The following is a 70,738-nucleotide window of genomic DNA, read 5'->3' as shown; positions in this document are numbered from 1 at the left end:
TACTGACTTCCTTGACATGGTCGAATCTGTACGAAGTCCAATTGCCATACCCCAGAAGGTCCCTTAGGAAGGGGGAGGTTGGCCTTGTGACCCCTGAAGTGACTTTCCAGGATTATATTTAGGACATATATTACAGCAAGCATATACTTTATGAGCCACCATGGGAGAAAGTTTCCAAATGTACTGTTTGCCCATAGAATCATTTTCTCAGGTGCCCAATTAGTTAAGGAATGTACAATATACGCTGGAGCAAGAACAATTGGGCTCCAACAGGTACTATAGGTTTAATATCAGGTCCAAACCATATCTGTGTGATAAGGTTAAAAATTCCCTCTTTTTGTTGTCATATCTGTTTCTCTTCTTTTGGTGGCAATTTCTTGAGCCTGTAGAAGGAAATCCTTCACTGAGTCAGCAGGGCTAACAGAGAGCAATGGACATTCTTGAGACTGGACAGAATGATTATTTAAAGTTGCTTGCTTGGTGGCAGCAGCAGCAAGCTGAATTCCTTCAGCTTCCATAGTCTCATATTTGGAATGTCCTGGGGTTTTAATAATTGCTAACTCTTTGGGCAATTGTATAGCATTTAATAACTCTGCAACTGGTTTTCTATATTTTCAAAGGTTGTCCTGAAGCAGTTTAAAAACAAACAAACAAAACCTCGTTGCCATAACATTCCAAAGTCATGTGTCACTCCAAAGGCATAAGGACTGCCAGCATAAACCCTTGCTATCTGGTCTTTAGCTATTTGACAAGCTTGAGTTAAAGCAATTAATTCACCTTGTTGTGCTGACTTAATTTCTGGTAAATAAGGCTTTCAATTATATCCACTGCAGATGTTACTGAATATCTAGCTCAGAAATGTCCTTGTTCATCTTTTAAGTAGGACCCATCTGTAAACCAACTTAGATTTGCATTGTCAAAGGGAGTTTCTTGCATGTTACCCTTAGGAGAAAGAATATAATCCATTAATAAAATGCAGTCATGGTGGTTTGAGGTCAGCACTCTTTCCTATAGACCAGTCTAGCACAGAGGCCATTCTTAAGTGGAAAATATAATTTCAAGAGTCAATTCCCTTCAGTTTTATTGTGTATGTGTTACTTCAGAGCACCTGAGAAGGGTCCTTCCGTCTAAGTTGGAGAGGGAGTCCTTTAAATGATGTCTTTTCCAGCATTCATAATCTCCTGGGTGCAGGTCATGGGGCATCTGATCCTCATCCAAAGATAGATCACTGTGATCAGCTTCAGAAACAAGCTTAGGATATACTTTTAATAATTCTTAGGAGCACGCTGTTACAAGGACATCAGGATGGCAGAAATCTGACAATGAGGGGTTAATTTTGTAGAAGCAGAATGGACTTTATCTACATGTGCCATAATCTTTACAGATTCTGTTGTGGTTGCCTTTGTAAGAAAGTCAGGGCATTTTCCTAATACTTGGGTTTACTCCCTTTAGTGTGAGCCTCAGTTTTGATGACATGACAGATAATATTTTATGTCAAGACATATAAGATTTCTAGGAGTTTCATATCACTTCTGGAACGTTTATAATATATACACTTATGTAGACATAACATGAAGAAGGCTTAATGTTACCTTTTATTGACAATGCTTCCCATGTAATGTAATATACTAAATAATCCTAAAGACTTTATTTTCTATTCAAAAACAACCAACTCTATGACAAACTTATCTATCCTTTTCTCCATTCTTTATATCTTCTATCACTGACAACATATGTGCTACTTTTTACATACTGAAATGCTTTCCTTGTTATTTTAGTAATGTTAATTATATGTGTTATAATTTTTAACCCTTAAAGAAACCCTTAATCTCTAATGAAAATCAAGAGGCAAGTAATTGATTCTCTTTGTCATACCAGTATTTCCTGATTAGCAAATTTAAGAACATATTCCATAACCTCTAAAAACATACGTTTCTCTCATAGCATAATTTCTTTTTAATGTGGTACAAGGTGTGTGTCTAGTAGACCCAAACATCTTTAGTTTTTCTCTAAAGAAGACAAAGCAGACAAATTGAGACATGCTTAGCAATGAATGTTTCAGTATTTTTATCTAAATTGGAAATTATCTGGATATTCAATGAATTTCCATCATTTAATTTAATTTAGCAAACCTCTAAAGTTTCAAGTTACCAAATATCTGGAGAAACTATTTTTAGTTAGACATACCATAAAGCATAATCATTTTGAAAGAGTTCACCTAAAAACTTTTATCCCATTGATCTCTCTTTCATCACTTATGAGAATATCATAGTACTAAGTTAATATTTTGCTGACTAATTTTGAAGCAGAGATAACGTGAACTTATTAACTTTTAGTAAACCTGGGAGCAATAAAAGTACTATACTTAGTGTTGATGACCCCAAAGACATTTCTGAATTAATCAAGCTAAAAACTTAAGATTGTTTTCATTTATTGAAGATTAATTCTAGATCACATGATCCTTTAAAAATTTGGATTAGTTTTTTGTTACATTTAGAAATATTTAATTTGTAAGCACTTGCTTTTAAGTCAATTACATAGCGCTCTTTTACAAATTCATGTTAATAATGTCACCTGGAGGTAGAAACTGATCACATTTATAACATATACACGAGCATACCTACATCCGGGTAGACATAGACAGTGCAGAGAGAGATCTCATAGCTTTCCTGCTTGCATTTAAAAAGGTTTTTGTTTTTTTTTTTACATTTTAGATTCTACTAATTGAGCCAAGGCTGTAGTCTCAAGCAGTGTGGGCTGTCTTTGCATTTCAGGAGCGTGATAAGAGTTATAACTTCAAGTGTTCTCCTAGGAGTACTTTTTTCTCTCAGGATCAAAATTTTGAAAAGGTATTTTATCAAGCCAGCTGTATTTAATTGTGCATGCAAAAATCAGTTTTGGAATGTCAAAAATTTTTCATCCTAGCCATTTTAGGGTTAGATAAGTACTTGTAAGTATTGGCTCCACACCAGTTGTAGGAGCCAGCCAGAGTTCCAGTGGGTGGCTCCCTGTCCAGGAGCTGGGATGCTTTAGAAGCACAACCTTCCGCTTTCTCTTAGTTTCATTTTATTATAAAGAGTGAGTCAAAAATTAAGTTTAAATGTTCAATTTTATGCCACATTCTAAAAAGTTAGCCAGCTCACTTCACTCCAAAATTCATTCCAAGTCTTCCTGCCTGGATATTCCCTCTAGGTCTCCTGCCTAGGGACTTCCCGCTATGGTCTCTGGATAGGAAATTTCCCAATACACACTTAAGACTTCAAGTCTTAAGATAACAGCTCAAATAAAAGTCATGCGCCATCACTTAATACAAGGAGATTCAGATATCAGGAAAAACTCACTGAATCACCTGAAAGGTGCTGTGAAGCTGGAGGAGCTCAAGGGGCCAGCCCAGGTTTGATACCAAGCGCCACTCCAAAGTAGACCCCAGGTGACCTCAAATGGGTTTTTCTGATATCCTACCGACCATGTCAAATAATGTCTATGAAAATGATCAATAACCAATCAATAATAAGAATAGAAAAGAGTTTTATTTGAGCTAAACTGAGGACTAGCCCAGACGCCTGCTTCTCAGATGACTGAGAAACTGCTCTGGAAAAATCAGTGTTTCCAGCACAGTTTTACCTTGTCAGAACAAAGAACATTAAACAAGTCAGGGATACATTTCTTCAAGGTTTCAAAAAACAGACCAGCACGTACACATACAGCACATCCAGACTGGCCTTGGCACCTGGGAAGGGAGTCTTATCATAAAAGGAGGACCAGCATTGGTGTCCCAGGAAGAGAAGAATTTAATCTTTATTTTTAACATGAACATGCTATACTTTTGGTCAACGTGCCCTTTCCTTTAATAATTAAAGCAGATGTACAACATATGTGTGATAGGCCACAAACAGACTATTTTAGTTAGCATAAAATTCATATTAACTCATGTATAAGCCAGAATGACTTCCGCATATGTCAATATGTGAAAGCTTCTTTCATCACCTTCCCCCTCTCTATCTCTCTGAGGCCTCCAGGAAAGACAGGACTAGTTCACTGTCACACATGATGCAGGGAGTCTAGCTGGACTATTGTTTTTCTATCCTCAGTCCTGGGCATAATTTTGTATACTATCTGTGCATGTTCGCTGACCAGGTGTCTGTTCAGACGTTTCCCAGTTTTAAAAAAGTATGGAACGTTTTATGAATTTGCATATCATTTTTACTCAGGGTTCATGGTAATTGTATTGTTCCAACTTTTAGTATATGTGCTGCCGAAGCAAACACTTTTCCTAGTTTTAATGGGGTTGTCTGCGTTAGAGTTGTGTGTGTGTGTCTATAGTTTTATTGAAGTATAGTTGATTTTTTTGTGTTCATTTCTGCTGTACAGCAAAGTGATTCAGTTTACATATACATATTCTTTTTCATATTCTTTTCCATTATGGTTTATCCCAGGATATTGACTATTGTTCCCTGGGCTATACAGTAAGACCTTGTTGTTTATCCATCCTGCATATAGTACTTTTCATCTGCTAAACTCAAACTCCCAATCATTCCTTCCCCCATCCCCATATGCCCTTGTCAACCACAGGTCTGTTTTCTATAACTTTGTGTATGTTTCTGTTTCACTGATATGTTCATTTGTGTCGTATTTTAGGTTCCACATATAAGTGATATCATATGGTATTTGTCTTTCTCTTTCTGACTTCACTTAGTATGATCTCTAGATCCATCCATGTTGCTGCAAATGGCATTATTTCATTCTTTTTTATAACATATGTAAAGTGATTCATTATATATATGTCACATCTTCTTTATCCATTCATCTGTCGATGGACATTTAGGTTTTCATGTCTTGGTTGTTGTAAATAGTGCTGCTATGAACATAGGGGGGCATGCATCTTTTTAAAGTATAGTTTTGTTTGGATATATGCCCAGAAGTGGGATTGCTGGATCACATGGAAACTCTCTTTTTAGATTTTTGAGGAACCTCCATACTATTTTCCATAGTGGCTGCACCTATTTACATTCCCACCAACAATACAGAAGGGTTCCCTTTTCTCCACACCCTCTCCAGCATTAGTTATTTGTAGACTTTTTGATGATGGCCATTCTGACTGGTATGAGGTGGTACTCATGATAGATTTGATTTGCATTTCTGTAATAATCAATGATGATGAGCATCTTTTCATGTGCCTATTGGCCATCTGTATGTATGGAGATATGTCTATTTAGGTCTTCTACCCATTTTTCTATTGGGTTCTTTGTTTGTTTGCTGTTAATGAATTGTATGAGCTGTTTGTATATTTTGAAAATTAAGCCCTTATCGATCACATCATTTGCAAATATTTTCTCTCGGTTTGTAGGTTGTCCTTTCATTTTGTTTATGGTTTCCTTTGATTATTTCCCATTTGTTTATTTTTGCTTTTATTTCTATTGCCTTGGGAGACTGACCTAAGAAAACATGGGTAAAATTTATGTCAGAGAAAGTCTTGTCTATGTCTTCTTTTAGGAGCTTTATGGCATCATGTCATATATTTAAGTCTTTAAGCCATTTTGAGTTTATTTTTGGGTATGGTGTGAGGGTGTGTTCTAACTGCATTGATTTGCATGCAGCTGTCTAACTTTCCCAGCACCACTTGCTGAAGAGACTTTTTCCCATTTTATATTCTTGCCTCCTTTGTCGAAGATTAATTGACCATAGGTGTGTGGGTTTATTTCTGGGCTCTCTGTTCTGCTCCATTGATCTGTATGTCTTTTGTTGTGCTGATACCACACTGTTTCAATTACTGTAGCTTTGTGGTATAGTCTGGAGTCTGGGAAGGTTATGCCTCCTGCTTTGTTCTTTTTCCTCAGAATTACTTTGGCAATTCTGGGTCTTTTATGGTTCCATATAAATTTTAGAATTATTTGTTTCAGTTCTGTGAAAAATGTTGTGTAATCTGATAGGGATTGCATTAAATCTATAGATTGCTTTGGATAGTATAGCCATATTAACAATATTAATTCTTCCAATCCAAGAGCATGGGATATCTTCCATTTCTTTGAATTATCTTTAATTTTCTCTATTAATGTGTTATAGTTCTCAGCATATGTGTTTTACCTCCTTGGTCATGTTAATTCCTATTTATTTATTTGTTTGTTTGTTTGATTTTCAAAGGGATTGTTTGTTTACATTCCCTTTCTGATATTTCATTGTTAGTGTAAAGAAATGCAACCGATTTCTGTATGTTAATCTTGTATCTTGCTACCTTGCTGAATTCGTTTATCAGTTCTAATATTTTTTTGTGTGGAGTCTTTAGGGTTTTCTATATATAGTATCACGTCATCTGTATATACTGAAAATTTTACCTCTTTCCTACCAGTTTGAATACCTTTTATTTATATTTTTCTTGTCTGATTACTCTGGCTAGAACTTCCAGTACAATGTTGAATATAAGTGGTGAGAGTGGGTATCCTTTTCTTCTTCCAGATATTACTTGGTAGGCTTTCAGCTTGTCACTGTTGAGTATTATATTGGCTGTGAGTTTGTCATAAACAACATTTATTATGTTGAGAAATGTTCCCTCTATACCCACTTTGGTAAGAGTTTTTATTTTTTATTGTGAATGGATGTTGAATTTTATCAGATGTCTTTATTCTGCATCTATTGAGATGATCATTGGTTTTGTCTTTTCTTTTGTTGTGGTGGTGTATCACATTGATTTCCATATGTTGAACCATCCTTGTGACCCTGGGATGAATCCAACTTGGTCATGGTGTACAATCTTTTTTATGTGTTGTTGGATTCAGTTTGCTAATATTTTGTTGAGAATTTTTGCATCTATATTCATTAAAGATATTGGCCTGTAATTTCTTTTCTTGATACTGTCTTTGGTATCAGGTTGATGATAGCTTCAAAGAATGTCTTTAGGAGTGTTCCTTCCTGTTCAATCTTTTGGGAGAGTTTGACAACAATCAGTATAAGTTCTTCTTTGTATGTTTGGTAGAACTCACCTGTGAAGCCATCTGGTCCTAGACTTTTTTTGTAGGGTTTTTTTTTTTTGTTTTCAGATTCTATTTCATTTCTAGTGATTGGTCTATTGAAGTTATCTATTTCTTCTTGATTCAATTTTGGTGGGTTGTGTGTTTCTAGAAACTTGTCCATTTCTCTAGGTTGCAAATTTTTTGGCTTACCATTGTTGATAGTATTCTCTTATGTTTTGTATTTCTGGGGTATCAGTTGTGATTTGTACTCTTTCATTTCTTATTTTGTTTATTTGGGTCTTCCCTCTTGTCTTCTTGGTGAGCCTGGCCAGAGGTTTGTCAATATTTTTTACCCTTTCAAAGAACGCTCTTGATTTTATTGATTTTTTTCTGTTGTTTCTTTTTGATCTCTATTTAATTTCCTCTCTGATCTTTAATTTTTTACTTCCATCTGCTGACTTTAGGCTTTGTTTGTTCTTCTTTTTCTAACTATTTTAGGTGGTGGATTTGGCTTTTTATTTGACATATTTCTTGTTTCTTGAAGAAAGCCTGTGTTGCTATGAGCCTCCCTCTAAGAACTACTTTTGCTGCATCCCATAGCTTTTTTATGGTTGTGTTTTCACTGTCATTTCTCTCAAGCTTATTTTTAAATTTCTTCTTGATTTCATCATTGATCCATTGTTTTTTTAATAGCATGTTTAGTCTACATAATCATTTTTTTACTTGTTTCTTTTTTCATGGTTGTTTTCTAGTTTCATGACATTGCAGTCAGAAAAGATGTCTGAAGAAGTTTCTATCCTCTTAACTTTGTTGAGGCTTGTTTTGTGCCCTAGTATGTGGTCAATTCTAGAGAATGTTCCCTGTACACTCAAAAAGAATGTGTATTCTGTTTGTTGGGGATGTAATGTCCTGAAAATACCAATTAAGTATAACTGTTCTATTGTATTATTTAGGATCTCCGTTGCCTTATTGATCTTCCATCTTGAAGATCTGTCCATTGATGAGGGCGGGGAGTTAAATTCTACTATTATTGTATTATTGTCAGTTTCTCCCTTTATGTCTGTTAGTACTTTTTTATGTATTTGGGTGCTCCTATATTGGGTGCATATATATTGACAGATGTAATATCCTCTTCTTGCATTGCTTTTATCATTCTATAATGACCTTCTTTATCTTTCTTTTTAGCCTTTGTTTTAAAGTCTAAATTGTCTCATATGAGTATTGTGACTTCTACTTTCTTCTCATTTCCATTTGTATGAAATATCTTTTTCCATCTCCTCACTTTCAATCTATGTGTATCCTTTGTGCTGAAGTGGGTCTCTTGAAGGCAGCATATTGTATGCTCTTGTTTCTCTATCTGATCTGCCACTCTGTGTCTTTTGATAGGAACACCTAATCCTTTGACATTTAAGGTAATTATTTATAGTGTTTTCCCATTTATTTTGTATTTCTTCTTTGTCCGTTTTGTTTTTCTTTTTTTCCTTTTATGGTTTGTTGACTTTCTTTTGTATTAGCCTTGTGTTCTCTTCTTTTGGGTTTTTGTGTATCTATTGTATGATTTTGATTTGATGTTATCCTGTTTTTCAAGTATGTTAACTCCTTCTTATATCTACATTCCTTAGACTGGTAGTCATATAGTATCAAACACATTCTGGGGGGAAAAAACCCTATATTTTCATAGTATCCTCCACCACGTTTTATGATTTTCATGTTCTCTTTTACATCATCATGTTCATCCTTTTTTTATTCATTGTGGTTATCATCACTTCATATAATTTTTTTCTTTTCTTTTTTTTTTTAAATCTGTGTACTGGCTTCTTTAAGTGATTTACTTTCCAATCATGATTTTCTCTTTTCTACAGATTCTTCATTCTTTTTCTTTTTCTTTTATTGGAGCATAGTTGATTTACAATGTTGTGTTAGTTTCAAGTGTACAGCAACGTGATTCATTTATACACATACATATATTCATTACTTTTTAGATTATTTTATCATATAGGTTATCACAGAATATTGAGTTGAATTCCCTGTGCTATACAGTAAGTCTTTGTCAGTTATCTATCTTACATATAGCAGTGTGTCTACATTCATCCCAAGTTCCTGATTTATCCCTCCCCTCCACGTTTCCCCTGTGGTAACCATAAGTTTATTTTTGATATCTGTGAATCTGTTTCTGTTTTGTAAATAAGTTCATTTGTATTATTTTAAATTAGATTACACATATGAGTGATATCATATGATATTTGTCTTTCTCTGTCTGACTTGCTTCACTTAGTATGATCATCTCTAAGTCCATTCATGTTGCTGCAAATGGCATTATTTTGATATTTTTTATGGCTGAGTAATATTCTATTGTATATATGTACTACGTCTTCTTTATGCATTTCTCTGTCAGTGAACTTTTGGGTTGCTTCCATGTCTTGGCTATTGCAAATAGTGCTGGAATGAACATTGGGGTGAATGTATCTTTTTGAAGTGTGGTTTTCTCCAGATATATGCACAGGAGTGAGATTGCTGGATCATATGGTAGTTCTATTTTTAGTTTTTTAAGGAACTTCCATACAGTTCTCTAGAGTGGTTGTACCAATTTAAATTCCCACCAACAGTGTAGGAGGGTTCCCTTTTCTCCACACCATCTCCAGCATTTATTGTTTGCAGACTTTTTGGTGATGGCCCTTCTGATCAGTGTGAGGTGATAACTTACTGTAGTTTTGATTTGCATTTCTTTGAAAATTAGTGACATTGAGCATATTTTCTTGTGCTTTTTTGTTATCTGTACATCTTCTTTGGAGAAGTGTCTCTTTAGGGATTCTACCTATTTTTTGATAGGGTTGTTTGGGTTTTTTTTTTTTTTTTTTTTACATAGAGATGCATGAGCTGTTTGTATATCTTGGAGATTAAACCCTTGTCAGTAGCTTCATTTGAAAACATTTTCTCCCATTCTGAGGGTTATATTTTCATTTTGTTTATGATTTCTTTTGCTGTGCAAAAGCTTTTGAGTTAAATTAGGTCCCATTTGTTTATTTTTGCTTTTATTTTCATTACTCTAGGAGTTTCATCAAAAAATATATTGCTGCAGTTTATGTCAAAGAATGTTTCTGGTAGCATCTTTCAGATTTTCTATGTATAGTATCACATCATCTGCAAATAATGACAGGTTTACTTTTTCTTTTCCAAAATCCCTTTTATGTTTTTTTTTCTTCTCTGATTGCTATGTCTAGGATTTCCCAAACTATGTTGAATACAAGTGGTGAGACTGGACATCCTTGTCTTGTCCCTTGTCTTAGAGGAAATGTTTTAAGCTTTTCACCATTGAGTATGATGTTAGCTGTAGGTTTATTATATATGGCCTTTATTTTGTTGAGGTTGGTTCCCTCTATTTCCACTTTCTGGAGAGTTTTTATTATAAATGGGTATTGAATTTTGTCAGAGCTTCTCCTGTATCTGTTGAGATGATCATATGGTTTTTATTCTTCAATTACTTGACATGGTGTATCACACTGATTGATTTGCAGATATTGAAAAATCTCTGTCTCCCTGGGATAAATTCCACTTGATCATGCTGTATGATCCTTTTAATGTATTGTTGGATTCAGTTTGCTAGTATTTTGTTGAGGATTTTTATGTCTATGTTCATCAGTGATATTGGCCTCTAATTTTCCTTTTTTTCTGATATCTTTGTCTGGTTTTGGTATCAGGATGATGGTGGCCTCATAGAATGAGCTTGGTAGTGTTCCACCCTCTGCAGTGTTTTTTTTTTTTTTTTTTTTTTTTTGGAATAGTTTCAGAAGGATAGTTTTTAATTCTTCTCTAAATGTTTGACAGAATTGCCCAGTGAAGCCATCTGGCCCTGGACTTTCTTTTATTGGGATTATTATTACTGTTTTTTGGCTATGTCACACAACATGCAGGATCTTAGTTTCCCAAAAAGGGATCAAACCTGTGCCCCCTGCAGTGGAAGTGTGGAGTCTTAACCACTGGAACACCAGGGAAGTCCCTGTTGGGATTTATTTAATCACACTTTCAATTTCAGTACTTGCGATTGGTCTGTTCATATTTTCTACTTCTTGGTTCAGTCCTGGGAGATTGTACCTCTCTAGGAATTTATCTTTTTCTTCAAGGTTGTCCATTTTATTGGCATATAGTTGCTTGTAGTAGTCTTTTATGATCCTTTGTATTTTTTGGTGCCCATTGTAACATCTTTTTCGTTTCTAATTTTATTGATTTGAGCCCTCTCCCTCTTTTTTTTGATGAGTCTGGCTGAAGGTTTATAATTTTTGTTTATCTTTTTAAAGAACCAGCTTTAATTTCATTGATCTTTTCTATTGTTTTCTTTCTCTCTATTTCATTTATTCCTCCTCTGATATTTATTATTTCTTTTCTCCTACTAACTTGGATTTTGTTTGTTCCTATTTCTCTAGTTGCTTTAGGTTTAAGGTTAGATTGTTTATTTGAGATTTTTCTTGTTTCCTGAGATAAACTTTATACTGCTATAAACTTCCCTCTTAGAGCATTTGCTGCATCCAATAGGTTTTGGATCATTGTACTTTTGTTTTCATGTCTCTAGGTATTTTTTAATTTCCTCTTTGATTTTTTTCATTGCTCCATTGGCTGTTTAGTAGCATATTGTTTAGCTTCCATATGTTTGTGTTTTTTATATATTTTTCTTGTAGTTGATTTCTAATCGCATAACATTGTGGTTGGAAAAGATGCTTGATATGATATGAATTTTCTTAAATTTACTGAGGTTCAATTTGTGGCCCAGCATGTGATCAGTCCTGGATAATGTTCCATGTGCACTGGAAAAGAATACGTATTCTGCTGCTTTTGCATGAAATGCTCTATAAATATCAATTAAGTCCATCTGGTCTAACGTGTTATTTAAGGCCTGTATTTCATTGTTGATTTTCTTTCTTGATGGTCTGTTTATTGATGGAAGTGGGGTGTTAAAGTTCCCCATTAGTATTGTGCTACTGTCTATTTCTCCTTTTATGGCTGTTAGCTTTTGCTTTGTATATTGAGGTGCACCTATGTTGGGTTCATATATATTTACAATTGTTATAACTTCCTTTAGAATTGATCCCTTGATCATTATGTTGTGTCCTTCTTTGTCTCTTGTAACATTCTTTATTTTAAAGTCAATTTTGTCTCCAGGTTTCTTTTGATTTACATTTGCATGGAATACCTTTTTCCATCTGCTCACTTTCAGTCTCTGTGTATCCCTATATCTGAAGTGGTTCTCTTATAGACAGCCTATATATGGGTCTTCTTTTGTATCCATTCAGCCAGTGTATGCCTTCTGGTTGGAGCATTTAATTCATTTACATTTAAGGTAATTATTGATATGTATATTCCTGTTGCTGTTTTCTTAATTGTTTGGGGTTTGTTTTTGGAGGTCTTTTTTCTTCCTTCCTCTTTTTTTCTCTTGTGATTTGATGACTAACTTTAGTGTTGTGTTTGGGATTCCTTTTTCTTTTTTGGGTGTGTATCTATTATAGATTTTCTTTTTGCAGTTACCATGAGTTTTTGATATAGCAGTCTATAAAGAAGATTGTTTTAAGTTGCTTTTTTTTAAAATTTCAAATGTATTTCCAGTATCCTGCATCTGTGCTCCCCTCTTCTCACAAGAGCTCGTTTTGATATCATATTTGTGTTTGGATGATTTCCTACCTTTATTGTATGTTTGCCCCTACCAGTGGGCTTTTTTGTTCATAATTTTCTTGTTTCTAGTTGTGACCTTTTCTTTTCCACCTAGAGAATTTCCTTTAGCATTTTTTCCAGAGCTGGTCAGGTGGTGCTCAATTCTCTTAGCTTTTGCTTGTATGTAAAGCTTTTGATTTCTCTATTGAATCTGAATGAGAGCCTTGCTGGATTGAGTATTCCTGGTTGTAGATTCTTCCCTTTCATCATTTAAAATATATCCTGCCACTCCCTTCTGTCCTGCAGGGTTTTTGTTGAGAAATGAGCTGATCACCTTTTGGGAATCCAGTGTATATGATTTGTTGCTTTTCCCTTGTTGCTTTTAATATTTTTTTCTTTGTCTTTAATGTTTGTCAGTTTGATTACTCTGTGTCTCAGAGTGTTTCTCCTTGGATTTATCCTGCCTGGGACTCTCTGCACTTCCTGGACTTGGGTGACTATGTCCTTTCCCACATTAGAGAAGTTTTCAGTTATTATCTCTTCAAATATTTTCTTAGGTCCTTCTCGCTCCCTTCTCCTTATGGGACCCCTATAATGTGAATGTTGGCACATTTAATGTTTTCCCAGCTATCTCTTAGACTGTCCTTATTTTTTTTCATTCATTTTTCTTTATTCTGTTCCATGGCAATGATTTCCACCATTCTGTCTTCCAGCTCCCTTATCTGTTCTTCTGCCTCAGTTATTCTGATATTGATTCCTTCTAGTGTATTTTTCATTTCAATTATTGTATTGTTCATTTCTGTTTGCTTGTTTTTTCTTTCATCTAGGTCTTTGCTAAACATTTCTTGTATCTTCTTGGTCTGTGCCTCCATTTTTTTCAAGATCTTGGATCATTTTTACTATTATTACTCTGAATTCTTTTTCATTTAGATTGCCTGTCTCCACTTCACTTAGTTGTTCTTTGGGGTTTTATCTTGTTGCTTCATCTGGGACATATTTCTCTGCCCTCTTATTTTGTCTAACTTTCTTTGTTTGTGATCTCTGTTCCACAGGCTGCAGGGTTCTAGTTATTCTTACTTCTTCTGTCTGCTCCTGGTGGATGAGGCTGAGAGGCTTGTGCAGGCTTCCTGGTTGGTGGGACTGGGTCCTGCCCACTATTGTGTAGAGCTGGGTCTTATACTTCTGGTGGGCAGGGCCATGTCAGGAGGTGTGTTTATCAGGCAGCTGTGTGCTCAGGAAGACTTTAAGCAGCCTGTCTGCTGATGAGTGTGGCTGTGTTCTCACCCTGTTGGTGTTTTGGCCTGAGGCATCCTGACACAGGAGCCTACAGGTTATTTGATGGGGCCAGGTCTTGGTGGGAAAATGGCAGCCTCCAGGAGGGCTCACGCCAGTGAACACTCCCCAGAATTATTGTCAGCTGTGTCTTTGTCCTGGCAGTGAGACTTAACCACCTCTGTCTCTGCAGGAGATCCTCCAATACTAGCAGGTAGGTCTGGCTCAGTCTCTTATGAGGTCACTGCTTTTATTTCCTGGGTTCTGGTGCACACAATTCCTTGTGTACACCCTCCAGTACTGAAGTCTCTTTTACCCCCAGTCCACTGGAATTCCTGCGTTCTAACCCCACTGGCCTTCAAAGCCAGATTCTCTGGGGGCTCTTCCTCCGATTGCCAGAACCCCAGGCTGGGGAGCCTGACGTGGGGCTCAGAACTTTCACTCCTATGAGAGAACTTCTGTTGTATATTTATTTCCCAGTTTGTGGGTCACCTTCCCAGTGGGTATGGGATTTGATTTTATCACAGTTGTGCCCCTCCTACTATCTCGTTGTAGCTTCTTCTTTGTCTTTTGACGTAGGATATCTTTTGTTGTAGGTTCCACCATTTTTGTGTTTACAGTTGTGACTTTGGTGTTTTTGTAAGAAGAGGTGAGCTCACGTCCTTCTACTCTGACATCTTGTTTCCATCAAGAATCAAATCTCATGATTTAAGTGATGAAACCAAAGCTCATGTTTATTTTTTGTCTATGTTTTCTTCTATAATTTTGAACAGTTTTGTATTTAAGATTGGCCAATGAATAATTGTCAGGGAATTTGGCATAAGTTGTAAAGTTTGTGTCTGCATTCATTTTAGGCCAAACTGTTTCCAATGGAATGTTCCTTAACTATTGTTAGAAATGTTATGGGATATAGTCTCCATTTTAGTTTGAAAATCCTAAGTGAGATTGATTCAGCAGTTTTGCCAGAAGGGAGTGCTGTCTATAGGGATCTGTTAGGTAGGCAGGGCCTACACTTCCAACTCTGCCCACAGAGAGGCCAAGTCCACCTCTCTGACTCACAGGGCATGCACGTTCCACCCACGGACTTGGCTCCTCGGGCAGCTGAAATGGGTTCTGTCTCCTCAGACACCACTACAGCTTCCATTCAGATGGTGCAAGTAAGCATCTATGCTGACAGGAGCTCAGTCTCCTTAGGACTTTCTGGGTTTTTGGCTTCAACACAACACAGGTCTGTACCATGCTGACAGGAATCTGGTTCTTCAAGGCCAAATGGGGCTTTGGCTTCATGACAAGGTGTGACTGTGTCCACACTGACAGGAATTTGGTTTCCTGAAAACCCAGGGGACACCTAGAGAAAAGATGAGGAAAAAGGAGTAGTGAGGTAAAGTGGGGAGAAGCTTATAAATGGAGCTGTAGAACAATACGTTAATTGTATGTTAGTATTGTAAACATATGTTGCATCCTTTTCCATTTCCACAAGTAATGTTTAAAGTTTCCAATTTCTTTGCATAGTTGCCAACATTTGTCATTTAAAATTTTCTTGAATATAACCATTTTAGCCTGTGTGAAATAGTTATGGTATAGTGGTTGTAATTTGCATTTTCATCCTATCTTTTAATCTGCTTGTTGACCATTTGCATGTCTTGTGTGGAGAAGGGTCTACATCAGTCATTTGTTCATATTTAAAATGGATTGTTTCTCTTGGTTAACAAGTTGTAAAAGTTCTTGTGATATACTTGATAAAGACTCATCAGATATGTACTTTGGAAGTATTTTCTTCCATTCTGTGGGCTGTCTTTCACTTTCTGAATTGCATCTTTTGATGCACAAAGTCTTTTCATTTTGAGGAAATCCAATTTATTTTTCTTGTTGTTGCTTGTGCTTTGCTGTCAGATCAAAGAAAACATTGCTAAATCCACGGTTATGAAGGTTTATTCTCATCTTTTTTTGGAGAGTTTACACAGTTGTCTCTTGATATTCGTGGGGGATTGGTTCCAGAGCATCCTGCAGACAGCAAAATTTGCAGAGTATCAAGTCCCTTACATAAAATGACATAGTATTTGCACATAACCTGGGCACATCTTCCTGTATACTTTAAGATATCTCTGGGTTACTTAAAAGAAATAATACAATACAAAAGATATGTAAATGTATATACAATGTAAATACTATGTAAATATTTGCTGGCAAGTGGAAAATTCAAGTTTTTCCTTCTGAAAATTTTGGAAAATTTTTGTTAATATTTGTGATCTGGAGTTTGTTGAATCCATGGATGTGGTCACGTGGATACAAAGGACTGAGTGAAATTTTACTTTTTACATTTAAACCTCTTATGTATTTTGAAATACTTTTTGTATGTGGTATAAAGTAATGGTCCAATGTCATTCCTCTGCATGAGGATAGACAATTGCCTAGCATCATTTGCTAAAAACACCACTTTCTCCCAATTTAGTGCTGTTGACTGTTTTCTAAAATCTGTTCATCATAGATGTATGGGTTTACTTCTGGGATCTCTTTTCACTACCATTCACTTATTTGTAAATCTTCATGTTTGTATCACAGTGTTTTGTTTACTGCTGTTATATACTAACATTTGAAATTGGAAATGTAAACCTCCAATTTTGATTTTCTTTTTGAAAATTATTTTAACTCCTTGGTGTCTCTTGAAATTCCATATTCTGGGGTGTCCTATTCATCTCCCTTTCACATGAATGTACCCTTATTTGCTTATGCATTCATCTCATGAAGACCTCCTAATTCCTGTAAGGTTTAGACAGTATGACTAGAGCTTCCATGCATAATGGCATCCTTGTTTTCATTTGGATAGAGTTTTTCAAAGCAGTTGTGTGAATACTGAAGTTGTGATGGATGGATCTCAAGATGCAAGACTTCTTTGACTTTGGAAAATACTGCCAAACTCTATCTCAAGAAGGTATATTTGAGTTCCATCAGCAATGAGAGTAGCTCTGCTTCCCCATCCTCCAGTAATTGATACTGTCATTTTTGGAGGAGGTTAACAGTTCTAATAGGGGTGTAGTGCTGTCTTGTTTTTTCAATTTATAAGTTCCTAATTATATGTGATATTGATCATATTTTTGTCCACTTATTATCTTTATATCTTCTTTGGACAGGTGTCTTTTAAGATCTTTGTCAATTTTAATGCACCTGTTATATACTTCTGTATGTAATCTGAGTAAAAATTCTTTATATTTTGCAAAGATTTTTTCCCCTCTGTTTGTTGCTTGCCTTTTTCTGAATAAGATATTTCATGGAGCAGAAATATTTTATTGGATAAAGTACATGTTATTAATTTTTTTTCCTTTTGTGTGTGGGATTTTCATGTTGTGTGTTAAAAGTCAAAGCTCATGATCTATGTCACCAGACCCATGGCCATATAGATTTTCTTCTATGTTTTCTTCTACAATTTGTAGGGTTTCATATTTTAAATTTGTTTATGGACAGTTTGGAGTGATTTTTGTTGTAAGCTATAAAGTTTGTGTCTACATTTATTTCATTGCATATGTTTTTGAATTGTTCTATAACTGTTTTTTTGAGAAGTCATGGGATATTTTCTTCCAACCATTTGAATTTCTAAAAGGTAGTGAATTCAGCAGGAATGCCAGCAGGAAAATAGGCCTCCACTGAATTATGATTGGGTGTGGCCAGCATTTCCCACATTGCCTGCAGACAGTAATAAGCCTGCATCTCTTACCAGTGCATTGCCTGACTGTTCTGTCCACAGACTTGGCTTTCTACACAGATGACAGGAGCTATGTCTCCTCAGGACTTGTCAGGGATTTGGCTTCCAGGCAACTTGGGAATGCATGCACATTGAGAGGAGCTCGGTTTCCTCACAACCAGCTGGGAGATTCCACTGCAGGAGGAAAACTTTAAAAAGAATTTGGGAGAAGTCTTCTGTGCAAGGCTGACTGACAGGGGTCCATCTTCAGAAGACCGAGCAAATGAAGGGCTTGGAAAGCTGTGGGTTTTAGTTAGTTTTGTGTGTGGTGCAGATGGTGTCCAGTGTCCTTTTATGGCTTGTGAGGTTCCGTTTTCCAGGAAATTTATTGAGGGGAGTGTTCTTTCCCTGGTGTATGTCCTTGGCAGCTTTGCTATAAATTAACTGACCACAGATATGTGGGGTTATTCCTGGGCTCTCTTCCATTCCTCTAGCCTGTGTGCTTCTTTTTGTGTCATTTTTATGCTGTACCCTCTTTGTTTACTGTAGCTTCATAATATTGTTTAAGTTAGGGAGGTAGTTTCCTACCACTGCTGCTCTCCTTTCTCAGGGTTCTTTAAGATTCCATAGAAAAGTCAATCCTTTCTCAGGGTCCCTGTGGCCCTTCAGGATTCTTTAAGATTCCATAGAGAAGTCAATCCTTTCTCAGGGTCCCCGTGGCTCTTCAGGGTTCTTTAAGTTTCCATAGAGAATTCAAGATTGTTCAGTTTTGTGGTAAATGCCATTTTCACAGGAATTGCATTGAATGTGTATAATATTTTGGGTAGAATGGACATTTTACCACTACTAATTTTTTTTTTTTTTTGCGGTACATGGACCTCTCACTGTTGTGGTCTCTCGCATTGTGGAGCACAGGCTCCGGATGCACAGGCTCAGCAGCCATGGCTTATAGGCCCAGCTGCTCCGTGGCATGTGGGATCTTCCCGGACCGGGGCATGAACCAGTGTCCCCTGCATCGGCAGGTGGACTCTCAACCACCGCACCACCAGGGAAGCCCACCACTACTAATTTTTTATATCCATGAGCACAGGATATCTTTCCATTTATTTTCACCTTCAATTTCTTCATGAATGTCAACATTTTAGTGTGTGGGTCTTCCACAACTTGAGTGAAATGTATTCCTAGGTATTTGGTTCTTTTGATGTTATTGTAAATGGGGTTGTTTTCTTAATTTCTCTTTCTGACGTTTCATTATTAGTGTATAGGAACATATTAGTGCGTGGTTTTTGTCTCTTGATTTTGTATTTTGCAACTTTACTAGATTCATTTATTAGTTCTAACAGTTTTTTGGTGGCTTGATGTGGAAAACTGGAATTAGAAATCCCACTGTTTCTACCACATCCAGGTGATCCACATCAGTGAAGACATAGTGGCTACTTATATCTTTCCAGAGTGCCCCATAAAAATCTGTGATTTCATACAACAGGGAACTGCATCATCACTTTGGGTCAACAGGCTAAGCATAGGGCTCGGCCTCTGTAACAAAGCTTGATATCTTTTCTACTTTTCTGTCCCTATATTGACATTATTGTTATAAAAGCAATTTATTTTCTGGTCATTTCAAATGTATAGAAAAAATTTCAACAGCAGTACAAAGTACTCACATTTGCAACTTCACACAAAAAACTCCAGTAGGTTTTACACAAAATAGAAACACTCTTCCAGGGAATGAGCACATAACCTCTAAATGAGGAAATTATGGTTTCCACATTACAATCCTATCCACAGGGGCACTTCAACTTTCACCATCTGCCCCAACTCTAGGGAAGTGACTTTTTTCATTCTGATCCAGTTATTTTTTCTGTAACCATGACATACTTTCCCTCATGTTTACAACCGTGATGGATTGAAAGTGCACAGGATATGTAGTATCTTGCTGGACTTTTATGTATGGTAGCAGGTAGCAGTGCTTCATTCATTTTTAAAAATCTTGATGAAATGTACATAACATTTATGATTTAAACCATTGTAAGTGCACAGTTCTGTGGCATTAACTACACTCACATTTTTGCACCAATATCTTCATCATCTATGCTCAGAAATCTTCCATTTTCACCAGTGAAACTCTGTGGCCATTAGTCACTAATTTCCCTCAGCTCCTGGCAACCACATTCTAAATTCTGCCTTAGAAATTGACTTCTCTGGGGCTTCCCTGGTGGCTGAGTGGTTAAGAATCTGCCTGCCAATGCAGGGGACACGGGTTCGAGCCCTGGTCCAGAAAGACCCCACATGCTGTGGAGCAGCTGGGCCTATGTGCCACAACTACTGAGTCTGAGCTCTAGAGCCCGTGAGCCACAACTACTGAGCCCATACGCCACAACTGCTGAAGCCCACGTGCCTGGAGCCTATGCTCTGTGATGAGAAGTCATGGCAGTGAGAAGCCTGTGCACCACAATGAAGAGTAGCCCCCACTTGTTGCAACCAGAGAAAGCCCGCAGGCAGCAATAAAGACCAAACACAGCCAAAAATAAACTAATTAATTAAAAAAAAGAAATTGACTTCTCTGGTTATGTTGTATAAGCGCAATCATATCATTGTGTGTGTGTGTGACAGGGCTATTTTACTTCACATAATGGCTTCAAGGTTCATACATGTTGTAGCATATGTCAGAGTTTCCTGAGATTTTAAGGCTGAATGACATTCCTTTGTGTGTATACCACATTTATTTTAGCCATTCTTCCATTGATAGACAATTGGGGCACTTCCGACTTTTGTGATTGTAGTTAATGCTGCTATAACTATGGGTATACCCATATCTCTTCCAGTTCTTGAATTCAATTTTTTGGGTAAATACCCTGTTGTGGAATTGGTAGATCATACATTAATTCTATGTTGAATTTTTTTGAGAACGGTCATACTGTTTTCCACAGAGACTGCATTATTTTACTTGATTCTTTTCATGGCAGAATAATATGGTGTGTTATGAATCAACCACCATATTATTTATCTCTTTACGCATTGGTGGACGTTTGCATTGTTTCTAATATTTGACTATTGTGAAGAGTGCTGGTATTAATAGACTTGAACACTTGTTTTCCATTCTGTTTGGTATTTATCTAGGTGTGAATTCGTTGAACCATATGGTTGTTGTATGTTTGTAGGGTAAATATAGGTTTCACGTTTTTCCATGTCTACCGGTAATGATTAAAGGTTCCAATGTCTCCTCATTGTTTCCAGGATTTGCTATTGTTAATTTTCTTCATTAAAACCATCGTAGAGTGTATAAAGGACTTATTGCATTGTGGTTTTAATATGCATTTCCATTGTATCTTTTCACCTCCTTCTTGACCATTTTTCATATATTGTGTGGAGAAGGGTCAATTTAATTCCTTCGTCCATATTTAAAATGAGTTGTTTGTTTTGTTGATGAGTTTGTAAAAGTTCTTGATATACAATGGATAAAGTCTCACCAGATAACATAGTGTGGAATTATTGTCTTCCATTCTGTGAGCCCTCTTTCACTTTCTGAATTGCCTCTTTTGAAGCACACAGGCTTATTTTGAGGAAATTCAAACTATTTTTCATGTGTTGCTTGTGCTTAGATGTCAGATCTAAGAAACACCATTGCTAATTACAAGGTTATGAAGGTTTACCCTAATGTTTTCTTGGAGATTTTACACTGCCATCCCTTGGTATCCATCAGGAATTGGTGCCAGGACAGCCGGCGATTATCAAAACCTGAAGATGTTCAAGTCTTTTATATAAAATGGTATAGAATTTGCAAATAACCTAGCACATCTTTCTGTATGCATTTAATTATCTGTAGATTACTTTTAAGAACTAATACAATATAAATGCTATATAAATATTATAAACACAATGTATATGCTATGTAAATAGTTCCTATACTGTGGCAAATTCAAGTTTTCTTTTTCTTTTGAAACTTTTTGAATTTTCTAGTATTTCTGATTTGGAGTTGGTTTAATCCATGGTTGTGCAACCCACGGATACAAGGGGCTGAGTGAAATTTTACTTTTTACTTAAAGTCTTTTATGTATTTTGTGATCCTCTTTGTATTTTGTATGAGGTAATGGTCTAATTTCATTTCTCTGCATGTGGATGCCAATTGACTAGCACCATTTGTTGAAAACATCATTTTCTCCCAATTTCATGCTGTTGACTGTTGCCTAAAATTATTTCATGCTAGACAGATGGGTTTATTTCTGGGATCTCCATTCAATTTTATTCATCTCTATGTATAACTTCATGCCAGCATGACTGTATTTTATTTCCTGATGCTGTGTACTAACATTTGAAATCGGGAAGTGTAAGCCTCCCTCTTTGATTTTCTTTGTCAAAATTCTTTTAGCTCTTAGGGGTCTCTAGAAATTCTGTGATTTGGGGTGTCCTCTTCTACAACCTTTCACATGGATGTACCCAATTTGCTTTGCATTCGTCTTCTGAAGTTATCCTGATTCTTGTAAGGTTTAGGCATTATGAGAATAGCTTCCGTGCCTAGTACCATCCTTGGTTTTGTTTAGATATAGTTTTTCGAAAGAACTCTGTGAATACTGGAGGTGTGATGGATGGATCTCAGGGGTGAGACTTGTTTGGCTTTGAACAATCCTGCCAAAGTATCTCAAGAGGCCCTGTATGTGTTCCATCAGCAAGGAGAGTTGCTTTGGTTCCCCATACTCCAGTAATCAGTATTGTCATTTCAGGAGGAGGTTAGCAGTTTTCATAGGTGTGTAGTGCTGTCTTATTGTGTTAATTTGTAATTCCCTAATGGTATTTGATGTTGATTGTATTTCTGTCTACTTATTTATTATCTGTATATCTTCTTTGGCCAGGTGTCTGTTCAGATCCTTACCCATTTTTTTTTAAACATCTTTATTGGGGTATAATTGCTTTACAATGGTGTGTTAGTTTCTGCTTTATAACAAAGTGAATCAGCTATACATATACATATGTTCCCATATGTCTTCCCTCTTGCATCTCCCTCCCTCCCACTCTCCCCATCCCACCCCTCCACGCTGTCACAAAGCACCGAGCTAATATCCCTGTGCCTTGCGGCTGCTTCCCCCCAGCTATCTACCTTACTACGTTTGTTAGTGTGTATATGTCCATGACTCTCTCTCGCCCTGTCAAAACTCACCCTTCCCCCTCCCCATATCCTCAAGTCCGTTCTCCAGTAGGTCTGCGTCTTTATTCCAGTATTACCCCTAGGTTCTTCATGACATTTTTTTCCCCCTTAAATTCCATATATATGTGTTAGCATACGGTATTTGTGTTTTTCTTTCTGACTTACTTCACTCTGTGTGACAGACTCTAGGTCTATCCATCTCATTACAAATAGCTCAATTTCATTTCTTTTTAAGGCTGAGTAATATTCCATTGTGTATATGTGCCACATCTTCTTTATCCATTCGTCCGATGATGGGCGCTTAGGTTGTTTCCATCTCCGGGCTATTGTAAATAGAGCTGCAATGAACATTTTGGTACATGACTCTTTTTGAATTTTGGTTTTCTCAGGGTATATGCCCAGTAGTGGGATTGCTGGGTCATATGGTAATTCTATTTGTAGTTTTTTAAGGAACCTCCATACTGTTCTCCATAGTGGCTGAACCAATTCTCATTCCCACCAGCAGTGCAAGAGTGTCCCCTTTTCTCCACACCCTCTCCAGCATTTATTGTTTCTAGATTTTTTGATGATGGCCATTCTGACTGGTGTGAGATGATATCTCATTGTAGTTTTGATTTGCATTTCTCTAATGATTAATGATGTTGAGCATTCTTTCATGTGTTTGTTGGCATTCTGTATATCTTCTTTGGAGAAATGTCTGTTTAGGTCTTCTGCCCATTTTTGGATGGGGTTGTTTGTTTTTTTGTTATTGAGCTGCATGAGCTGCTTGTAAATTTTGGAGATTAATCCTTTGTCAGTTGCTTCATTTGCAAATGTTTTCTCCCATTCTGAGGGTTGTCTTTTGGTCTTGATTATGGTTTCCTTTGCTGTGCAAAAGCTTTGAAGTTTCATTAGGTCCCATTTGTTTATTTTTGTTTTTATTTCCATTACTCTAGGAGGTGGGTCAGAAAGGATCTTGCTGTGATTTATGTCATAGAGTGTTCTTCCTATGTTTTCCTCTAAGAGTTTGATAGTTTCTGGCCTTACATTTAGGTCTTTAATCCATTTTGAGCTTATTTTTGTGTATGGTGTTAGGGAGTGATCTAATCTCATACTTTTACATGTACCTGTCCAGTTTTCCCAGCACCATTTATTGAAGAGGCTGTCCTTTCTCCACTGTACATTCCTGCCTCCTTTATCAAAGATAAGGTGTCCATATGTGCGTGGGTTTATCTCTGGGCTTTCTATCCTGTTCCACTGATCTATCTTTCTGTTTTTGTGCCAGTACCATACTGTCTTGATTACTGTTGCTTTGTAGTATAGTCTGAAGTCAGGGAGCCTGATTCCTCCAGCTCCTTTTTTCGTTCTCAAGATTGCTTTGGCTATTCGGGGTCTTTTGTGTTTCCATACAAATTGCGAAATTTTTTGTTCTAGTTCTGTGAAAAATGTCAGTGGTAGTTTGATAGGGATTGCATTGAATCTGTAGATTGCTTTGGGTAGTAGAGTCATTTTCACAATGTTGATTCTTCCCATCCAAGAACATGGTATATCTCTCCATCTATTTGTATCATCTTTAATTTCTTTCATCAGTGTCTTATAATTTTCTGTATACAGGTCTTTCGTATCCTTAGGTAGGTTTATTCCTAGATATTTTATTCTTTTTGTTGCAATGGTAAATGGGAGTGTTTTCTTGATTTCACTTTCAGACTTTTCATCATTAGTATATAGGAATGCCAGAGATTTCTGTGCATTAATTTTGTATCCTGCTACTTTACCAAATTCATTGATTAGCTCTAGTAGTTTTCTGGTAGCATCTTTAGGATTCTCTATGTATAATATCATGTCATCTGCAAACAGTGACAGCTTTACTTCTTCTTTTCCGATTTGGATTCCTTTTATTTCCTTTTCTTCTCTGATTGCTGTGGCTAAAACTTCCAAAACTATGTTGAATAAGAGTGGTGAGAGTGGGCAACCTTGTCTTGTTCCTGATCTTAGTGGAAATGCTTTCAGTTTTTCACCATTGAGGATGATGTTTGCTGTAGGCTTGTCATATATGGCCTTTATTACGTTGAGGAAAGTTTCCTCTATGCCTGCTTTCTGGAGGGTTTTTATCATAAATGGGTGTTGAATTTTGTCGAAAGCTTTCTCTGCATCTATTGAGATGATCATATGGTTTTTCTCCTTCAATTTGTTAATATGGTTTATCACATTGATAGATTTGCGTATATTGAAGAATCCTTGCATTCCTGGAATAAACCCCACTTGATCATGGTGTATGATCCTTTTAATGTGCTGTTGGATTCTGTTTGCTAGTATTTTGTTGAGGATTTTTGCATCTATGTTCATCAGTGATATTGGCCTGTAGTTTTCTTTCTTTGTGACATCCTCGTCTGGTTTTGGTATCAAGGTGATGGTGGCCTCGTAGAAGGAATTTGGGAGTGTTCCTCCCTCTGCTATATTTTGGAAGAGTTCGAGAAGGATAGGTGTTAGCTCTTCTCTAAACGTTTGATAGAATTCACCTGTGAAGCCGTCTGGTCCTGGGCTTTTGTTTGTTAGAAGATTTTTAATCACAGTTTCAATTTCAGTGCTTGTGATTGGTCTGTTCATATTTTCTATTTCTTCCTGATTCAGTCTTGGCAGGTTGTGCATTTCTAAGAATTTGTCCATTTCTTCCAGATTGTCCATTTTATTGGCATAGAGTTGCTTGTAGTAATCTCTCATGATTTTTTTTATTTCTGCAGTGTCAGTTGTTATTTCTCCTTTCTCATTTCTAATTCTATTGATTTGAGTCTTCTCCCTTTTTTTCTTGATGAGTCTGGCTAGTGGTTTATCTATTTTGTTTATCTTCTCAAAGAACCAGCTTTTAGTTTTATTGATCTGTGCTATCGTTTCCTTCATTTCTTTTTCATTTATTTCTGATCTGATTTTTATGATTTCTTTCCTTCTGCTAGCTTTGGGGCTTTTTTGTTCTTCTTTCTCTAATTGCTTGAGGTGCAAGGTTAGGTTGTTTATTCGAGATGTTTCCTGCTTCTTAAGGTGGGCTTGTATTGCTATAAACTTCCCCCTTAGAACTGCTTTTGCTGCATCCCATAGGTTTTGGGTCGTTGTGTCTCCATTGTCATTTGTTTCTAGGTATTTTTTTTATATCCTCTTTGATTTCTTCAGTGATCACTTCATTATTAAGTAGTGTATTGTTTAGCCTCCATGTGTTTGTATATTTTACAGATCTTTTCCTGTAATTGATATCTAGTCTCATGGCGTTGTGGTCAGAAAAGAAACTTGATACAATTTCAATTTTCTTAAATTTACCAAGGCTTGATTTGTGACCCAAGATATGATCTATCCTGGAGAATGTTCCATGAGCACTTGAGAAAAATGTGTATTCTGTTGTTTTTGGATGGAGTGTCCTATAAATATCAATTAAGTCCATCTTGTTTAATGTATCATTTAAAGCTTGTGTTTCCTTATTTATTTTCATTTTGGATGATCTGTCCATGGGTGAAAGTGGGGTGTTAAAGTCCCCTACTATGAATGTGTTACTGTCAATTTCCCCTTTTATGGTTGTTAGTATTTGCCTTATGTATTGAGGTGCTCCTATGTTGGGTGCATAAATATTTACAATTGTTATATCTTCTTCTTGGATCGATCCCTTGATCATTATGTAGTGTCCTTCTTTATCCCTTTTAATAGTCCTTATTTTAAAGTCTATTTTGTCTGATATGAGAATTGCTACTCCAGCTTTCTTTTGGTTTCCATTTGCATGGAATATCTTTTTCCATCCCCTTACTTTCAGTCTGTATGTGTCTCTAGGTCTGAGGTGGGTCTCTTGTAGACAGCATATATAAGGGTCTTGTTTTTGTATCCATTCAGCCAATCTGTGTCTTTTGGTGGGAGCATTTAGTCCATTTACATTTAAGGTAATTATCGATATGTATGTTCCTATTCCCATTTTCTATATTGTTTTGGGTTCGTTATTATAGGTCGTTTCCTTCTTTTGCATTTCTTATCTAGAGAAGTTCCTTTAGCATTTGTTGTAAAGCTGGTTTGGTGGTGCTGAACTCTCTCAGCTTTTGCTTGTCTGTAAAGGTTTTAATTTCTCCATCAAATCTGAATGAGATCCTTGCTGGGTAGAGTAGTCTTGGTTGCAGGTTTTTCTCCTTCATCACTTTCAGTATGTCCTGCCACTCCCTTCTGGCTTGTAGGGTTTCTGCTGAGAGATCAGCTGTTAACCTTATGGGGATTCCCTTGTGTGTTATTTGTTGTTTTTCCCTTGCTGCTTTTAATATGCTTTCTTTGTATTTAATTTTTGATAGTTTGATTAATATGTGTCTTGGCGTATTTCTCCTTGTATTTATCCTGTATGGGACTCTCTGTGCTTCCTGGACTTGATTAACTATTTCCTTTCCCATATTAGGGAAGTTTTCAACTATAATCTCTTCAAATATTTTCTCAGTCCCTTTCTTTTTTTCTTCTTCTTCTGGAACCCCTATAAATCGAATGTTGGTGCGTTTAATGTTGTCCCAGAGGTCTCTGAGACTGTCCTCAGTTCTTTTCATTCTTTTTTCTTTATTCTGCTCTGCAGTAGTTATTTCCACTACTTTATCTTCCTGGTCACTTATCCGTTCTTCTGCCTCAGTTATTCTGCTATTGATCCTATCTAGAGTACTTTTAATTTCATTTATTGCGTTGTTCATCGTTGCTTGTTTCATCTTTAGTTCTTGTAGGTCCTTGTTAACTGTTTCTTGCATTTTGTCCATTCTACTTCCAAGATTTCGGATCATCCTTACTATCATTATTCTGAATTCTTTTTCAGGTAGATTGCCTATTTCCTCTTCATTTGTTAGGTCTGGTGGGTTTTTATCTTGTTCCTTCATCTGCTGTGTGTTTTTCTGTCTTCTCATTTTGCTTATCTTACTGTGTTTGGGGTCTCCTTTTTGCAGGCTGCACGTTCATAGTTCCCGTTGTTTTTGGTCTGTCTCCAGTGGCTAAGGTTGTTTCAGCGGGTTGTGTAGGCTTCCTGGTGGAGGGGACTAGTGCCTGTGTTGTGCTGGATGAGGCTGGATCTTGTCTCTCTAGTGGGCAGGTTCACGTCTGGTGGTGTGTTTTGGGGTGTCTGTGGCCTTGTTATGATTTTAGGCAGCCTCTCTGCTAATGGGTGGGGTTGTGTTCCTGTTTTGCTAGTTGTTTGGCATAGGTTGTCCAACACTGTGGCTTGCTGGTCGTTGAGTGAAGCTGGGTGCTGGTGTTAAGATGGAGGTCTCTAGGAGATTTCCACCGTTTAATATTAACACATTGGATTATTTTAATGCTTCGTGCTGCTGACACTCCCATGCTGGAACTGGGGCACACAGATTGAGCCAGTGGAGAATCACTCAATAGAGAGTGTACGAGGCACATGTGTTGGAAAAGATTTTTGAAAGAAGCAGTGGAAGGGATCATCTGCCATGACGTTACGATGCCACAGGCATTTGGGTTTTCAGTTCATTTGTGCATCACTTTAGTTGTAACTTGGCTTATATTTTGAGAGGTGAGTGCGTGTAGTGTGTAGCTGTGGACAGATAATGAGTGAGTGAGAGAGAGTGAGAGAGACAGAGACAGAGAGAGAGAGAGAGAGAGAGAGAGAGAGAGAGAGAGAGAGAGAGTGAGATGGAGAGATTATTTGCCTGCATAATACATTGGGCACAGTTGTTACTATGAACCCTGGTAATGAAAATGTTAACATAATTCTGTCCTCGTGTGCAAAGGCAATGCCCTCGAGGAAATCTTTCATACCGTGCACCCAGAAAGCAAGTGAAGGTTGTCACTGCGAGACTGTTTTCGTGATTCCACTAGGGTGTGTTTGTGGCTACTAGCTACGGGAGTAGACAGGGGTATCTGGACCACATTCCATGCTGTCCCAGGTCAAGGGAGGGATTTCACCTCTCCGAGGAAACGTGGGAGAAATCAAAGTGACCAAAACACAACCAAGAACTTGAAGTGAGTGCCAAGATTTATTGATTGGATCAATGGAAAGTCACATACAACGGGGAAATCCAGTTCAGCATTGGGTCCTCCTCGTTCTCATTGGAAGGTTTGAATTCCTTGAGGCTTCAGAGAGGGTGTCCCTCCTGGTGTGCAAGCTTTGTGACGGTCTGTGTGGAGCATGGCATCCCTCCTGGCCACAACGCAGTTGCTGTCAACAGTCAACTTGCCTTGTTCTCCCTGCCAGACACTCTCACGAGCGTTGCTTGTTCCTTCTTCTTTCTCTCCCCCATGGCTCTGCCTCCCAGGAAAGGAGGCTTGAAAGGGGCACGGGGGAAGGCCTTCCTTTCTCCCCCTAAACCTGTGACACTGGGGAGCCTGGCAGTATGTCAAGCAGGGCCTTGAATTCTTCCTCGCTGAGGGGGGCTTCCAGGGTTGCTGCAAGTTCCTCTTCCTCTGTGTCCACATTGAGAAAAGGGCCGGACGTGTCCAGAATGTCCACGTCTGACAACAGTTCGTCCAGGAAGCTTGAGGAGCCAGGAAAGGCTGAATACTGGGGCTGTTGATCCAGCTGGGGAGATGTCTCGTCACCTGAGCTTGCCTGCTGCTGCCAGAAGTGTGTCTCTGATGGTGCAGGTGGCCAGATGTCCCCCTGGGCAGGCTGCCCACAGGTGATGAGAGCATGTGACACTTCGCCCCACGGAACCGTGGCCTGAAGAGGCTGCGGGTCCTGGCATCTCTGAAGGGCTGCCAGGCTGGGCTGGGGCATGATGAACATCAACGGCTGGCCCACACAGAACCCATAGGAAGTCTCTGGCACAAGAAAGGAGGGGAAGAAAACAGGAGTGGCTGCAGCAAAGCATTTCATGCTATCAGGTGCATGAGAGGGAGGATAACGGTGAGAGCTTCTATGGACAGTGGGCCGGGGACTTTGGTCCGGCAGGGCAGTCACGGCTGATGTGGCATCAGGGCCTTTGGCTAAGGCATTCACAGGCCCACTAGCGCTCTGCTTTGGGTGCCGAGCTCTTCGGTTCTGGAACCATATCTAGGGAGACATATGGGGTGACAGGAACATTAGCAGCGTGACAATCCAGATCGACTTGCTGTCGCCTCATCCCCAGCCCGCCGCGTCCCGCCCCACCCTGCCCTGCCCTGACCTGACCTGCCCTCCAATCTGTCAGGCCCATGGCAAGTATTGGTGGGTCTCATCTAAGGGCCATTTTACCTAGATCTTACACCTTGGCTCTTGAAAATGCGGGAGGACGTCAGGGCAACGCAGGACTCACACCACTCTCCGCACCCCTCCCCACCCCTAGCTTTGAGGAGAGCCGGCATTGACCAGCTACAAACTCAGGCCCCTCCCTGGCTGCCCAGGACTTCCATTGCCCTCTCCTCTTCTGGAAACGGATGCCTTCAGATCAGCCCCCGTAGCGTATTCCTAAGATGAAGGGAACGTCCTCCCAATCCCCCGTCTCCAAGCCTACATATATCCAGCAACAACGCGTCGCAAGGTTTAACACTCCTTTCTCGTGGGAGAAGCCAAGTTCAACCCACTGGTGGAGAACTTACCTGGATTCGAGGTTCGGGAATTCCTGTCTGGTGAGCCAATTCTTCCCTGGCAGCAATAGATGGAAATCGATCCCTCTCAAAGGCTTGCACAAGAACCCTTGTTTGAGAAGGAGAGATGAAAGTCCTCTTTCGCCTGGCCTGTCTTCCCATGCTTCCTAAAGAAAAACACACAGAGAAGAGAGGACATTCAGGCCAATTTCAACACATTCATAGCAGATCCAGTGTGTGGTATGTAGGAAGCAGTATGTCATAGATCAAGATTGATACATCGATACACCTTATTCAGTGCTATGTGAAAACGCCCCATGTGATGGAAGAAGGCATTTCTGCACATCGGGCATTTTCCGGACCCAAAGATTCCAAGCCTTCCTGGGCATACATCTCCCCACCCTCTAAGAGGGGCATGATGCTCCTGGGTGGAACAGGAGTGGGGCAAGCACCCAAGATATCATTGTTTCCTGTCTGAAGCGTTCTTGGCCTCCCATGGTCATCCACGTTCATAGACGATTCTGTCTCAAGGAGATGCTCTGGGGAAATGCTTATGGAATGCCGGGTACTTACCTCGAGTCGAAGCCTCAGGTGGTGGGGGCCGCAGCGGCTGTGACTGCCCTCCTTTGAAGGCATTCTCCGACAGCAATCGGCTCTGCTTTAGGCGTCTTCTTCGTTGGTTTTGAAACCAAACCTGGGTACAAAGAAAGAAAGCCTTGTCTTTCAATGCTTATGCACGTACTTCCAAGATCTATTGCAGGGATGCACCATAGAACAAACGCACAAACACACCAGCCAGCCGGCCGGCTGGCCAGCCGGCCAGCAACAAGCCGACTGATGGAGACCCAGTATGGCCCGTCTGCTCCCAGTGGAAATATTTACGATTCAAAGGGACTGAAGTCTCACTAGCATGTAGAATGTAGACTCCGGCTTTTACCTCTGAAGAAGTGCACCAGATTCCAGAATACACAATCTGTGTCTGTGAAAATAATCTTTCCTCTTCGAGTCACCTTACTGGTGTCCAGAGTAATGCTTTGTGACACAGGAGGAGACAATGCTTGCTTTCCCACAGTCAGAATGGGATGGATAGCTAACTCTCTCTGTCTCTCTCTCCCGCCCCAGCCGTTCTCATCAAAACTACCATTTTTTCTGTGGGTCTTTTGGTCTCTGTCTACGATTCTCCGCATCTACCTGTTGACGTCTGTCTCTGTTGCGACCCGCCTGGCTGCCCAAGTGACTGCCTGCTTGCCTTCCCCTCTCTCTGTCTCTGTCCCAGGCTCTCAGGCTCAATCTCCTTTCCCTCATTTGGTCTCTTTGCCTCCCCTTTGGCATAGTCCATGCCCGATTCATGTTTCCCTGCCTCTCTTACGTCCCCACAGGCAGTACTGTCTCATAACATGCAATCGTATCCATTAGCAAGTGCCCCCATGAAAACCACTCTTCTCATGCTGCCTGGGAACTACTCACTGACAGTTACTTCTCAGGGACTACATGCCTCCATCACTTTTAGGTCAGGAGGCTCTTATGTACCCGCTCTCCATCTTCAGAATATGTGTCCTTGTCTTCAACAGTGAAGCATTGTGCATGTTACCTCATTCCCCGAGGCCGAACTGCAGTGTGGACCTGTGCTTGTGTTCGTGTGTGTGTGCATGTTTTTAGATATTTCTGATGGTGGTGTGTGGAAAATTGGACACCCTGAGAAAAAGTGTTCGTAGGGAAAGTCAATCAGTCTTTGGCGACGTTTTGTAAGGTCGCAGGCACGCTGTTCCTAACTTTGGTGACTCCTCTCCAAGCTGCCCAGAGAGGGAAGTCTGCAGCACAGCCAGTTCCTCGGAGGCCAGCCATCAAGGAAACACCTCCTTGACACCACCAGGCTTTCCTGCTTCCTTGGCCCTTCGCCCTTTATACTTGACCACACATTTGAATGGACCTCTCGCCACACAGCTCAGTCTGGCCATGTTTTCTAAAGGGAGCCACCTTCCTTGCCAAGATTTGAGTCACTTCTGTCTGGAGCAGCCCGAAGAGGAAAGCCCTAGAGCAAGGACTCCAATTGCAGTAGGGCGACTTGCGTCTGGACATGGACCCCGAGAGGGAAAATGGATCGAGAGGCTCGGTTGTACCTGAATTCTGCTTTCTGGAATGTCCAGTTCTCGTGCCAGCCATTCTCTGGTCGTTATCCCGGGATAGGGGTTCTGTTGAAAGAGTGCTTGCAGGGTGTCCTTCTGACTCAGACTCAGAACAAGCCTCCTCCTTCGCGATGGTCTTGAGAGACGGCCTGTGGGAGAGAAAAGGGGGAATGTGTCAGGGGAGAATCCATGGAGGTGCAAACAAATGGTGCCGGCACAGCGCTGGTCCTTGTGCCATGAGAAAAATCTCTAAGCCAGGGGTAGACTCTGCATTTGGAACAACCGTGGATACACCCCAAAGGCCATGCTGATTGGAACACTGGGGGCTAAAGCGATGCTGAGGTCAAGGCTATGGGGATCACCTCGCCATTCGCCAAGGATCCAGAGGATGCAATGCAAACAGAAGGGGAATCCCCTAGGAAAACCGGCTAACGTGACCAAAACGGGTGGAAGCATTTTCTACCTGTGGAGGCCTGGGACAGTCTTGATGGCTTCTACCAGATTTACCTCTAACTCTATGCTAACGATAGGAACCTGGCTTCTGAACTATCATTCGCACAACTTATCTGCACTTTCACTATTGGAAAGGAAAGTAGACGAAAGCCAAATGAAGCCAGACAAACACACAATCCAACCCCCAACACAGAACACACCAGAGGATTGTTTAGAAAACCTATTTCTTTGAGTTATGACCAACGTGCTGCCCTGTCTGATGGCGCCAACCCACCCGCACACCCACAACAGCCCGCTACTCCTCAGAAGATGAGCTTCCCTTTTAGTCACCGAGGTCATGGTGACTTGCCCCTTGTGCGTACTATTCTTTCAGTTGGGCAGTTTGAAGGGCTGCCCCCCACCCCTTTCCTATTTGAGGTTGCGTATTTCTTGTAGCAAGGGAATGGATGGGTGTTTGTTTCCTGCATTCTAAGGGGGGAGCCGTGTTTGATGGCCAGGGAGGGTGTGGTTTCAGGCACGTCCGGCACACCCTTGAGATCTTGAGTTTCCTGAAATCTCTCCAACTCTAGGTCAATGCCAACCCTTCTGCAAGGATTACCTGCCCTAGCAGCTGGCAGCTGGTGACGTAGGGTCGTCTCCAGATCTCCCTCTGGAAGGATGCAAGAAAAGGCAATGGTTTCGGATCCCCAACGGGGACTCCCTTTAAAAGCGCCCTTCCTTCATGCCAGCTCCAAAGAAAATATTTGTAAAGCACTGAAGAAACGAACTTGTCACACTGCAGATTTTGGCTTTCCAGACACTCCTGCAGTGCCTACCTTGCAGTCTAATGAAAGACAGTTCGAGTGCTCCTGGAATCTCTGTTTCCCAGGCTCTAAGCTTTCAGTTGTTCTCAAAGAAAATCTCTCTTTGTCTCCTAATCTTAATGCATAGTGGATGTGGACTATTTCCTTGGACACCGTGGACGTTAACCAGTTCAAATGGAACACGCAACATAACAGAGCAAATCCGTAACAACAGCAAGAATAGAACATGCGAAACAAATTCAAAATCCCAAACACTGTCAACTGGAAAAGAGTGTCAGTTTAGTTGGGAACGTTATCAAATACTCGTGTTCCGTTCACTGCAACCACAGGCTGGGATTTTTAGTAGAGAAGCCATTGTCAGGCAACAGGGCTACCAACTACCATGTGGATTTCAAGAAGGAAAACAAGTGAAGCAGCAAACCAGAAATATGTACGTGAAATGCACAAACCAAGGTGCAACCTTTTGCCCAAGTGATTCCAGAAACATGTCCGAGCATATCAGTCCATGCCATTTGGTGTTCATTGGGAAACTTCAATCTTCGTGGTGATCCACCTTGGGGTGGGGAGGTGCATGAGTGTATTTGGATGACCCAAGTGCAGAGCCCAGATACTGAGGGCAACGTACCTCTGGAGGTGCTGTATGTGCCGGATGAGCTGGACGAATCCATGGTGGAAGACCCAAAGGAATGGCACGGAAACTGCTGACCAACTGTTCAGTTCTCAGAAGCTCAGGGTTTATAATGGATGAGGATGCCACGCCCCTATTTATGTAAATAGCCACAGATGGTGCGGAACCCTTCCTTGCCAATTGAGAACCTGGAAGGAATCCCGTGAGGCAAGTGGGCGTTGGAATGGAAGGCCTGTTCGGAGGCTCCCTGGTCCCTTTGAAGCTGCCGCCCTCGTCATCCTTTTCCAGAATGCTTGGGGTCCAGTGCTCTCTCCTTTTCACACCTTTCCACATTCCAAACATACTTTCTGTCTCCGTGGAATTCCCCACCTCTGAGTCCTTCACGCTTAAGTGTGTCACTGTACTTTCCCAAATGGAGAGAGAACCTAGAGCCTAGTTTGCATCGAGTACGTTTCCCACTTCCCTCATCACCATCAGGACATCATTGCCTCACACTCCTAAAGCATTTCCTTGGCGGGGGTTTGAGTTCCTGATAATTCACCTACTAAGCTTGAGTGCTTATCTAGCGTCTACCCATGGTCCTCAGCAGTTTGGGACTTTTTCAGAGGTACCCTGAAACCCACACCCTTGCTCACATGCCATGGAGAGACCAGAGAAAGGGGCATGCCACACGTGTATGTTTCACAAGAAAAGGAACTTATTTTCAGTGCTTATCCTTGGCGTACAAAACACAGTGTCGGTTTCACATTCAGTGGTCAAGTGACATCTGTACCGAGAAGAAGAATAAGAAGAAGAAGGAGAAGGAGAAGAAGAAGGAGAAGGAGAAGAGGAAGGGGAAGGCGAACGGGAAGGAGAGGGATATGTAGCACGTTACATGATGGATGATGACACAGCTGAGTTTGAAATGAAAGCTTTGGATTCCAAGTGCAGCCATGTCAACATTTTCGGTGCATTTGGGCTGCAGAGAATAGAAAAATTAAAAACAAAGCAACAAGAAAACCCCACCCAGAAATAGACAACCATGCCAAATGTGTTCTTTTGCCACCATGGTTCTTTTGCCACCACGGGGATTAACATGAGGATAGTGAGCTTATTCAGAAACAGTTGGCAATCAGAGTAATTACACCAGCCATTCGTTAAAATGTGGCTGGTGTGTGTGTGTGTGTGTGTGTGTGTGTGTGTAGGGGTGTTTGTGTGATCTGTGTGTTTGATTTTCTGCACCCACTAAGGACGGTTGTCAGGTGGTACCCGTGGACGGATGTCACCGGGACCAGTAGGTGTCTGAAAGTCCCAGGAGGCCCAGGAGGATGTTCTGAGGAGGTGTATGTTCTGGTCCCTTGTCCTGAAGTGCCAGAGATCAGAGGGAGGCACGACCATCTTGTTGGATCAGGGTGGGTTTTCTCGAGTAGTTGGAAGTTTTGGCTGAGAAAATTAATCACTGAAACATGGGATTTGCTGGCTTCTCCCAGAAAGCACTGCCTGCCAGACCTGGATCACCTCTCTCCAGGACAATCCAGGTGGGATAAGCTTGCTTGGGAGAGCAGAAGCTGTGATGTGCACGGCAGCCAGGGAACACTGAGAGGCCACAGGTGTGTTTATGCACAGTCCACCGCTGGCCTCCCTGTGGAGGTATCGCTGCCTGTCCCTGGGCTCCGAGGTTTCTCTGGAGCGGCCAGCATTGGACAACGAAGATAGTAAAGCCACAGCTCCTAGCTCTAGCTAGAGTCTGTGCAAGTCCTTCCACCCAGAAGCATCTCAGTGTTTCCCAGCACACTGTGACCCAGTGTCCCTCCCACCCTCTTGAAAGCATCAACTCTTCCATAAGCTGTCTCTTTCCACATCTCTAATCCTACTTGTCCTGAGGCAACCATGGCCAGATTCTTTCCCCAGAAGGCCTATGCCACCTGTGTGGCTCTTGAAACTGATGTTCCTTTTTTGCCCAATGGAAAGAAGGACAGAGACAGAGAGACAGAGAGACAGAGAGAAAGTGAAAGAGAAAGAGAGAGAGAAACTGAGGGAGAGAGAGAGAGAGGGAGAGAGAGCGAGAGAGCACTGTACATTGCTCTAGAGCTCTGGGGAAATCGGAGCCTAAAACACGGGTGTGCCTGGGAAGGAGTTGAGGACTAGATGTTTCTGCAGAGATATGCACACAATAGAGCTAGAGACCCGGATGCAGTTTTATCTAGAGACTCAGATACACTGTTGTTTACACATTGGATTATTTTTGTTTTTAACATCTTTATTGGGGTATAATTGCTTTACAATGGTGTGTTAGTTTCTGCTTTATAACAAAGTGAATCAGCTATACATATACATATGCTCCCATGTGTCTTCCCTCTTGCGCCTCCCTCCCTCCCACTCTCCCCATCCCACCCCTCCAGGCTGTCCCAAAGCCCCGAGCTAAAATCCCTGTGCCTTGCGGCTGCTTCCCCCCTAGCTATCTACCTTACTACGTTTGTTAGTGTGTATATGTCCATGACTCTCTCTCGCCCTGTCAAAACTCACCCTTCCCCCTCCCCATATCCTCAAGTCCGTTCTCCAGTAGGTCTGGGCCTCTATTCCTGTCTTATTCCTAGGTTCTTCATGACATTTTTTCCCCTTAAATTCCATATATATATGTTAGCATACGGTATTTGTGTTTTTCTTTCTGACTTACTTCACTCTGTATGACAGACTCTAGGTCTATCCATCTCATTACAAATAACTCAATTTCATTTCTTTTTAAGGCTGAGTAATATTCCATTGTGTATATGTGCCACATCTTCTTTATCCATTCGTCCGATGATGGGCGCTTAGGTTGTTTCCATCTCCGGGCTATTGTAAATAGAGCTGCAATGAACATTTTGGTACATGACTCTTTTTGAATTTTGGTTTTCTCAGGGTATATGCCCAGTAGTGGGATTGCTGGGTCATATGGTAATTCTATTTGTAGTTTTTTTAAGGAACCTCCATACTGTTCTCCATAGTGGCTGAACCAATTCTCATTCCCACCAGCAGTGCAAGAGTGTCCCCTTTTCTCCACACCCTCTCCAGCATTTATTGTTTCTAGATTTTTTGATGATGGCCATTCTGACTGGTGTGAGATGATATCTCATTGTAGTTTTGATTTGCATTTCTCTAATGATTAATGATGTTGAGCATTCTTTCATGTGTTTGTTGGCATTCTGTATATCTTCTTTGGAGAAATGTCTATTTAAGTCTTCTGCCCATTTTTGGATGGGGTTGTTTGTTTTTTTGTTATTGAGCTGCATGAGCTGCTTGTAAATTTTGGAGATTAATCCTTTGTCAGTTGCTTCATTTGCAAATGTTTTCTCCCATTCTGAGGGTTGTCTTTTGGTCTTGATTATGGTTTCCTTTGCTGTGCAAAAGCTTTGAAGTTTCATTAGGTCCCATTTGTTTATTTTTGTTTTTATTTCCATTACTCTAGGAGGTGGGTCAGAAAGGATCTTGCTGTGATTTATGTCATAGAGTGTTCTTCCTATGTTTTCCTCTAAGAGTTTGATAGTTTCTGGCCTTACATTTAGGTCTTTAATCCATTTTGAGCTTATTTTTGTGTATGGTGTTAGGGAGTGATCTAATCTCATACTTTTACATGTACCTGTCCAGTTTTCCCAGCACCATTTATTGAAGAGGCTGTCCTTTCTCCACTGTACATTCCTGCCTCCTTTATCAAAGATAAGGTGTCCATATGTGCGTGGGTTTATCTCTGGGCTTTCTATCCTGTTCCACTGATCTATCTTTCTGTTTTTGTGCCAGTACCATACTGTCTTGATTACTGTTGCTTTGTAGTATAGTCTGAAGTCAGGGAGCCTGATTCCTCCAGCTCCTTTTTTCGTTCTCAAGATTGCTTTGGCTATTCGGGGTCTTTTGTGTTTCCATACAAATTGCGAAATTTTTTGTTCTAGTTCTGTGAAAAATGTCAGTGGTAGTTTGATAGGGATTGCATTGAATCTGTAGATTGCTTTGGGTAGTAGAGTCATTTTCACAATGTTGATTCTTCCCATCCAAGAACATGGTATATCTCTCCATCTATTTGTATCATCTTTAATTTCTTTCATCAGTGTCTTATAATTTTCTGTATACAGGTCTTTCGTATCCTTAGGTAGGTTTATTCCTAGATATTTTATTCTTTTTGTTGCAATGGTAAATGGGAGTGTTTTCTTGATTTCACTTTCAGACTTTTCATCATTAGTATATAGGAATGCCAGAGATTTCTGTGCATTAATTTTGTATCCTGCTACTTTACCAAATTCATTGATTAGCTCTAGTAGTTTTCTGGTAGCATCTTTAGGATTCTCTATGTATAATATCATGTCATCTGCAAACAGTGACAGCTTTACTTCTTCTTTTCCGATTTGGATTCCTTTTATTTCCTTTTCTTCTCTGATTGCTGTGGCTAAAACTTCCAAAACTATGTTGAATAAGAGTGGTGAGAGTGGGCAACCTTGTCTTGTTCCTGATCTTAGTGGAAATGCTTTCAGTTTTTCACCATTGAGGATGATGTTTGCTGTAGGCTTGTCATATATGGCCTTTATTACGTTGAGGAAAGTTTCCTCTATGCCTGCTTTCTGGAGGGTTTTTATCATAAATGGGTGTTGAATTTTGTCGAAAGCTTTCTCTGCATCTATTGAGATGATCATATGGTTTTTCTCCTTCAATTTGTTAATATGGTTTATCACATTGATAGATTTGCGTATATTGAAGAATCCTTGCATTCCTGGAATAAACCCCACTTGATCATGGTGTATGATCCTTTTAATGTGCTGTTGGATTCTGTTTGCTAGTATTTTGTTGAGGATTTTTGCATCTATGTTCATCAGTGATATTGGCCTGTAGTTTTCTTTCTTTGTGACATCCTCGTCTGGTTTTGGTATCAAGGTGATGGTGGCCTCGTAGAAGGAATTTGGGAGTGTTCCTCCCTCTGCTATATTTTGGAAGAGTTCGAGAAGGATAGGTGTTAGCTCTTCTCTAAACGTTTGATAGAATTCACCTGTGAAGCCGTCTGGTCCTGGGCTTTTGTTTGTTAGAAGATTTTTAATCACAGTTTCAATTTCAGTGCTTGTGATTGGTCTGTTCATATTTTCTATTTCTTCCTGATTCAGTCTTGGCAGGTTGTGCATTTCTAAGAATTTGTCCATTTCTTCCAGATTGTCCATTTTATTGGCATAGAGTTGCTTGTAGTAATCTCTCATGATTTTTTTTATTTCTGCAGTGTCAGTTGTTATTTCTCCTTTCTCATTTCTAATTCTATTGATTTGAGTCTTCTCCCTTTTTTTCTTGATGAGTCTGGCTAGTGGTTTATCTATTTTGTTTATCTTCTCAAAGAACCAGCTTTTAGTTTTATTGATCTTTGCTATCGTTTCCTTCATTTCTTTTTCATTTATTTCTGATCTGATTTTTATGATTTCTTTCCTTCTGCTAGCTTTGGGGCTTTTTTGTTCTTCTTTCTCTAATTGCTTGAGGTGCAAGGTTAGGTTGTTTATTCGAGATGTTTCCTGCTTCTTAAGGTGGGCTTGTATTGCTATAAACTTCCCCCTTAGAACTGCTTTTGCTGCATCCCATAGGTTTTGGGTCGTTGTGTCTCCATTGTCATTTGTTTCTAGGTATTTTTTTTATATCCTCTTTGATTTCTTCAGTGATCACTTCATTATTAAGTAGTGTATTGTTTAGCCTCCATGTGTTTGTATATTTTACAGATCTTTTCCTGTAATTGATATCTAGTCTCATGGCGTTGTGGTCAGAAAAGAAACTTGATACAATTTCAATTTTCTTAAATTTACCAAGGCTTGATTTGTGACCCAAGATATGATCTATCCTGGAGAATGTTCCATGAGCACTTGAGAAAAATGTGTATTCTGTTGTTTTTGGATGGAGTGTCCTATAAATATCAATTAAGTCCATCTTGTTTAATGTATCATTTAAAGCTTGTGTTTCCTTATTTATTTTCATTTTGGATGATCTGTCCATGGGTGAAAGTGGGGTGTTAAAGTCCCCTACTATGAATGTGTTACTGTCAATTTCCCCTTTTATGGCTGTTAGTATTTGCCTTATGTATTGAGGTGCTCCTATGTTGGGTGCATAAATATTTACAATTGTTATATCTTCTTCTTGGATCGATCCCTTGATCATTATGTAGTGTCCTTCTTTATCCCTTTTAATAGTCCTTATTTTAAAGTCTATTTTGTCTGATATGAGAATTGCTACTCCAGCTTTCTTTTGGTTTCCATTTGCATGGAATATCTTTTTCCATCCCCTTACTTTCAGTCTGTATGTGTCTCTAGGTCTGAGGTGGGTCTCTTGTAGACAGCATATATAAGGGTCTTGTTTTTGTATCCATTCAGCCAATCTGTGTCTTTTGGTGGGAGCATTTAGTCCATTTACATTTAAGGTAATTATCGATATGTATGTTCCTATTCCCATTTTCTATATTGTTTTGGGTTCGTTATTATAGGTCGTTTCCTTCTTTTGCATTTCTTATCTAGAGAAGTTCCTTTAGCATTTGTTGTAAAGCTGGTTTGGTGGTGCTGAACTCTCTCAGCTTTTGCTTGTCTGTAAAGGTTTTAATTTCTCCATCAAATCTGAATGAGATCCTTGCTGGGTAGAGTAGTCTTGGTTGCAGGTTTTTCTCCTTCATCACTTTCAGTATGTCCTGCCACTCCCTTCTGGCTTGTAGGGTTTCTGCTGAGAGATCAGCTGTTAACCTTATGGGGATTCCCTTGTGTGTTATTTGTTGTTTTTCCCTTGCTGCTTTTAATATGCTTTCTTTGTATTTAATTTTTGATAGTTTGATTAATATGTGTCTTGGCGTATTTCTCCTTGTATTTATCCTGTATGGGACTCTCTGTGCTTCCTGGACTTGATTAACTATTTCCTTTCCCATATTAGGGAAGTTTTCAACTATAATCTCTTCAAATATTTTCTCAGTCCCTTTCTTTTTTTCTTCTTCTTCTGGAACCCCTATAAATCGAATGTTGGTGCGTTTAATGTTGTCCCAGAGGTCTCTGAGACTGTCCTCAGTTCTTTTCATTCTTTTTTCTTTATTCTGCTCTGCAGTAGTTATTTCCACTACTTTATCTTCCTGGTCACTTATCCGTTCTTCTGCCTCAGTTATTCTGCTATTGATCCTATCTAGAGTACTTTTAATTTCATTTATTGCATTGTTCATCGTTGCTTGTTTCATCTTTAGTTCTTGTAGGTCCTTGTTAACTGTTTCTTGCATTTTGTCCATTCTACTTCCAAGATTTCGGATCATCCTTACTATCATTATTCTGAATTCTTTTTCAGGTAGATTGCCTATTTCCTCTTCATTTGTTAGGTCTGGTGGGTTTTTATCTTGTTCCTTCATCTGCTGTGTGTTTTTCTGTCTTCTCATTTTGCTTATCTTACTGTGTTTGGGGTCTCCTTTTTGCAGGCTGCACGTTCATAGTTCCCGTTGTTTTTGGTCTGTCTCCAGTGGCTAAGGTTGTTTCAGCGGGTTGTGTAGGCTTCCTGGTGGAGGGGACTAGTGCCTGTGTTGTGCTGGATGAGGCTGGATCTTGTCTCTCTAGTGGGCAGGTTCACGTCTGGTGGTGTGTTTTGGGGTGTCTGTGGCCTTGTTATGATTTTAGGCAGCCTCTCTGCTAATGGGTGGGGTTGTGTTCCTGTTTTGCTAGTTGTTTGGCATAGGTTGTCCAACACTGTGGCTTGCTGGTCGTTGAGTGAAGCTGGGTGCTGGTGTTAAGATGGAGGTCTCTAGGAGATTTCCACCGTTTAATATTAACACATTGGATTATTTTAATGCTTCGTGCTGCTGACACTCCCATGCTGGAACTGGGGCACACAGATTGAGCCAGTGGAGAATCACTCAATAGAGAGTGTACGAGGCACATGTGTTGGAAAAGATTTTTGAAAGAAGCAGTGGAAGGGATCATCTGCCATGACGTTACGATGCCACAGGCATTTGGGTTTTCAGTTCATTTGTGCATCACTTTAGTTGTAACTTGGCTTATATTTTGAGAGGTGAGTGCGTGTAGTGTGTAGCTGTGGACAGATAATGAGTGAGTGAGAGAGAGTGAGAGAGACAGAGACAGAGAGAGAGAGAGAGAGAGAGAGAGAGAGAGAGAGAGAGAGTGAGATGGAGAGATTATTTGCCTGCATAATACATTGGGCACAGTTGTTACTATGAACCCTGGTAATGAAAATGTTAACATAATTCTGTCCTCGTGTGCAAAGGCAATGCCCTCGAGGAAATCTTTCATACCGTGCACCCAGAAAGCAAGTGAAGGTTGTCACTGCGAGACTGTTTTCGTGATTCCACTAGGGTGTGTTTGTGGCTACTAGCTACGGGAGTAGACAGGGGTATCTGGACCACATTCCATGCTGTCCCAGGTCAAGGGAGGGATTTCACCTCTCCGAGGAAACGTGGGAGAAATCAAAGTGACCAAAACACAACCAAGAACTTGAAGTGAGTGCCAAGATTTATTGATTGGATCAATGGAAAGTCACATACAACGGGGAAATCCAGTTCAGCATTGGGTCCTCCTCGTTCTCATTGGAAGGTTTGAATTCCTTGAGGCTTCAGAGAGGGTGTCCCTCCTGGTGTGCAAGCTTTGTGACGGTCTGTGTGGAGCATGGCATCCCTCCTGGCCACAACGCAGTTGCTGTCAACAGTCAACTTGCCTTGTTCTCCCTGCCAGACACTCTCACGAGCGTTGCTTGTTCCTTCTTCTTTCTCTCCCCCATGGCTCTGCCTCCCAGGAAAGGAGGCTTGAAAGGGGCACGGGGGAAGGCCTTCCTTTCTCCCCCTAAACCTGTGACACTGGGGAGCCTGGCAGTATGTCAAGCAGGGCCTTGAATTCTTCCTCGCTGAGGGGGGCTTCCAGGGTTGCTGCAAGTTCCTCTTCCTCTGTGTCCACATTGAGAAAAGGGCCGGACGTGTCCAGAATGTCCACGTCTGACAACAGTTCGTCCAGGAAGCTTGAGGAGCCAGGAAAGGCTGAATACTGGGGCTGTTGATCCAGCTGGGGAGATGTCTCGTCACCTGAGCTTGCCTGCTGCTGCCAGAAGTGTGTCTCTGATGGTGCAGGTGGCCAGATGTCCCCCTGGGCAGGCTGCCCACAGGTGATGAGAGCATGTGACACTTCGCCCCACGGAACCGTGGCCTGAAGAGGCTGCGGGTCCTGGCATCTCTGAAGGGCTGCCAGGCTGGGCTGGGGCATGATGAACATCAACGGCTGGCCCACACAGAACCCATAGGAAGTCTCTGGCACAAGAAAGGAGGGGAAGAAAACAGGAGTGGCTGCAGCAAAGCATTTCATGCTATCAGGTGCATGAGAGGGAGGATAACGGTGAGAGCTTCTATGGACAGTGGGCCGGGGACTTTGGTCCGGCAGGGCAGTCACGGCTGATGTGGCATCAGGGCCTTTGGCTAAGGCATTCACAGGCCCACTAGCGCTCTGCTTTGGGTGCCGAGCTCTTCGGTTCTGGAACCATATCTAGGGAGACATATGGGGTGACAGGAACATTAGCAGCGTGACAATCCAGATCGACTTGCTGTCGCCTCATCCCCAGCCCGCCGCGTCCCGCCCCACCCTGCCCTGCCCTGACCTGACCTGCCCTCCAATCTGTCAGGCCCATGGCAAGTATTGGTGGGTCTCATCTAAGGGCCATTTTACCTAGATCTTACACCTTGGCTCTTGAAAATGCGGGAGGACGTCAGGGCAACGCAGGACTCACACCACTCTCCGCACCCCTCCCCACCCCTAGCTTTGAGGAGAGCCGGCATTGACCAGCTACAAACTCAGGCCCCTCCCTGGCTGCCCAGGACTTCCATTGCCCTCTCCTCTTCTGGAAACGGATGCCTTCAGATCAGCCCCCGTAGCGTATTCCTAAGATGAAGGGAACGTCCTCCCAATCCCCCGTCTCCAAGCCTACATATATCCAGCAACAACGCGTCGCAAGGTTTAACACTCCTTTCTCGTGGGAGAAGCCAAGTTCAACCCACTGGTGGAGAACTTACCTGGATTCGAGGTTCGGGAATTCCTGTCTGGTGAGCCAATTCTTCCCTGGCAGCAATAGATGGAAATCGATCCCTCTCAAAGGCTTGCACAAGAACCCTTGTTTGAGAAGGAGAGATGAAAGTCCTCTTTCGCCTGGCCTGTCTTCCCATGCTTCCTAAAGAAAAACACACAGAGAAGAGAGGACATTCAGGCCAATTTCAACACATTCATAGCAGATCCAGTGTGTGGTATGTAGGAAGCAGTATGTCATAGATCAAGATTGATACATCGATACACCTTATTCAGTGCTATGTGAAAACGCCCCATGTGATGGAAGAAGGCATTTCTGCACATCGGGCATTTTCCGGACCCAAAGATTCCAAGCCTTCCTGGGCATACATCTCCCCACCCTCTAAGAGGGGCATGATGCTCCTGGGTGGAACAGGAGTGGGGCAAGCACCCAAGATATCATTGTTTCCTGTCTGAAGCGTTCTTGGCCTCCCATGGTCATCCACGTTCATAGACGATTCTGTCTCAAGGAGATGCTCTGGGGAAATGCTTATGGAATGCCGGGTACTTACCTCGAGTCGAAGCCTCAGGTGGTGGGGGCCGCAGCGGCTGTGACTGCCCTCCTTTGAAGGCATTCTCCGACAGCAATCGGCTCTGCTTTAGGCGTCTTCTTCGTTGGTTTTGAAACCAAACCTGGGTACAAAGAAAGAAAGCCTTGTCTTTCAATGCTTATGCACGTACTTCCAAGATCTATTGCAGGGATGCACCATAGAACAAACGCACAAACACACCAGCCAGCCGGCCGGCTGGCCAGCCGGCCAGCAACAAGCCGACTGATGGAGACCCAGTATGGCCCGTCTGCTCCCAGTGGAAATATTTACGATTCAAAGGGACTGAAGTCTCACTAGCATGTAGAATGTAGACTCCGGCTTTTACCTCTGAAGAAGTGCACCAGATTCCAGAATACACAATCTGTGTCTGTGAAAATAATCTTTCCTCTTCGAGTCACCTTACTGGTGTCCAGAGTAATGCTTTGTGACACAGGAGGAGACAATGCTTGCTTTCCCACAGTCAGAATGGGATGGATAGCTAACTCTCTCTGTCTCTCTCTCCCGCCCCAGCCGTTCTCATCAAAACTACCATTTTTTCTGTGGGTCTTTTGGTCTCTGTCTACGATTCTCCGCATCTACCTGTTGACGTCTGTCTCTGTTGCGACCCGCCTGGCTGCCCAAGTGACTGCCTGCTTGCCTTCCCCTCTCTCTGTCTCTGTCCCAGGCTCTCAGGCTCAATCTCCTTTCCCTCATTTGGTCTCTTTGCCTCCCCTTTGGCATAGTCCATGCCCGATTCATGTTTCCCTGCCTCTCTTACGTCCCCACAGGCAGTACTGTCTCATAACATGCAATCGTATCCATTAGCAAGTGCCCCCATGAAAACCACTCTTCTCATGCTGCCTGGGAACTACTCACTGACAGTTACTTCTCAGGGACTACATGCCTCCATCACTTTTAGGTCAGGAGGCTCTTATGTACCCGCTCTCCATCTTCAGAATATGTGTCCTTGTCTTCAACAGTGAAGCATTGTGCATGTTACCTCATTCCCCGAGGCCGAACTGCAGTGTGGACCTGTGCTTGTGTTCGTGTGTGTGTGCATGTTTTTAGATATTTCTGATGGTGGTGTGTGGAAAATTGGACACCCTGAGAAAAAGCGTTCGTAGGGAAAGTCAATCAGTCTTTGGCGACGTTTTGTAAGGTCGCAGGCACGCTGTTCCTAACTTTGGTGACTCCTCTCCAAGCTGCCCAGAGAGGGAAGTCTGCAGCACAGCCAGTTCCTCGGAGGCCAGCCATCAAGGAAACACCTCCTTGACACCACCAGGCTTTCCTGCTTCCTTGGCCCTTCGCCCTTTATACTTGACCACACATTTGAATGGACCTCTCGCCACACAGCTCAGTCTGGCCATGTTTTCTAAAGGGAGCCACCTTCCTTGCCAAGATTTGAGTCACTTCTGTCTGGAGCAGCCCGAAGAGGAAAGCCCTAGAGCAAGGACTCCAATTGCAGTAGGGCGACTTGCGTCTGGACATGGACCCCGAGAGGGAAAATGGATCGAGAGGCTCGGTTGTACCTGAATTCTGCTTTCTGGAATGTCCAGTTCTCGTGCCAGCCATTCTCTGGTCGTTATCCCGGGATAGGGGTTCTGTTGAAAGAGTGCTTGCAGGGTGTCCTTCTGACTCAGACTCAGAACAAGCCTCCTCCTTCGCGATGGTCTTGAGAGACGGCCTGTGGGAGAGAAAAGGGGGAATGTGTCAGGGGAGAATCCATGGAGGTGCAAACAAATGGTGCCGGCACAGCGCTGGTCCTTGTGCCATGAGAAAAATCTCTAAGCCAGGGGTAGACTCTGCATTTGGAACAACCGTGGATACACCCCAAAGGCCATGCTGATTGGAACACTGGGGGCTAAAGCGATGCTGAGGTCAAGGCTATGGGGATCACCTCGCCATTCGCCAAGGATCCAGAGGATGCAATGCAAACAGAAGGGGAATCCCCTAGGAAAACCGGCTAACGTGACCAAAACGGGTGGAAGCATTTTCTACCTGTGGAGGCCTGGGACAGTCTTGATGGCTTCTACCAGATTTACCTCTAACTCTATGCTAACGATAGGAACCTGGCTTCTGAACTATCATTCGCACAACTTATCTGCACTTTCACTATTGGAAAGGAAAGTAGACGAAAGCCAAATGAAGCCAGACAAACACACAATCCAACCCCCAACACAGAACACACCAGAGGATTGTTTAGAAAACCTATTTCTTTGAGTTATGACCAACGTGCTGCCCTGTCTGATGGCGCCAACCCACCCGCACACCCACAACAGCCCGCTACTCCTCAGAAGATGAGCTTCCCTTTTAGTCACCGAGGTCATGGTGACTTGCCCCTTGTGCGTACTATTCTTTCAGTTGGGCAGTTTGAAGGGCTGCCCCCCACCCCTTTCCTATTTGAGGTTGCGTATTTCTTGTAGCAAGGGAATGGATGGGTGTTTGTTTCCTGCATTCTAAGGGGGGAGCCGTGTTTGATGGCCAGGGAGGGTGTGGTTTCAGGCACGTCCGGCACACCCTTGAGATCTTGAGTTTCCTGAAATCTCTCCAACTCTAGGTCAATGCCAACCCTTCTGCAAGGATTACCTGCCCTAGCAGCTGGCAGCTGGTGACGTAGGGTCGTCTCCAGATCTCCCTCTGGAAGGATGCAAGAAAAGGCAATGGTTTCGGATCCCCAACGGGGACTCCCTTTAAAAGCGCCCTTCCTTCATGCCAGCTCCAAAGAAAATATTTGTAAAGCACTGAAGAAACGAACTTGTCACACTGCAGATTTTGGCTTTCCAGACACTCCTGCAGTGCCTACCTTGCAGTCTAATGAAAGACAGTTCGAGTGCTCCTGGAATCTCTGTTTCCCAGGCTCTAAGCTTTCAGTTGTTCTCAAAGAAAATCTCTCTTTGTCTCCTAATCTTAATGCATAGTGGATGTGGACTATTTCCTTGGACACCGTGGACGTTAACCAGTTCAAATGGAACACGCAACATAACAGAGCAAATCCGTAACAACAGCAAGAATAGAACATGCGAAACAAATTCAAAATCCCAAACACTGTCAACTGGAAAAGAGTGTCAGTTTAGTTGGGAACGTTATCAAATACTCGTGTTCCGTTCACTGCAACCACAGGCTGGGATTTTTAGTAGAGAAGCCATTGTCAGGCAACAGGGCTACCAACTACCATGTGGATTTCAAGAAGGAAAACAAGTGAAGCAGCAAACCAGAAATATGTACGTGAAATGCACAAACCAAGGTGCAACCTTTTGCCCAAGTGATTCCAGAAACATGTCCGAGCATATCAGTCCATGCCATTTGGTGTTCATTGGGAAACTTCAATCTTCGTGGTGATCCACCTTGGGGTGGGGAGGTGCATGAGTGTATTTGGATGACCCAAGTGCAGAGCCCAGATACTGAGGGCAACGTACCTCTGGAGGTGCTGTATGTGCCGGATGAGCTGGACGAATCCATGGTGGAAGACCCAAAGGAATGGCATGGAAACTGCTGACCAACTGTTCAGTTCTCAGAAGCTCAGGGTTTATAATGGATGAGGATGCCACGCCCCTATTTATGTAAATAGCCACAGATGGTGCGGAACCCTTCCTTGCCAATTGAGAACCTGGAAGGAATCCCGTGAGGCAAGTGGGCGTTGGAATGGAAGGCCTGTTCGGAGGCTCCCTGGTCCCTTTGAAGCTGCCGCCCTCGTCATCCTTTTCCAGAATGCTTGGGGTCCAGTGCTCTCTCCTTTTCACACCTTTCCACATTCCAAACATACTTTCTGTCTCCGTGGAATTCCCCACCTCTGAGTCCTTCACGCTTAAGTGTGTCACTGTACTTTCCCAAATGGAGAGAGAACCTAGAGCCTAGTTTGCATCGAGTACGTTTCCCACTTCCCTCATCACCATCAGGACATCATTGCCTCACACTCCTAAAGCATTTCCTTGGCGGGGGTTTGAGTTCCTGATAATTCACCTACTAAGCTTGAGTGCTTATCTAGCGTCTACCCATGGTCCTCAGCAGTTTGGGACTTTTTCAGAGGTACCCTGAAACCCACACCCTTGCTCACATGCCATGGAGAGACCAGAGAAAGGGGCATGCCACACGTGTATGTTTCACAAGAAAAGGAACTTATTTTCAGTGCTTATCCTTGGCGTACAAAACACAGTGTCGGTTTCACATTCAGTGGTCAAGTGACATCTGTACCGAGAAGAAGAATAAGAAGAAGAAGGAGAAGGAGAAGAAGAAGGAGAAGGAGAAGAGGAAGGGGAAGGCGAACGGGAAAGAGAGGGATATGTAGCACGTTACATGATGGATGATGACACAGCTGAGTTTGAAATGAAAGCTTTGGATTCCAAGTGCAGCCATGTCAACATTTTCGGTGCATTTGGGCTGCAGAGAATAGAAAAATTAAAAACAAAGCAACAAGAAAACCCCACCCAGAAATAGACAACCATGCCAAATGTGTTCTTTTGCCACCATGGTTCTTTTGCCACCACGGGGATTAACATGAGGATAGTGAGCTTATTCAGAAACAGTTGGCAATCAGAGTAATTACACCAGCCATTCGTTAAAATGTGGCTGGTGTGTGTGTGTGTGTGTGTGTGTGTGTGTGTGTAGGGGTGTTTGTGTGATCTGTGTGTTTGATTTTCTGCACCCACTAAGGACGGTTGTCAGGTGGTACCCGTGGACGGATGTCACCGGGACCAGTAGGTGTCTGAAAGTCCCAGGAGGCCCAGGAGGATGTTCTGAGGAGGTGTATGTTCTGGTCCCTTGTCCTGAAGTGCCAGAGATCAGAGGGAGGCACGACCATCTTGTTGGATCAGGGTGGGTTTTCTCGAGTAGTTGGAAGTTTTGGCTGAGAAAATTAATCACTGAAACATGGGATTTGCTGGCTTCTCCCAGAAAGCACTGCCTGCCAGACCTGGATCACCTCTCTCCAGGACAATCCAGGTGGGATAAGCTTGCTTGGGAGAGCAGAAGCTGTGATGTGCACGGCAGCCAGGGAACACTGAGAGGCCACAGGTGTGTTTATGCACAGTCCACCGCTGGCCTCCCTGTGGAGGTATCGCTGCCTGTCCCTGGGCTCCGAGGTTTCTCTGGAGCGGCCAGCATTGGACAACGAAGATAGTAAAGCCACAGCTCCTAGCTCTAGCTAGAGTCTGTGCAAGTCCTTCCACCCAGAAGCATCTCAGTGTTTCCCAGCACACTGTGACCCAGTGTCCCTCCCACCCTCTTGAAAGCATCAACTCTTCCATAAGCTGTCTCTTTCCACATCTCTAATCCTACTTGTCCTGAGGCAACCATGGCCAGATTCTTTCCCCAGAAGGCCTATGCCACCTGTGTGGCTCTTGAAACTGATGTTCCTTTTTTGCCCAATGGAAAGAAGGACAGAGACAGAGAGACAGAGAGACAGAGAGAAAGTGAAAGAGAAAGAGAGAGAGAAACTGAGGGAGAGAGAGAGAGAGGGAGAGAGAGCGAGAGAGCACTGTACATTGCTCTAGAGCTCTGGGGAAATCGGAGCCTAAAACACGGGTGTGCCTGGGAAGGAGTTGAGGACTAGATGTTTCTGCAGAGATATGCACACAATAGAGCTAGAGACCCGGATGCAGTTTTATCTAGAGACTCAGATACACTGTTGTTTACACATTGGATTATTTTTGTTTTTAACATCTTTATTGGGGTATAATTGCTTTACAATGGTGTGTTAGTTTCTGCTTTATAACAAAGTGAATCAGCTATACATATACATATGCTCCCATGTGTCTTCCCTCTTGCGCCTCCCTCCCTCCCACTCTCCCCATCCCACCCCTCCAGGCTGTCCCAAAGCCCCGAGCTAAAATCCCTGTGCCTTGCGGCTGCTTCCCCCTAGCTATCTACCTTACTACGTTTGTTAGTGTGTATATGTCCATGACTCTCTCTCGCCCTGTCAAAACTCACCCTTCCCCCTCCCCATATCCTCAAGTCCGTTCTCCAGTAGGTCTGGGCCTCTATTCCTGTCTTATTCCTAGGTTCTTCATGACATTTTTTCCCCTTAAATTCCATATATATATGTTAGCATACGGTATTTGTGTTTTTCTTTCTGACTTACTTCACTCTGTATGACAGACTCTAGGTCTATCCATCTCATTACAAATAACTCAATTTCATTTCTTTTTAAGGCTGAGTAATATTCCATTGTGTATATGTGCCACATCTTCTTTATCCATTCGTCCGATGATGGGCGCTTAGGTTGTTTCCATCTCCGGGCTATTGTAAATAGAGCTGCAATGAACATTTTGGTACATGACTCTTTTTGAATTTTGGTTTTCTCAGGGTATATGCCCAGTAGTGGGATTGCTGGGTCATATGGTAATTCTATTTGTAGTTTTTTTAAGGAACCTCCATACTGTTCTCCATAGTGGCTGAACCAATTCTCATTCCCACCAGCAGTGCAAGAGTGTCCCCTTTTCTCCACACCCTCTCCAGCATTTATTGTTTCTAGATTTTTTGATGATGGCCATTCTGACTGGTGTGAGATGATATCTCATTGTAGTTTTGATTTGCATTTCTCTAATGATTAATGATGTTGAGCATTCTTTCATGTGTTTGTTGGCATTCTGTATATCTTCTTTGGAGAAATGTCTATTTAAGTCTTCTGCCCATTTTTGGATGGGGTTGTTTGTTTTTTTGTTATTGAGCTGCATGAGCTGCTTGTAAATTTTGGAGATTAATCCTTTGTCAGTTGCTTCATTTGCAAATGTTTTCTCCCATTCTGAGGGTTGTCTTTTGGTCTTGATTATGGTTTCCTTTGCTGTGCAAAAGCTTTGAAGTTTCATTAGGTCCCATTTGTTTATTTTTGTTTTTATTTCCATTACTCTAGGAGGTGGGTCAGAAAGGATCTTGCTGTGATTTATGTCATAGAGTGTTCTTCCTATGTTTTCCTCTAAGAGTTTGATAGTTTCTGGCCTTACATTTAGGTCTTTAATCCATTTTGAGCTTATTTTTGTGTATGGTGTTAGGGAGTGATCTAATCTCATACTTTTACATGTACCTGTCCAGTTTTCCCAGCACCATTTATTGAAGAGGCTGTCCTTTCTCCACTGTACATTCCTGCCTCCTTTATCAAAGATAAGGTGTCCATATGTGCGTGGGTTTATCTCTGGGCTTTCTATCCTGTTCCACTGATCTATCTTTCTGTTTTTGTGCCAGTACCATACTGTCTTGATTACTGTTGCTTTGTAGTATAGTCTGAAGTCAGGGAGCCTGATTCCTCCAGCTCCTTTTTTCGTTCTCAAGATTGCTTTGGCTATTCGGGGTCTTTTGTGTTTCCATACAAATTGCGAAATTTTTTGTTCTAGTTCTGTGAAAAATGTCAGTGGTAGTTTGATAGGGATTGCATTGAATCTGTAGATTGCTTTGGGTAGTAGAGTCATTTTCACAATGTTGATTCTTCCCATCCAAGAACATGGTATATCTCTCCATCTATTTGTATCATCTTTAATTTCTTTCATCAGTGTCTTATAATTTTCTGTATACAGGTCTTTCGTATCCTTAGGTAGGTTTATTCCTAGATATTTTATTCTTTTTGTTGCAATGGTAAATGGGAGTGTTTTCTTGATTTCACTTTCAGACTTTTCATCATTAGTATATAGGAATGCCAGAGATTTCTGTGCATTAATTTTGTATCCTGCTACTTTACCAAATTCATTGATTAGCTCTAGTAGTTTTCTGGTAGCATCTTTAGGATTCTCTATGTATAATATCATGTCATCTGCAAACAGTGACAGCTTTACTTCTTCTTTTCCGATTTGGATTCCTTTTATTTCCTTTTCTTCTCTGATTGCTGTGGCTAAAACTTCCAAAACTATGTTGAATAAGAGTGGTGAGAGTGGGCAACCTTGTCTTGTTCCTGATCTTAGTGGAAATGCTTTCAGTTTTTCACCATTGAGGATGATGTTTGCTGTGGGCTTGTCATATATGGCCTTTATTACGTTGAGGAAAGTTTCCTCTATGCCTACTTTCTGGAGGGTTTTTATCATAAATGGGTGTTGAATTTTGTCGAAAGCTTTCTCTGCATCTATTGAGATGATCATATGGTTTTTCTCCTTCAATTTGTTAATATGGTTTATCACATTGATAGATTTGCGTATATTGAAGAATCCTTGCATTCCTGGAATAAACCCCACTTGATCATGGTGTATGATCCTTTTAATGTGCTGTTGGATTCTGTTTGCTAGTATTTTGTTGAGGATTTTTGCATCTATGTTCATCAGTGATATTGGCCTGTAGTTTTCTTTCTTTGTGACATCCTCGTCTGGTTTTGGTATCAAGGTGATGGTGGCCTCGTAGAAGGAATTTGGGAGTGTTCCTCCCTCTGCTATATTTTGGAAGAGTTCGAGAAGGATAGGTGTTAGCTCTTCTCTAAACGTTTGATAGAATTCACCTGTGAAGCCGTCTGGTCCTGGGCTTTTGTTTGTTGGAAGATTTTTAATCACAGTTTCAATTTCAGTGCTTGTGATTGGTCTGTTCATATTTTCTATTTCTTCCTGATTCAGTCTTGGCAGGTTGTGCATTTCTAAGAATTTGTCCATTTCTTCCAGATTGTCCATTTTATTGGCATAGAGTTGCTTGTAGTAATCTCTCATGATTTTTTTTATTTCTGCAGTGTCAGTTGTTATTTCTCCTTTCTCATTTCTAATTCTATTGATTTGAGTCTTCTCCCTTTTTTTCTTGATGAGTCTGGCTAGTGGTTTATCTATTTTGTTTATCTTCTCAAAGAACCAGCTTTTAGTTTTATTGATCTTTGCTATCGTTTCCTTCATTTCTTTTTCATTTATTTCTGATCTGATTTTTATGATTTCTTTCCTTCTGCTAGCTTTGGGGCTTTTTTGTTCTTCTTTCTCTAATTGCTTGAGGTGCAAGGTTAGGTTGTTTATTCGAGATGTTTCCTGCTTCTTAAGGTGGGCTTGTATTGCTATAAACTTCCCCCTTAGAACTGCTTTTGCTGCATCCCATAGGTTTTGGGTCGTTGTGTCTCCATTGTCATTTGTTTCTAGGTATTTTTTTTATATCCTCTTTGATTTCTTCAGTGATCACTTCATTATTAAGTAGTGTATTGTTTAGCCTCCATGTGTTTGTATATTTTACAGATCTTTTCCTGTAATTGATATCTAGTCTCATGGCGTTGTGGTCAGAAAAGAAACTTGATACAATTTCAATTTTCTTAAATTTACCAAGGCTTGATTTGTGACCCAAGATATGATCTATCCTGGAGAATGTTCCATGAGCACTTGAGAAAAATGTGTATTCTGTTGTTTTTGGATGGAGTGTCCTATAAATATCAATTAAGTCCATCTTGTTTAATGTATCATTTAAAGCTTGTGTTTCCTTATTTATTTTCATTTTGGATGATCTGTCCATGGGTGAAAGTGGGGTGTTAAAGTCCCCTACTATGAATGTGTTACTGTCAATTTCCCCTTTTATGGCTGTTAGTATTTGCCTTATGTATTGAGGTGCTCCTATGTTGGGTGCATAAATATTTACAATTGTTATATCTTCTTCTTGGATCGATCCCTTGATCATTATGTAGTGTCCTTCTTTATCCCTTTTAATAGTCCTTATTTTAAAGTCTATTTTGTCTGATATGAGAATTGCTACTCCAGCTTTCTTTTGGTTTCCATTTGCATGGAATATCTTTTTCCATCCCCTTACTTTCAGTCTGTATGTGTCTCTAGGTCTGAGGTGGGTCTCTTGTAGACAGCATATATAAGGGTCTTGTTTTTGTATCCATTCAGCCAATCTGTGTCTTTTGGTGGGAGCATTTAGTCCATTTACATTTAAGGTAATTATCGATATGTATGTTCCTATTCCCATTTTCTATATTGTTTTGGGTTCGTTATTATAGGTCGTTTCCTTCTTTTGCATTTCTTATCTAGAGAAGTTCCTTTAGCATTTGTTGTAAAGCTGGTTTGGTGGTGCTGAACTCTCTCAGCTTTTGCTTGTCTGTAAAGGTTTTAATTTCTCCATCAAATCTGAATGAGATCCTTGCTGGGTAGAGTAGTCTTGGTTGCAGGTTTTTCTCCTTCATCACTTTCAGTATGTCCTGCCACTCCCTTCTGGCTTGTAGGGTTTCTGCTGAGAGATCAGCTGTTAACCTTATGGGGATTCCCTTGTGTGTTATTTGTTGTTTTTCCCTTGCTGCTTTTAATATGCTTTCTTTATATTTAATTTTTGCTAGTTTGATTAATATGTGTCTTGGCGTATTTCTCCTTGTATTTATCCTGTATGGGACTCTCTGTGCTTCCTGGACTTGATTAACTATTTCCTTTCCCATATTAGGGAAGTTTTCAACTATAATCTCTTCAAATATTTTCTCAGTCCCTTTCTTTTTTTCTTCTTCTTCTGGAACCCCTATAAATCGAATGTTGGTGCGTTTAATGTTGTCCCAGAGGTCTCTGAGACTGTCCTCAGTTCTTTTCATTCTTTTTTCTTTATTCTGCTCTGCAGTAGTTATTTCCACTACTTTATCTTCCTGGTCACTTATCCGTTCTTCTGCCTCAGTTATTCTGCTATTGATCCTATCTAGAGTACTTTTAATTTCATTTATTGCGTTGTTCATCGTTGCTTGTTTCATCTTTAGTTCTTGTAGGTCCTTGTTAACTGTTTCTTGCATTTTGTCCATTCTACTTCCAAGATTTCGGATCATCCTTACTATCATTATTCTGAATTCTTTTTCAGGTAGATTGCCTATTTCCTCTTCATTTGTTAGGTCTGGTGGGTTTTTATCTTGTTCCTTCATCTGCTGTGTGTTTTTCTGTCTTCTCATTTTGCTTATCTTACTGTGTTTGGGGTCTCCTTTTTGCAGGCTGCACGTTCATAGTTCCCGTTGTTTTTGGTCTGTCTCCAGTGGCTAAGGTTGTTTCAGCGGGTTGTGTAGGCTTCCTGGTGGAGGGGACTAGTGCCTGTGTTGTGCTGGATGAGGCTGGATCTTGTCTCTCTAGTGGGCAGGTTCACGTCTGGTGGTGTGTTTTGGGGTGTCTGTGGCCTTGTTATGATTTTAGGCAGCCTCTCTGCTAATGGGTGGGGTTGTGTTCCTGTTTTGCTAGTTGTTTGGCATAGGTTGTCCAGCACTGTGGCTTGCTGGTCGTTGAGTGAAGCTGGGTGCTGGTGTTAAGATGGAGGTCTCTAGGAGACTTCCACCGTTTAATATTAACACATTGGATTATTTTAATGCTTCGTGCTGCTGACACTCCCATGCTGGAACTGGGGCACACAGATTGAGCCAGTGGAGAATCACTCAATAGAGAGTGTACGAGGCACATGTGTTGGAAAAGATTTTTGAAAGAAGCAGTGGAAGGGATCATCTGCCATGACGTTACGATGCCACAGGCATTTGGGTTTTCAGTTCATTTGTGCATCACTTTAGTTGTAACTTGGCTTATATTTTGAGAGGTGAGTGCGTGTAGTGTGTAGCTGTGGACAGATAATGAGTGAGTGAGAGAGAGTGAGAGAGACAGAGACAGAGAGAGAGAGAGAGAGAGAGAGAGAGAGAGAGAGAGTGAGATGGAGAGATTATTTGCCTGCATAATACATTGGGCACAGTTGTTACTATGAACCCTGGTAATGAAAATGTTAGCATAATTCTGTCCTCGTGTGCAAAGGCAATGTCCTCGAGGAAACCTTTCATACCATGCACCCAGAAAGCAAGTGAAGGTTGTCACTGCGAGACTGTTTTCGTGATTCCACTAGGGTGTGTTTGTGGCTACTAGCTACGGGAGTAGACAGGGGTATCTGGACCACATTCCATGCTGTCCCAGATCAAGGGAGGGATTTCACCTCTCCGAGGAAACGTGGGAGAAATCAAAGTGACCAAAACACAACCAAGAACTTGAAGTGAGTGCCAAGATTTATTGATTGGATCAATGGAAAGTCACATACAACGGGGAAATCCAGTTCAGCATTGGGTCCTCCTCGTTCTCATTGGAAGGTTTGAATTCCTTGAGGCTTCAGAGAGGGTGTCCCTCCTGGTGTGCAAGCTTTGTGACGGTCTGTGTGGAGCATGGCATCCCTCCTGGCCACAACGCAGTTGCTGTCAACAGTCAACTTGCCTTGTTCTCCCTGCCAGACACTCTCACGAGCGTTGCTTGTTCCTTCTTCTTTCTCTCCCCCATGGCTCTGCCTCCCAGGAAAGGAGGCTTGAAAGGGGCACGGGGGAAGGCCTTCCTTTCTCCCCCTAAACCTGTGACACTGGGGAGCCTGGCAGTATGTCAAGCAGGGCCTTGAATTCTTCCTCGCTGAGGGGGGCTTCCAGGGTTGCTGCAAGTTCCTCTTCCTCTGTGTCCACATTGAGAAAAGGGCCGGACGTGTCCAGAATGTCCACGTCTGACAACAGTTCGTCCAGGAAGCTTGAGGAGCCAGGAAAGGCTGAATACTGGGGCTGTTGATCCAGCTGGGGAGATGTCTCGTCACCTGAGCTTGCCTGCTGCTGCCAGAAGTGTGTCTCTGATGGTGCAGGTGGCCAGATGTCCCCCTGGGCAGGCTGCCCACAGGTGATGAGAGCATGTGACACTTCGCCCCACGGAACCGTGGCCTGAAGAGGCTGCGGGTCCTGGCATCTCTGAAGGGCTGCCAGGCTGGGCTGGGGCATGATGAACATCAACGGCTGGCCCACACAGAACCCATAGGAAGTCTCTGGCACAAGAAAGGAGGGGGAGAAAACAGGAGTGGCTGCAGCAAAGCATTTCATGCTATCAGGTGCATGAGAGGGAGGATAACGGTGAGAGCTTCTATGGACAGTGGGCCGGGGACTTTGGTCCGACAGGGCAGTCACGGCTGATGTGGCATCAGGGCCTTTGGCTAAGGCATTCACAGGCCCACTAGCGCTCTGCTTTGGGTGCCGAGCTCTTCGGTTCTGGAACCATATCTAGGGAGACATATGGGGTGACAGGAACATTAGCAGCGTGACAATCCAGATCGACTTGCTGTCGCCTCATCCCCAGCCCGCCGCGTCCCGCCCCACCCTGCCCTGCCCTGACCTGACCTGCCCTCCAATCTGTCAGGCCCATGGCAAGTATTGGTGGGCCTCATCTAAGGGCCATTTTACCTAGATCTTACACCTTGGCTCTTGAAAATGCGGGAGGACGTCAGGGCAACGCAGGACTCACACCACTCTCCGCACCCCTCCCCACCCCTAGCTTTGAGGAGAGCCGGCATTGACCAGCTACAAACTCAGGCCCCTCCCTGGCTGCCCAGGACTTCCATTGCCCTCTCCTCTTCTGGAAACGGATGCCTTCAGATCAGCCCCCGTAGCGTATTCCTAAGATGAAGGGAACGTCCTCCCAATCCCCCGTCTCCAAGCCTACATATATCCAGCAACAACGCGTCGCAAGGTTTAACACTCCTTTCTCGTGGGAGAAGCCAAGTTCAACCCACTGGTGGAGAACTCACCTGGATTCGAGGTTCAGGAATTCCTGTCTGGTGAGCCAATTCTTCCCTGGCAGCAATAGATGGAAATCGATCCCTCTCAAAGGCTTGCACAAGAACCCTTGTTTGAGAAGGAGAGATGAAAGTCCTCTTTCGCCTGGCCTGTCTTCCCATGCTTCCTAAAGAAAAACACACAGAGAAGAGAGGACATTCAGGCCAATTTCAACACATTCATAGCAGATCCAGTGTGTGGTATGTAGGAAGCAGTATGTCATAGATCAAGATTGATACATCGATACACCTTATTCAGTGCTATGTGAAAACGCCCCATGTGATGGAAGAAGGCATTTCTGCACATCGGGCATTTTCCGGACCCAAAGATTCCAAGCCTTCCTGGGCATACATCTCCCCACCCTCTAAGAGGGGCATGATGCTCCTGGGTGGAACAGGAGTGGGGCAAGCACCCAAGATATCATTGTTTCCTGTCTGAAGCGTTCTTGGCCTCCCATGGTCATCCACGTTCATAGACGATTCTGTCTCAAGGAGATGCTCTGGGGAAATGCTTATGGAATGCCGGGTACTTACCTCGAGTCGAAGCCTCAGGTGGTGGGGGCCGCAGCGGCTGTGACTGCCCTCCTTTGAAGGCATTCTCCGACAGCAATCGGCTCTGCTTTAGGCGTCTTCTTCGTTGGTTTTGAAACAAAACCTGGGTACAAAGAAAGAAAGCCTTGTCTTTCAATGCTTATGCATGTACTTCCAAGATCTATTGCAGGGATGCACCATAGAACAAACGCACAAACACACCAGCCAGCCGGCCGGCTGGCCAGCCGGCCAGCAACAAGCCGACTGATGGAGACCCAGTATGGCCCGTCTGCTCCCAGTGGAAATATTTACGATTCAAAGGGACTGAAGTCTCACTAGCATGTAGAATGTAGACTCCGGCTTTTACCTCTGAAGAAGTGCACCAGATTCCAGAATACACAATCTGTGTCTGTGAAAATAATCTTTCCTCTTCGAGTCACCTTACTGGTGTCCAGAGTAATGCTTTGTGACACAGGAGGAGACAATGCTTGCTTTCCCACAGTCAGAATGGGATGGATAGCTAACTCTCTCTGTCTCTCTCTCCCGCCCCAGCCGTTCTCATCAAAACTACCATTTTTTCTGTGGGTCTTTTGGTCTCTGTCTACGATTCTCCGCATCTACCTGTTGACGTCTGTCTCTGTTGCGACCCGCCTGGCTGCCCAAGTGACTGCCTGCTTGCCTTCCCCTCTCTCTGTCTCTGTCCCAGGCTCTCAGGCTCAATCTCCTTTCCCTCATTTGGTCTCTTTGCCTCCCCTTTGGCATAGTCCATGCCCGATTCATGTTTCCCTGCCTCTCTTACGTCCTCACAGGCAGTACTGTCTCATAACATGCAATCGTATCCATTAGCAAGTGCCCCCATGAAAACCACTCTTCTCATGCTGCCTGGGAACTACTCACTGACAGTTACTTCTCAGGGACTACATGCCTCCATCACTTTTAGGTCAGGAGGCTCTTATGTACCCGCTCTCCATCTTCAGAATATGTGTCCTTGTCTTCAACAGTGAAGCATTGTGCATGTTACCTCATTCCCCGAGGCCGAACTGCAGTGTGGACCTGTGCTTGTGTTCGTGTGTGTGTGCATGTTTTTAGATATTTCTGATGGTGGTGTGTGGAAAATTGGACACCCTGAGAAAAAGCGTTCGTAGGGAAAGTCAATCAGTCTTTGGCGACGTTTTGTAAGGTCGCAGGCACGCTGTTCCTAACTTTGGTGACTCCTCTCCAAGCTGCCCAGAGAGGGAAGTCTGCAGCACAGCCAGTTCCTCGGAGGCCAGCCATCAAGGAAACACCTCCTTGACACCACCAGGCTTTCCTGCTTCCTTGGCCCTTCGCCCTTTATACTTGACCACACATTTGAATGGACCTCTCGCCACACAGCTCAGTCTGGCCATGTTTTCTAAAGGGAGCCACCTTCCTTGCCAAGATTTGAGTCACTTCTGTCTGGAGCAGCCCGAAGAGGAAAGCCCTAGAGCAAGGACTCCAATTGCAGTAGGGCGACTTGCGTCTGGACATGGACCCCGAGAGGGAAAATGGATCGAGAGGCTCGGTTGTACCTGAATTCTGCTTTCTGGAATGTCCAGTTCTCGTGCCAGCCATTCTCTGGTCGTTATCCCGGGATAGGGGTTCTGTTGAAAGAGTGCTTGCAGGGTGTCCTTCTGACTCAGATTCAGAACAAGCCTCCTCCTTCGCGATGGTCTTGAGAGACGGCCTGTGGGAGAGAAAAGGGGGAATGTGTCAGGGGAGAATCCATGGAGGTGCAAACAAATGGTGCCGGCACAGCGCTGGTCCTTGTGCCATGAGAAAAATCTCTAAGCCAGGGGTAGACTCTGCATTTGGAACAACCGTGGATACACCCCAAAGGCCATGCTGATTGGAACACTGGGGGCTAAAGCGATGCTGAGGTCAAGGCTATGGGGATCACCTCGCCATTCGCCAAGGATCCAGAGGATGCAATGCAAACAGAAGGGGAATCCCCTAGGAAAACCAGCTAACGTGACCAAAACGGGTGGAAGCATTTTCTACCTGTGGAGGCCTGGGACAGTCTTGATGGCTTCTACCAGATTTACCTCTAACTCTATGCTAACGATAGGAACCTGGCTTTTGAACTATCATTCGCACAACTTATCTGCACTTTCACTATTGGAAAGGAAAGTAGACGAAAGCCAAATGAAGCCAGACAAACACACAAGCCAACCCCCAACACAGAACACACTAGAGGATTGTTTAGAAAACCTATTTCTTTGAGCTATGACCAACGTGCTGCCCTGTCTGATGGCACCTACCCACCCGCACACCCACAACAGCCCGGTACTCCTCAGAAGATGAGCTTCCCTTTTAGTCACCGAGGTCATGGTGACTCGCCCCTTGTGTGTGCCATTCTTTCAGTTGGGCAGTTTGAAGGGCTGCCCCCCACCCCTTTCCTATTTGAGGTTGCGTATTTCTTGTAGCAAGGGAATGGATGGGTGTTTGTTTCCTGCATTCTAAGGGGGGAGCCGTGTTTGATGGCCAGGGAAGGTGTGGTTTCAGGCCCGTCCGGCACACCCTTGAGATCTTGAGTTTCCTGAAATCTCTCCAACTCTAGGTCAATGCCAACCCTTCTGCAAGGGTTACCTGTCCTAGCAGCTGGCAGCTGGTGACGTAGGGTCGTCTCCAGATTTCCCTCTGGAAGGATGCAAGAAAAGGCAAGGGTTTCGGATCCCCAATGGGGACTCCCTTTAAAAGCGCCCTTCCTTCATGCCAGCTCCAAGGAATATATTTGGAAAGCACTCAAGGAACGGACTTGTCACACTGCAGATTTTGGCTTTCCAGAGACTCCTGCAGTGCCTACCTTGCAGTCTAATGAGAGACAGTTCGAGTGCTCCTGGAATCTCTGTTTCCCAGGCTCTAAGCTTTCAGTTGTTCTCAAAGAAAATCTCTCTTTGTCTCCTAATCTTAATGCATAGTGGATGTGGACTATTTCCTTGGACACCGTGGACATTAACCACTTCAAATGGAACACGCAACATAACAGAGCAAATCCGTAACAACAGCAAGAATAGAACATGCGAAACAAATTCAAAATCCCAAACACTGTCAACTGGAAAAGAGTGTCAGTTTAGATGGGAACGTTATCAAATACTCGTGTTCCGTTCACTGCAACCACAGGCTGGGATTTTTAGTAGAGAAGCCATTGTCAGGCAACAGGGCTACCAACTACCATGTGGATTTCAAGAAGGAAAACATGTGAAGCAGCAAACCAGAAATATGTACGTGAAATGCCCAAACCAAAGTGCAACCTTTTGCCCAAGTGATTCGAGAAACATGTCTCAGCATATCAGTCCATGCCATTTGGTGTTCATTGGGAAACTTCAATCTTCGTGGTGATCCACCTTGGGGTGGGGAGGTCCATGAGTGTATTTGGATGACCCAAGCGCAGAGCCCAGATACTGAGGGCAACGTACCTCTGGAGGTACTGTATGTGCCGGATGAGCTGGACGAATCCATGGTGGAAGACCCAAAGGAATGGCACGGAAACTGCTGACCAACTGTTCAGTTCTCAGAAGCTCAGGGTTTATAATGGATGAGGATGCCACGCCCCTATTTGTGTAAATAGCCACAGATGGTGCGGAACCCTTCCTTGCCAATTGAGAACCTGGAAGGAATCCCGTGAGGCAAGTGGGCGTTGGGATGGAAGGCCTGTTCGGAGGCTCCCTGGTCCCTTTGAAGCTGCCGCCCTCGTCATCCTTTTCCAGAATGCTTGGGGTCCAGTGCTCTCTCCTTTTCACACCTTTCCACATTCCAAACATACTTTCTGTCTCCGTGGAATTCCCCACCTCTGAGTCCTTCACGCTTAAGTGTGTCACTGTACTTTCCCAAGTGGAGAGAGAACCTAGAGCCTAGTTTGCATCGAGTACGTTTCCCACTTCCCTCATCACCATCAGGTCATCATTGCCTCACACTCCTAAAGCATTTCCTTGTTGGGGGTTTGAGTTCCTGATAATTCACCTACTAAGCTTGAGTGCTTATCTAGCGTCTACCCATGGTCCTCAGCAGTTTGGGACTTTTTCAGAGGTAACCTGAAACTCACCTCTTTGCTCTCATTCCATGGAGAGACCAGAGAAAGGGGTATGCCACACGTGTATGTTTCACAAGAAGATGAACTTATATTCAGTGCTTATCCTTGGCGTACAAAAGACAAAGTCGGTGTTACATTCAGTGGTCAACTGACATCTGTATCTAGAAGAAGAAGAAGAAAAAGAAGGAGAAGGAGAAGAGGAAGGGGAAGGGGAAGGGGACGGAGAAAGTTATGTAGCACGTTAAATGACGGATGATGACACAGTTGAGTTTGAAACGAAAGCTTTGGATTTCAAGTATAGCCATCTCAACATTTTCGGTGCATTTGGGCTGCAGGGAATAGAAAAATTCAATACAAACCAACAAAGATACCCCACACAGAAATAGAGAACCATGCCATATGTGTTCTTTTGTCACCATGGTTCTTTTGCCACCATGTGGATTAACATGAGAATAGTGAGCTTATTCAGAAGCAGTTGGCAATCAGAGTAATTACACCAGCAATTCGTTAAAATGTGTCTGGTGTGTGTGTGTGTGTGTGTGTGTGTAGGGGTGTTTGTGTGATCTGTGTGTTTGATTTTCTGCACCCACTAAGGACGGTTGTCAGACGGTACCCTTGGATGGATGTCACCGGGACCAGTAGGTGTTTGCAAGTCCCAGGAGGCCCAGGAGGATGTCCTGAGGAGTTGTATGTCCTGGTCCCTTGTCCTGAAGTGCCAGAGATCAGAGGGAGGCATGACCATCTTTTGGATCAGGGTGGGTTTTCCCGAGTAGTTGGAAGATTTGGCTGAGAAAATTAATCACTGAAACATGGGATTTGCTGGCTTTCCCAGAAAGCACTGCCTGCCAGACCTGGATCACCTCCCTCCTGGAAAATCCAGGTGGGATAAGCTTGCTTGGGAGAGCAGAAGCTGTGATGTGCACGGCAGCCAGGGAATCCTGAGAGGCTGCAGGTATGTTTATGCACAGTCCACCGCTGGCCTCCCTGTGGAGGTACCACTGCCTGTCCCTGGTCTCCGAGGTTTCTCTGAAGCAGCCAGCATTGGACAACGAAGATAGTGAAGCCACAGCTCCTATCTCTAGCTAGAGTCTATGTAAGTCCTTCCACCCAGAAGCATCTCGGTGTTTTCCAGCACACTGTGACCCAGTGTCCCTCCCACCCTCTTGAAAGCACCAACTCTTCCATAAGCTGTCTCTTTCCACATCTCCAAACCTACTTTTCCTGAGGTTACAATGGCCAGATTCTTTCCCCAGAAGGCCTATGTCTCCAGTGTGGCTCTTGAAACTGATATTCCATTTCTTCCCAATGAAAAGAAGAAGTAGAAGAAGAGAGAGAGAGAGAGAGAGAGAGAGAGAGAGAGAGAGAGAGAGAGAGAGAGAGAGAGAGAAAGTGAGACAGAAAGAGAGAGAGAAAGTGAGTGAGAGAGAGAGAGTGAGAGAGCACTGTACATTGCTCTAGAGCTCTGGAGTAATGGGAACCTAAGACAGAGGTTACTGGGAGGGAGTTGAGGACTAGATGTATCTGTAGAGATATGCACACAATAGAGCTAGAGACCCAGATGCAGTTGTATCTAGAGACTCAGATACATTGTTGTTTACACATTAGATTATTTTAATATTTCGTGCCGCTCACACTCCCATGCTGGACGTGGGGCACACGGATTGAACCAGTGGAGAATCACTCAACACAGAGCGTATGAGGCAGATGTGTTGGAAAATATTTTTGAAAGACGTAGTGGAAGGGATCATCTGTCATGACGTTACAATGCCACATGTATTTGGTTTTTCAGTTCATTTGTGCTTAACTTTATCTATAACTTGGCTTATCTTTTGAGAGGTGTGTGCATGTAGTTTGTGGCCGTGGACAGATAATGAGAGAGAGAGAGAGAGACAGAGACAGTGACAGAGACAGAGACAGACAGACAGACAGACAGACAGAGAGAGATAGAGAGAGAGAGAGAGAGAGAGAGAGAGAGGGAGAGGGAGAGAGAGACAGAAATGTAGGCATTATTTGCCTGCATAATATACCTGGAATATTTGTTACTATGATGCGTGGCAATGAAAGTGTTTGCATAGTTCTGTGCTTTTGCACATAGGCGATGCCCTCGAGGAACCCTTCCACACAATGCACCCAGAAATCTAGTGAAGGTTGTCACTGAGAGATTGTTTTCGTGATTCCGCTAGGGTGTGTTTGTGGCTACAATTTCCGGGAGTAGACAGGGGCATCTGGATCAACTTTCATGCTGTCGCAGGCCAAAGGAAGGATTTCACCTCTCCGAGGTAATGCAAGAGAAATCAAAGTGACGAAAACACAACCAGGAACTTGAAATGAGTGCCAAGATTTATTGATTGGATCAATGGAATGTCACATAAGCAGTGAAATCCAGTTCAGCATTGGGACTTCTTCGTTTTCATTGGAAGTTTTGAATTACTTGAGGTTTCAGAGGGCGTGTCTCTCTTGGTGTGCATGCTTCATGATAGTCTGTGTGGAGCATGGCATTGCTCGTGGGCACAACGCAGTTGCTGTGGACTGTCAATTTGCCTTGTTCTCCCTGCCAGACACTATCATGAGGATTGCTTTTTCGTCCTTCTTTCTCTTCCCCATGGCACTGCCTCCCAGGAAAGGAGGCTTTAAATGGTCTTGGGGGAAGGCTTTCCTTTTCCCCCTATTCCCCTGGCACTGGGGAGCCTGGCAGCATGTCGAGCAGGGCCTGGAATTCTTCCTGCCTGTGCGGAGCTTCCAGGGTTGCCGCAAGTTCTTCCTCCTCTGCGTGTATTTCACAAAAGCGCCTGCCTTGTCCAGAATATCCACGTCTGACAACAGTTCGTCCAGGAAGCTTGAGGAGCCTGGAAGGGTTGAGTGCTGGGGATGTTGCTCCAGCAGGGGAGATGTGTCTTCACCTGAGTTGGCTGCTGCTGCCAGAAGTGTGTCTCTGGAGGTGGAGGCGGGCAGATATCCCCCTGGGTATGCTTCCCACTCGCAATGAGAGCACGTGTCCCTTCGCCCCACAGAACTGTGGCCGGAAGAGTCTATGGGTTCTGGTATCCCTGAACTGCTGCCAGGCTGGGTTGGAGAATGATGAACATCAATGGCTTGCCCACCCAACACCCATAGTAATCCTCTGGCACAAGAAAGGAAGGGGAGAAAACAGGAGTAGCCACAGCAAAGGTTTGTATGCTATCAGGTGCATGAGAGGGAGGATAATGGTGAGAGCTGCTATGGACAGTGGGCAGGGGGCTTTGGTCTGACAGGGCAGCCACAGCTTATGTGGCATCAGGGCCTTTGGCTAAGGCATTCACAGGCCCACTAGCACTCTGCTTTTGTTGCCGAGCTCTTCGGTTCTTGATCCGTATCTAGGGAGACATATGGGGTGACAGGAACATTAGCAGCGTGACAATACATATCGACTTGCTGCCGCCTCATTCCAAGCCCACCCCATTCTGCCAGGTCCTGACCTGCCCTCCAATCTGTCAGGCCCATGGCAAGTACTGGTGGGCCTCATCTAAGGGCCATCTTACCTAGAGCTTTCACCTTGGCTCTTGAAAATGTAGGAGGACGTCAGGGCAACACAGGACTCACACCACTCTCTGCAACCCTCCCCACCCCTGGCATTGAGGAGAGCCGGCATTGACCAGCTACAAACTCAGGCCCCACCCTGGCTGCCCAGGACTTCCATTGCCCTCTCCTCTTCTGGAAACGGATGCCTTAAGATCAGCCCCTGTAGCATATTCATATGACAAAGGGAACGTCCTCCCATTTCCCCGTATCCAAGCCTACATATATCCAGCAACAACCCGTTGCAAGGGTTAACACTCCTTTCTCGTGGGAGAAGCCAAGTTCCACCCACTGGTGGAGAACTTACCTGGATTCGAGGTTCTGGAATTCCTGTCTGGTGAGCCAATCCTTCCATGGCAGCAATAGGTGGAAATTGATCCCTCTCAAAAGCTTGCAAAAGGACCCTTGTTTGAGAAGGAGAGATGAAAGTCCTCTTTCACCTGGCCTCTCTTCCCATGCTTCCTAAAGAAGAACACACAGAGAAGAGAGGACATTCAGGCCAATTTCAACACATTCACAGCAGATCCAGTGTGTGGTATGTAGGAAGCAGTATGTCACAGATCAAGATTGATACATCGATACACCTTATTCAGTGCTATGTTAAAATGCCCCATATGATGGAAGAAGGCATTTCTGCACATCCGGGCAGGTTCCAGAACCAAAGATTCCATGCCTTCCTGGCCATGCATCTCCCCACGTTCCAATGTGGGAATGATGTTCCTGTGTGAAACAGGAATGGGGCAAGAACTGAAGATATGATCATTTCCTCTCTGAAGCTTTCTTTGCCTCCCATGGTCATCCACGTTCATAGATGATTCTGTCTGAAGGGGATGCTCTGGGGAAATGCCTTTGGAATGCTGTGTACTTTCCTCGAGTCAAAGCCTTAATTGGTGGTGGCTGCAGCGGCTGCGACTGCCCTCCTTTGAAGGCATTCTCCTAGGGCAATCGGCTCTGCTTTAGACATCTTCTTCGTTGGCTTTGAAAGCAAAACTGGGTAGAAAGGAATGAAGCCTTGTCTTTCAATGCTTTTGCACGTATTTCCAGGATCTATTGCCGGGATGCCCTGTAGAACAAATGCCCAAACGCACCAGCCATGCAGCCAGCCATCTGGCCATCAACAAGCCGACTAATGGAGACCCAGTATGGCCTGTCTGCCCCTAGTGGAAATGTTTATGATTGAAAGGCACAGAACTCTCACGAGCACATAGAATGTAAACTCCATCTTTCACCTCTGAAGACGAAGTGTACCAGATTCTGGAATACACAATCTGTGTCCAAGAAAATAATCCTTCCTCTTTGAGTCACCTTACTGGTGTCCAGAGTAATGACTTGTGACACAGAATGAGAAAATGCTTGCTTTCCCACAGTCAGAAAGGGATGGATTGCTACCTCTCTCTGTCTCTCTCCCCCGCCCCACTTGTTCTCATCCAGTCTACTTGTTTCTTTGTGAGTATTTTGGTCTGTGGCTACGACTCTCCCCATCTACCTGTTGGCGTCTGTCTCTGTTGCCAAACCCTCACCTGCCCACCAGACTGCCTGCCTGCAAAACAGTCTGTCCATTTTTGCAACGAAATTATGAGTTGACGCACTGTATGATTACCAGGTTGGGCACAGGGCAGGGATTTCTTTCAAAACTTGAAAAGAGGTAGCACATTGCAGACATCACAGCTCTGCCATGTACATCGCAGAACTGATCGTCAAGGGTCAAGATTGGCAACCACTTCTTGTGTACCGAGAAAGAGGTTGGACACTGACAAGTTGGTATGTTGAATTATGGGTGGAGCATGTGTATGGAAGAGAAAGGGAAAGGTAGACTGTTGTATATGTTAAGCCATTCTTCTATTTTAATAGTATGCCTATGTTAAGAGTATAAAATCATATATAAACATCTAGTAGGCCATTACCGCTACCCTACACAGGTCAGGAACTATATTGAGGGTATAAGGTGAACAGCAAATGTATAGGAATCCAACCTGAAATTCAGTTCTGATTCTCCCACCTCTTATTGTGTTGTAAAAATGGCAGGTGCTGGACAACTCCCCTGACTTCTAAAGGGCTTTAAGATCAAGTGATCTCTCCGAGTCTTTCTCAACCTGGGAATTTTATCTCTCACCTTTTTTGGCACACCAACCTACATCCTTCCATCAAAGGATGTGACTGCGACTTTTGATGTAGTGTTTTCAAGCACTTCAGTTTCTGCAGACATATTTTTATCACTATATTTATTTTTGGAAAGAGGAAATTAATTTTCTTTCCTCTGAATTCCACAAGTTTATCTTGGAAAAGCATACAGAACGTAATATGGAAAAGTATACAGAACGTGGTAATATTTACTATTTAATAAACATTCCTTGGGGTGTGTTTCCTAGGGCCTCCCTTGTTCCCATATATTGGTGTAATCAAGAATATTACCGAGGTCGGCCACCGCACCTACTCTCCACAGAGAGCAGAGAAAGCAATAGCCTTGGGAAGGAAAAGAAGGGGTGGGGGTGGGGTCATAATACAATGATGGGATTCCTTCATGTAATAATTTTCGTACAGGCATTTTAACCTCAAAGAGAGTATGGCCACTTCTGAGAAACAGGCTTTCCCGTGTGAGAAGAGATGAGTTCTATTCCTCCTCCACTAGACTGGTAGAAACATCATGGCTGGGTATTTGAACCCTTTCATGTATTTCATCTTTTATGTGGATGTGCGATTGATCATGAATCCCAGTGGTGATGTCAATATCACCTTTTTCCATTGCATGGACATCTTCGTGAACTATGTCACCTGCAGAACGATGTACATTTATCTCTCTCTTTTTCAGAATTCCTTTCAAATATAAAGGATCTGTCCCATCACCATATTGCCTGCTCACCCAAATTCAACTCAAGAAACTCCGGGAGTGGAACACAGAGTCAGACATGGTACTATTTCTAAAGGAAAAGACCGGCTACATAAAAAATGTTTCCTATCCTTCCCAATCTGTCGATCAGGGCGTCATGAGGAATGGATGATAATGCCTAGGCAGAATGTGCGGTTTCCCCCGTGGAAGTCCTCAAACGTCAGTTTTGATTTCTATTCCCCATGCTTCGGGAGGCAGAGACTCCTCTTTGAGCTCAGTGCCTTTGCACCCCTTAAGTGCACGACCTTGGCCATAAAATGGGGGGGAAAGGGGCTGGAAGGCTAGAATTGCTGTAATATAACAGATTGTAAAATATCCATCTAATAATAGCCATCATCTTTGTATGTGTGTATAATTGGTATGTGAGTATGGATGTCTTGCCTCTCTATCTATCTTTGTATGTATACATGTATCTATCGAGCTCCCTCATTTCTTTTTTCTTGATTCCCTACAGTTCGTGGGATCTAGTCACTCCCCTTTTGGTAAGGTCAAATAAATTTGACATTAGTTCAAATGGCATTGCCTACTTTTCCATAGTTTCTATGTATATTGAAATTTCCCATTCTTCAGTATCTTTGTTTCTGGCTCAAAAGATAGGTCAGGAAGCAGGGAGAGAGATCTCTATTATTTAGAGGGTAGGGTGCCCATAAAACGAGAAAAATTGAAAAAAAGAAAAGTAGATTAACCATTTCATGAAAGAACTCAAATTAACAAAAAACAATTTTAAAAAGTCATAGGGCTGAATTCTGCATTCCTACTGGGAGTGTTCTCAAAGGAAGTGCCTCATGAGAAATGGAGGATGATGGAATGATACCCGAAGGCACGTTGTTGGGTGTGAGTTTGTTCATTTGATTCTTTGTTTGCTTTCGTTTCGGCTTTGTGCAAAAAAAGGGAAATTCAAATACAGTGCAGTTGTAGAAATGAAACTTCCAAAGTACTATTCCAGTGATTCCTCTGTAAATCAAAGGGCGTTTACTCCATTGCCTGAGGACAACCTCACATCTCACAAGTCACTCTGTACTTTGAGTACTGTTCTACTTCCCTCAGGAACAAGGGGAAGAAACGTGAGTGCTGGACAAACTCCACTGGACATGGTGCAGAACCCACGGGACTGGTGAAGTTCCTCACCCTGCCGACTTTTATATGGCTTTACTGTCATGTGATCTCCAATCTCATGGAGAATTTCTCATAAAAGGAACCTTACCTCTCACCTTTTTGCACACCTTAACATCAAAGAAAGGAACTGCATTTTGTGTGGCAGTGTTTTTCACAACCTTTAGGCTTTGGTGGAAAACTGTTTCTCTTTTTACCCATAGGTTTATTTGTGGAAAGAGCCACTTAATCACTTTTCCATACATCTTTTTTTCTCTTTCTTTTTTTTTTTTGAATTCCAGAACTTCATCATGGTAAATATATTCATAACGTGATATTTACTGCAGACGTCCATTGAAGTGTGTTTCATGTGGCCTCCATTATCTCGAATGGAATTGACCTTTAGGGTGCCTGCCCA

The 70,738-nt window shown here is 42.6% G+C and overlaps 3 protein-coding genes and 1 non-coding gene across 4 annotated transcripts; all 4 read right to left on the bottom strand.

Moving 5' to 3' along the window:
- Window positions 1-4,166: 4,166 nt before the first annotated feature.
- Window positions 4,167-4,268, bottom strand: LOC116753694. The gene has a single exon (XR_004349798.1). It is a non-coding gene; the product is annotated as a U6 spliceosomal RNA (small nuclear RNA).
- A 24,708-nt stretch (window positions 4,269-28,976) lies between these two features.
- LOC116753137 (double homeobox protein 4-like protein 4) lies at window positions 28,977-34,228 on the bottom strand. The gene is made up of 5 exons (XM_032630634.1): window positions 34,186-34,228; window positions 32,299-32,453; window positions 30,765-30,872; window positions 30,191-30,328; window positions 28,977-29,666 (listed from the first exon to the last, which is right to left on the bottom strand). Exons 1-5 carry the CDS (start codon window positions 34,226-34,228, stop codon window positions 28,977-28,979), a joined length of 1,134 nt encoding a protein of 377 aa, XP_032486525.1.
- Window positions 34,229-42,971: 8,743 nt separating this feature from the next.
- LOC116753136 (double homeobox protein 4-like protein 4) lies at window positions 42,972-48,223 on the bottom strand. The gene is made up of 5 exons (XM_032630632.1): window positions 48,181-48,223; window positions 46,294-46,448; window positions 44,747-44,867; window positions 44,186-44,340; window positions 42,972-43,661 (listed from the first exon to the last, which is right to left on the bottom strand). The coding sequence occupies exons 1-5, from the start codon at window positions 48,221-48,223 to the stop codon at window positions 42,972-42,974; spliced, it is 1,164 nt and encodes a 387-aa protein (XP_032486523.1).
- Window positions 48,224-56,963: 8,740 nt separating this feature from the next.
- LOC116753135 (double homeobox protein 4-like protein 4) lies at window positions 56,964-62,215 on the bottom strand. The gene is made up of 6 exons (XM_032630631.1): window positions 62,173-62,215; window positions 61,343-61,393; window positions 60,286-60,440; window positions 58,739-58,859; window positions 58,178-58,332; window positions 56,964-57,653 (listed from the first exon to the last, which is right to left on the bottom strand). Exons 1-6 carry the CDS (start codon window positions 62,213-62,215, stop codon window positions 56,964-56,966), a joined length of 1,215 nt encoding a protein of 404 aa, XP_032486522.1.
- Between the last annotated feature and the right edge of the window lie 8,523 nt (window positions 62,216-70,738).

The sequence above is a fragment of the Phocoena sinus genome, chromosome 4 (genome assembly GCF_008692025.1).
Source record: "Phocoena sinus isolate mPhoSin1 chromosome 4, mPhoSin1.pri, whole genome shotgun sequence".
Taxonomy (NCBI): domain Eukaryota; kingdom Metazoa; phylum Chordata; class Mammalia; order Artiodactyla; family Phocoenidae; genus Phocoena; species Phocoena sinus.
The sequence above is the reverse complement of the archived record's forward strand: the minus strand, read 5'-3'. Positions and strand labels throughout refer to the sequence as shown.

Coding starts and splice junctions, on each gene's coding strand:
- LOC116753137 (XM_032630634.1), bottom strand. CDS start 34,228: ATGGATTCGTCCAGCTCATCCGGCACATACAGCACCTCCAGAG. Junction 32,454..34,185: donor CACATACAGCACCTCCAGAG/GTACGTTGCCCT, acceptor TCTCTCCCACAG/GCCGTCTCTCAAGACCATCG. Junction 30,873..32,298: donor TTCCAGAAAGCAGAATTCAG/GTACAACCGAGC, acceptor CTTTGTACCCAG/GTTTGGTTTCAAAACCAACG.
- LOC116753136 (XM_032630632.1), bottom strand. CDS start 48,223: ATGGATTCGTCCAGCTCATCCGGCACATACAGCACCTCCAGAG. Junction 44,868..46,293: donor TTCCAGAAAGCAGAATTCAG/GTACAACCGAGC, acceptor CTTTGTACCCAG/GTTTGGTTTCAAAACCAACG. Junction 44,341..44,746: donor ACCTGAGGCTTCGACTCGAG/GTAAGTACCCGG, acceptor GTTTTTCTTTAG/GAAGCATGGGAAGACAGGCC.
- LOC116753135 (XM_032630631.1), bottom strand. CDS start 62,215: ATGGATTCGTCCAGCTCATCCGGCACATACAGTACCTCCAGAG. Junction 61,394..62,172: donor CACATACAGTACCTCCAGAG/GTACGTTGCCCT, acceptor GCATCCTTCCAG/AGGGAAATCTGGAGACGACC. Junction 58,860..60,285: donor TTCCAGAAAGCAGAATTCAG/GTACAACCGAGC, acceptor CTTTGTACCCAG/GTTTTGTTTCAAAACCAACG.